We start from the raw sequence: 71,485 nt of genomic DNA, 5'->3' as shown, positions 1-71,485 counted from the left end.
TCACCTCCTCTTCCTCCTCACGCGAACCAACAAAGCCGAGAGGAGGTCGTGCGCACCGGCCACCCATCATTTGTCACGAGTGCATGGGAGGGGGGTAAAAAAAATTATTTAAAAAATAAATAAATAAATAAAAAAAGAAAGAAATTGAAATCCTACATAGGTCCCGTGAGTCAAAGCGATGGCGCCACGCAGTGTGGAAGTCATGCGTAAAAAAGATGCGAGGCACGGTCGAGTGACTTCAACCCCCCACGTCCACCCACCTTCCTCTTCCTCCTCCCAAGCAAATGGCAAATTATTTGGATGAACCATTTGAACCCCCCCCCCCCCACACACACACACACACCCCGCCCGCCAACTGTAAAAAAAGAGAGGGAAAAAACACATGCTTGGTCTCCCCCCCCCCCCCCCCGTTTTTTTCTCCGTCTGCGTGCTGTGGAATGCACAACGAACCCCAATTTTTTTTTTTTATCTGCTCCACACAGCAGCACAATTTTCGTCCGATTCCCTTTTGGTAACTCAAGACTATTTATTTCGTGCAACGAAACAATTGCACCCCCCTGTTTCGTATCCCAGCCCCCCCCCCCCACCCCCGATTCCCACCTCTCTACGTCATCAAGGCACGTTAATCGAATTTAAAAGCCGTTACTGTAAAAGAGAAATAAACATTTGTTCTACACGATTTAATTGACTAAATGTCGTGGCTGGGCTGATCAAAAAGAAAAACGAAAAAAAAAATACGCTGGTGTCATTTTGTGTTGGGGAAAAAAAATCAATTTGTCGCAATGTGGCACGTGCCAATGCGGGTTAAAAGTGGGTAATGAAACAAATTTCGTTTGGTTATTATTCATATTTCATTATTATAAAACATTAGGAAACATGAAATACAATGGCTTATTTATAAATTCATTTTCCCCAATTAAATAAAATGTAAATAGGAGATGTGTGGCGATAAAACGCGCACTTGACAAAGAGCGTTAATAATGCCACAAAATGATGAATGAATAAATGGATGAATGAATTTTCTCACCTACCTGGGGTCCCACTATTGTGGGAGGGTGGCGGGTGGGTGGACAATCGTTGTGGGGGGTGGGGGGGTGGTTGGGGGGAGGGAAAAAAAGTCAAAATAAAGCCAAAACGATTAATCTCATCAAGACTTGTGGGTATTTAACACTCTTCTCTTTCTTTATTTGGTTCTTCGTCTTCTCAGCCTATGCGCGACATTTAAGAATATTATTTTAACAAGGTTACACTTTAAAAAAAAAAAAAAAACTATTTTTATGCCACTTTAGCGCGTGCAGCTAATGTATTGTAGTGAATGTTTTCAGCACCACGGCCAGCGCAACTTTATTGTATATACCCTCCGTGGAACCACGTGACTACATCAGAGACCCCCCACCCCCACCCCCACCAGCCGATGTCCTCCTCCCCTTTGCCTTGCTCTATACCCACGCCCAGCAGCACGCTCTGCTGACGTCACGTCCATTGATAAGAACGCTGGTGTGGAGATGGCACCGACGCCCCCTAATGCCCCCCACTCCCTTCACCGACCCACCGCCCCCCCCCCCCACCCCAACTTCCCTTCCCTCCAGCATGAATGAAGGGAAATGGCATGAATGAAATTTTCCTCAATGACGAGAGAGTGAGTGAGGGATGGATGGAGCAGTCATTTTACACGGCTTCCTCTGCACCAGTGTTTAGAGGAAAATTGGGGGGGGGGGGGGGGTGACCTCGTTAACAAGCTATCAATTAGTGCTCCTTTGTGTGTGTGGGGGTTCTGTGCGTGTGCGTGGACGCTCACTTTAAGTGCACTTAAACAGCGTTGTTCGCTTTGCTATCGCCACATCTCCTTCCTTTGTGCTTTTTGAAATTAATACATTATATGAGCTGTTTGGTAATTTCAGGCTGTCCCTGAAGGCAACACTTGACTTTGGATGGACGGATGGATAGAATGAAAATCAGATGTGTGGGGGAAAGCTAAGATTTTGGAATGTCCCTGAAGACAACAGCTGAATTTAGGTAGGTTGGTAGTCAAAATGGGCAAGAGGAACTATTAGGCTATCCCTGAAGGCAACACTTAGATGGATGGATGAAAAGATAGATGGATAGGAAATCAGTTGTGGGAGGAAAGCTATCATTTCGGAATGTAGCCGAAGGCAACACTTGACTATGGATGGTTGGGGGAATGGGCAGAAAATCAGTTGTGGTTGGAAGGCTATAATTTCTGACTGTCCCTGAAGGCAACACCTGACTTCAAGTAGGTAGGTGGGTTGGTTGCTGTCATTTCAGGCTGTGCCTGAAGGCAACACAGAACCTAAGGTACGCAGGTAGTTAGGTGAATAGATCCGTTGTGCAAGGAAAGCTGTGCACAACATTGCAGACACTATTTATTTGATATTTATTTGTGTTGTTTTCAATGTTAAGAATGAAGAATTATTTAAGTGGATATTTTCCATTGTGTACAACCCCAATTCCAAAGAAGTTGGGACGTTGTGTTAAACATAAATAAAAACAGAATACAATGATTTGCAAATCATGTTCTACCTATATTTAATTGAATATACTACAAAGACAAGATATTTAATGGTCAAACTGATAAACTTGATTGTTTTCAGCAAATAATCATTAACTTACAATTTTATGGCTGCAACACGTTCCAAAAAAGCTGGGACAGGGTCATGTTTAACACTGTGCTACATCACCTTTTCTTTAAACAACATTCAATAAATGTTTGGGAACTGAGGACACTAATTGTTGAAGCTTTGTAGGTGGATTCTTTCCAAGTCTTGCTTGATGTACAGCTTCAGCTGTTCAACAGTCCGGGGTCTCCGTTGTCGTATTTTACGCTTCATAATGCGCCACACGTTTTCAATGGGAGACAGGTCTGGACTGCAGGCGGCCAATCTAGTACCCGTACTCTTTTACTACGAAGCCACGCTATTGTAACACGTGCAGAATGTGGTTTGGCATTGTCTTGCTGAAATAAGCAGTGGCGTCCATGAAAAAGACGTTGCTTGGATGGCAGCATATGTTTCTCCAAAACCTGTATGTACCTTTCAGCATTAATGGTGCCTTCACAGATGTGTAAGTTACCCATGCCATTGGCACTAACACAGCCCCATAGCATCACAGATGCTGGTTTTTTAACTTTGCGTCCATAACAGTCCGGATGGTTCTTTTCCTCTTTGGCCCGGAGGACACAACGTCCACAATTTTCAAAAACAATTTGAAATGTGGACTCGTCGGACCACAGAACACTTTTTCACTTTGCATCAGTCCATCTTAGATGAGCTCGGGCCCAGAGAAGCCGGCGGCGTTTCTGGGTGTTGTTGATAAATGGCTTTTGCTTTGCATAGTAGAGTTTCAAGCTGCACTTACGGATGTAGCGGCGAACTGTGTTTACTGACATTGATTTTCTGAAGTGTTCCTGAGCCCATGTGGTGATATTCTTTACACATTGATATCGGTTTTTCATGCAGTGCCGCCTGAGGGATCAAAGGTCACGGGCATTCAATGTTGGTTTTCGGCCTTGCCGCTTACATTCAGTGATTTCTCCAGATTCTCTGAACCTTTTGATGATATTATGGACCGTAGATGATGAAATCCCAAAATTCCTTGCAATTGTACGTTGAGGAACACTGTCCTTAAACTGTTTGACTATTTTCTCACGCACTTGTTCACAAAGAGGTGAACCTCGCCCCATCTTTGCTTGTGAATGACTGAGCAATTCAGGGAAGTTCCTTTTATAGTCAATCATGGCACCCACCTGTTCCCAATTAGCCTGTTCACCTGTGGGATGTTCCAAACAGGTGTTTGATGAGCATTCCTCAACTTTCTCAGTCTTTTTTGCCACTTGTCCCAGCTTTTTTGGAACGTGTTGCAGCCCTAAAATTCTAAGTTAATGATTATTTGCGAAAAACAATAAGGTTTATCAGTTTGAACATTAAATATCTTATCTTTGTAGTGTATTCAATTAAATATAGGTTGAACGTGATTTGCAAATCATTGTATTCTGTTTTCATTTATTAACACAACACAACGTCCCAACTTCAGACGTCCCAACTTCAGACTGTCCCTGAATGCAACACCCAGCTTGGCTGTGATTTGTATTGTTTGAAAATGTTTTTAATTAGTATTGATTCATCCATGAGAGTCATGCAAGCGTACGTCAACAGGTGGGGAAGGAAAGTAGTCTGTTGACTCTGATATGATTGACAAACAACTGTTGCCTGTCAATCATTGTGACGCCTGCCGCCGCCATTTTGTTCGCCTGTTTTCCTTCTGGCTTCATTTATTGATGGGCCGGGCTTTTTTTCCTTTATTTTTTTTTTTATTTTTATTTTTTTTAAGTTCTGTTGTTTGGTGTAGTCAGAGGCCAATTTGATGCACAAAGGCCGACTTGACCAAAAAAGTGCACAGAGACGCCTGCAGACTCCAGCAAATATGTTTTTACTCTTCATTTTCCGTATTGTCAGACCATAGATAGATGTTTGATGATTTCAGACTGTCTCTGAAGGCAGCATTTGATGATGGATGGATGGATGGATGTACAGATAAATGGATGGCTGGTTGTTCGGTTGTAGGGCTGTCACTATCGATTTTTTTTTAGAATAGATTCTCCTATTGGTTATTGATCGAATAATTGAATAAGAATTGCCCCCCCCCCCCCATTATTTATATATATATATATATATATATATATAATATTTTACTACTAACATGCATTTTAAGCTTATTTGTAAGGGATGTACTTCAATTCTTAAACTGAAACTACAGTTGGTACTGAGTGTATGGTATAAATTTGGTGTACAGAATTTGAGACAGCTAAATGCTAAGCATTTCAAACCTATCATGTTATATGTACATTACACATCTAACAGTGTATTAAAAATCCCTTATAAGCATTCCTTTGTCGTTTTTGGGAAAGTTTATCATTAGCTGCGTCCGTCTGTAATAACCATATTTGCGGCGGAACTCTTTTTTTGTTTTTGGTCCTAGCAGAGCTTCGAGGTAGAAGGGCAACACTGGTCTTTGTCTGAATGGATGGATATTTAATTAGCGGCTCAGTTTTGTGAGAAAAAATAAGATTTTCAGAATGTCCAAGAAGGCAACACTCGACAATGGATAGATACATAAATCGATATTTAGTTAGTACAGCTGTGTGAGGGAAGCTATGATTTCAAACAGACCCTTAAGGCATCGCATGACAACCTCTATTTGATTAGATTGCATAGCGAGGGTGGGGGGTGTCATTATTTGCGTGCCGAAATGCTCGATGATGGCAGCGATGACGACGGCGGTGGAGGTGTGCCGCAGGGCCGATGTTGGCTGATATCACAGCCTTGGCATTATCAACTGCCACTCTGCATTAGTCGCCCCCCTGCGCAACACACCCCTCCTCGTCGCCCCCAATCCTGCAACCTGCCACGACATTGACTCACACTCGACCACTGCACAACACCTTGCCGCCTTTCTCTCTCTCTCTCTCTGAAACTAAAATATACCGTTTGCTTAAAAAAAAGAAATAAAAAGGCAACGGTTTGAATTGAAAATGGAGGGAATATTTGAACGCATCTCAGAAGGCTCCTCAAAATACTGGATAATGACCTCGTAAATATGGCCAACAAAGGGTTCATCATTCTCTCTCGCTCGCACTCTCTCACTTGCCGTCTGTGTCCAGAGTTAATTAAACGGAACAAAAGGCCATTCACGTGCAGCCTCGCAGGCTCTTAGCCTCCGTTTAATAGATGATGCTCTAGAGTCGAAAGTTTCTCGGTCGAAAGGTTTTGAGCCGTGCCCCTGACTTACGTGCCATGCTCACGCCGTGCCACGGGTGTTGGGGTGGCTGGTATCGGGAAAAAAGTGTGTCGCAGGTAGGCCTAGAAATAAGACAAAAATATGATTTTGAATGAAGGAATCTTTTTCCCTTTGCTCATCAAAGAAGTAAATGACTTTTTAAACTTTTTATTTTTCCCGACTGGGATTTGCTTTATTTCTCGTAATACCGAAGAGGCTTTAAGGTTTTCACTGTTCTGCATCTAGAGGGCCACCACGGCTGATTTTTCTTCTGGCCAACAAACAAAAAGTACTTATTTAATTTTACACTCGATGAGTGGGCAGGACCTGCAGTCACCCCACAAATTGTATGCAAACAATAAAAAGTACATTTTCAATAACCATTGCACCATTTAAGTACAGTGCTACCTTGACTTAGAACTTGGAACTTAAAACTTGAAACTTATGAGTTTTTAAGTTACGAGCTGTTGCTTAGTCTTTTTTTTTAATTTATTTTTTTTGCAAGCCAAAATGTAGTTACGATGGAGCTTCAGATACTTTGCTGCTCAAGTGAAAAGAAAATGGAGCAATTGAGGCACTGTAATGCCATTGCATGCACTTTCAACTGTTTATTGAATTATTAAACACACAAATACTAAATTAAAACACTCACAAAGACCTGCTGTAGGCCACAACTCACAGCCATATGCTCACATGCAAACTAATGGGCCAAGTTGGGCCAATCCAACTTCAGCTCCTGTTACTCACTAGGCCACGCCCCTTCAAGGCACACATACTGTAAAACATGACTGTTTATTTCGATACATTCTATTTTATTGTTTAATTTTGGTTTTATACACCACAGTGCCATTTTCTCCTTTATTAAAAACAACAAAAAAAGTTGTGATTTTTTTTTGGGGGGGGGCTGGAAAAGATTAATGGCATTTCAATTAATTTCAATGGGGAAAATTGATTTGATACATGGGTAAATTGCAAGCTTAGTGACGGAATGAATTAAACCACTGTATTATATGTTTGTGCTTATAAAACGTCCCTGCTAATGCGTACAATGCCGACACTGCAATTTACTCACTTACGCTTTTTCAGTACACGGAAATGACAATGAATGGTGTTGAAAAAAATATTTGTGCTATTACTGTTCATAATGACATCGCCAACTAGTAGCTTGGCATGCACATTACTCTGTTGTTTTTCAGTTCTGCATGAATAACAACAAATCACATGACAGTTTTCAAAGTTAAAACTGCTGTTTTACTGAAATAAATGTGATGTTAACTTAGCCTAAGAGGGTATACGTGAATGGCCTTTTTGTTTCCTTGAATTACCTCCCTCTTCTTTTGTGGAAACAGAGGCGTGTGGGCGAGGGCGCTCAAGTAGGAGGAGATGCTTTGAGAATGATGAACCCGTACGCTGGTGGCGGCTGTCTGTTTCTTTCTTTCTTTTTCTTTCTTTCTTTTTGTCTGCGCTAATGCGGCTACTGGGCACGCAACACCTCCAAGTGATAAAGTAGAGCTGGGCGATTAGCATACGCTATTCCCACCCACCCACGCCGCCACACTCCGGCAAGGCTGAAAATGGCCGAGTAATTGCATCGTAAGGTTCCCGCAACACAATGGATCCCCGGGAACGTGGCGGTGTGTGCGGGAACTGTGTGCCCACGCTGTAATCTTCCGCCATCCTGCACCTTTTTAATAATAATATCCATAATGGTTCACACTGTGTTTCTTTTTCTATAAAAAATATTCTCGTTTGCACGCCAAAAGAACGGGTTATGCAATATATACATGTATAATACATTATGCATAAAGGACATATACAGTGTACATGCTGTATTTATGTATACAGGAAGTTGCATACAAACCAGAAAGTTGTACAAACGCACACCAGAAATGTACACACAAATTAGGAAGTTTGCAAACACACCATAAAATTCATAGGAAGTTTTGTTAAAAAAACAAAACAAAAACAAGAAAATGTATACAGCCAAATCAGGAAGTTGCACAGAAATGGACCTGGAAGTTGTACACAAACATGCCAGGAACCTGTCCACAAACAAACCAGAAAGTTGTACCAAGACAACCAAATAAGTTTGCTCACAAAAGAAAAAAACAGTACGTCGCACACAAACAAACACAGGAGAAGTATATAGACAAACCAGCAAGTTATGCACAAACAAACCAGGGAGTTGCATTAAAACAGGAAATTGTATACAACCAAATCAGGAAGTTGCACACAAACGGACCTAAAAGTTATAAAATGGTAAATGGACTGCACTTATATAGCGCTATATCTCCACCATCACAGTGTCGAAAGCGCTTTACAAAGCCACACATTCACACAAAAATACCAGGAAGTAGGTAGATAAGGCGCACACAACCCAGCAAGTTTGCTCACAAACAAAACAGAACTTTTGCCACAAACTAGGAATCTTGCGTACAAACATCATAGGAAGTTGCATACAAAAACTGGAACATTTATACAAAATAACAGGAAGTTGAATTTTTAAAAAAAATGTATACAACCAAATTGGGAAGTTTCACACAAATGGACTCTGAAGTTGTATACAGACTAACCAGGAAGTCACGCACAAACAACCCAGCAAGTTAAATACAGAAAACCAGTAAGTTAAACACAAACAAAACAGGAATTTGGTCCCAAACAACCCAGAAAGTTGTACACCAAAATAACAAGATGCACACCAAGAAAGCTTCGTTAGCATTTAGCAGTGGCTAATGTGTTGCCTGAAGGGTCCACTTAAAGGTGTACATAGAGTGCGGCGTGCGGCGCAATGTGCTGCTTTATAGACTGTGAGCGACCCATAATGAAAAATCCATAGTGCTTCAAACATGATGAATATGAATCCATAAAGCAGTCAAAACCGTCCAAGAATGAACCGCGAACACCCATCCATCGCCACCCGGGAGAAATATGCCATCCCGGTGATCGACTCGTTGTCAGCCGGACCCGTGAAATTATTTACCCTCCCCTCGCTGTCCCTGAAAATGAGCTGGAGGAGGCAACCGTAGAAAGAGGGTTGGCGGGGGGTGCGATTGTGACTGATGGCGGCGGTCCTGGGGCAGGCGCCGAATTTGAGGTTGATGAGGCGTCTCATACGGGGCGCGTGAAGACATCGGCGCCCGCCATCAATCTCCACGCCGCGCATCAGTAAGCACTGCAGCCAACGCCAAGGCGAAACCAGCCCGCACCGCAGCCAAAGAGCCAGAATGGAACTTTTTCACTGGCCATCAAGCACAAGGCTTGATTTGTTTTCCAACTTCCTGCTGGTTTCAGAGCAACATTTTGTTTAACTCTCTGTTTGTTTTTGATCATCTTCATTGTTGTCGCATACAACTTCCTTGTTTGTTTCAGAACAAATTCTTTATTCACGCCCAACTTGCTTGGTTGTTTGTGTGCAACTTCCTGGTTTGTTGGTGGAAAACATATTGGGTTGTTTGTAAATAGTTATTTACAGTGGGTATGGAAAGTATTCAGACCCCCTTAAATTGTTCACGCTTTTTTTATATTGCAGACATTTGCTAAAATCATTTAAGTTACTTTTTTCCTTATTAATGTACACACAGCACCCCATATTGAAAAGAAAAGCTGAAATATCACACAGCCATAAGTATTCAGACCCTTTGCTCAGTATTTAGTAGAAGCACCCTTTTGAGCTAATACAGCCATGAGTCTTTTTGGGAAGTTTTTCACACCTGGATTTGGGGATCCTCTGCCATTCCTCCTTGCAGATCCTCTCCAGTTCTGTCAGGTTGGATGGTGAAAGTTGGTGGATAGCCATTTTCAGGTCTTCCCAGAGATGCTCAATTGGGTTTAAGTCGGGGCTCTGGCTGGGCCATTCACAAACAGTCAGTCGGAGTAGTTCTGAAGCCACTCCTTCTGTATTTTAGTTGTGTGCTTTGGGTCATTGTCTTTTTTTGAAGGTGAACCTTTGGCCCAGTCTGAGATTCTGAGCACTCTGGAGAAGGTTTTCGTCCAGGATATCCCTGTACTTGGCCGGATTCATCTTTCCTTCGATTGCAACAAGTCGTCCTGTTCCTGCTACTGACAAACACACCCACAGCATGATGCTGCCACTATCATGCTTCACTGTTGGGACTGTGTTGGACAGGTGATGAGCAGTGCCTGGTTTTCTCCACACATGCCACGTAGAATTAAGGCCAACAATTTCTATCTTCGTCTCATCAGACCAGAGAATCTTATTTCTCACCATCTTGGAGTCCTTCAAGTGTTTTTGGGCAAACTCCATGTGGGCCTTCATGTGTCTTACACTGAGGCGAGGCTTCCGTCGAGCCACTCTGCCATAAAGCTCCGACTGGTGGAGGGCTGCAGTGATGGTTGACTTTCTATTACTTTCTCCCATCTCCCGACTGCATCTCTGGAGCTCAGCCACAGTGATCCAAAGATCACTGTGGCTGAGCTTCTTTACCGCTCTCACCAAGGCTCTTCTCCCCCAATTGCTCAGTTCGACCGGACGGCCAGCTCTAGGAAGGGTTCTGATCGTCCCAAACGTCTTCCATTTCAGGATTATGGAGACCCCTGTGCTCTTAGGAACCTTAAGTGCAGCACAATTTTTTTTTTTAACCTTCGGCAGATCTGTGCCTTGCCACAATTCTGTCTCTGAGCTCTTCAGGCAGTTCCTTTGACCTCAGGATTCTCATTTGCTCTGACATGCACTGTGAGCTGTAAGGTCTTATATAGACAGGGGTGTGGCTTTCCTAATCAAGTCCAATCAGTATAATCAAACACAGCTGGACTCCAATGAAGGTGTAGAACCATTTTAAGGATGATCAGAAGAAATGGACAGCACCCGAGTTAAATATGAGTGTCACAGCAAAGGGTCTGAATACTTATGGCTGTGTGATATTTCACTTTTTCTTTTTTAATAAATCAGCAAAAATGTCAACAATTACGTCAATATGGGGTGCTGTGTGTACATTAATGAGGAAAAAAAGGAACTTAAATAATTTTAACCAATGGCTGCAATATAACAAAGAGTGAAAGATTTAAGGGAGTCTGAAAACTTTCCGTACCCACTGTATTAGTGGAAAACGTGTTCATCTTCAACTTCCTCGGTTGTCTGTGACCAACTTCCTGGGTTGTTTCTGCACAATTTCTTGGTTTGTTTGTGGAAAACTTCCTGGGTTGTTCGTGAAGAAGTTATTTGTTTGTGGAAAACCTTCCTGGGTTGTTTGTGAACGAATACTTTGCTCGTCTTCAACTTTCTGGGTTGTTTGTGACCAACTTGCTGGGTTGTTTCTGCACAACATCCTGGTTTGTTTGTGCCAATTTTTTTCGGTTGCTTGTATATAAGTTATTTGTTTGTGTTGTTTGTATACTAGTTTTTGCGGAAATCTTATTGGGTTGTTTGTGTCCTATATTTTGTGGAAAAAAACATGTTTTGTCTGTGTGCTTCCTGGTTTGTCAACAACTTTCTGGTTTGTTTGTGACAAAAAAGTCTTGGGTTGTTTGTTTGAGAAGAAAAAAAAAGTTATTTGTGTGCAACTTCCTGGGTTGTTTTTCTGTAACTTCCTCGGTTGTTTACAAAAAGGTCAGGTATGACCTTGTTTGTTTGTTAGCTATTTTTTGTGGGAAAACCTGTGCTGTTTTGGTGGAGCTTCCTGATTTGTTTGTGTACAACTTCTTGGTTTGTTTGTATGCAAACTCCTGTTTTACCAATAACTAACTTCCATTTTTCTTAACTTATTTTTTTTATTAGCATTTTTTTTGTCATACAACTTCTTTGTTTGTTACCGCAAAACTTCCTGGAATGTTTCTATACAATTTCCCAGTTTGTTTGTGTGCAACTTCTGGGTTGAACTCAGCAAACATATTGCAACCTAAAGCAAAAACCTCAAATTTACAACCAGTTTTCTTTAACTTTTAGTAACAGGAGAAGTGTTTACAAAAAGCACTTATCCTTTTTGTCTTCCGTAAACTATTCGGTATGCTAAGCTATGCTGCTTTTAGCTGTTGTGAAATGCCAACTCATGCATTTGCATGCATTTATTACTGCTTGAACAAGCTGTATAATTGAATACATAATACTAGGCATTTATTTTTGTGCCCGCCGGGCAATGTTTTTCTTCTATCCCTTGGAATAACAATAATAACAATAGGTTTTTGTGAAAAGAAGTCTGAGGGCAACTTCTTTTTTTATTTGATTTAAAAAGCATTTTAGATGCATGCATTTGTGACGCAGAGCTTGTTATTCTCAGCCTGAGGTCGGCGAGCAGCTTTTAGCAATCTGCATGAATGTGGCGAGTACAAAAATAGAAACAGATAAATAACAACTCATAAGGTCGTCATGACTTTAAAAAAATAAATAAATGCTGCCTTTACAAAGTTGAGGCTGTGATGCATCAATTTAACAATGTTTAGTAGTGTTACTGACAAATTTAATTACATTTTAAATAAATTATATAAAATTTAATTACAAATCTAATAAAATTTCCTAGAATTACAAAAGTACAGGTACTAAAAACAAAATGAAATTAAATCGAATAAAAAAATTGCATGTAGATTACATTTAATTACATAACACTGCATACAACAACATAAAATTAAATAAAAGTAAGTTAAATGTAATCAATTTGCATTAAAAGTAATAACATTAATTCCATTCTAAGTGAATTAGTTTTAATTAGATTGAATATAAGTAAATACAATAACAAAATGAAATTACATCAACAAAATTTAAATAATCGTAATAAAGAAAATAATAAAAAATAATAAAATTCATAGTAAAAAAAAATAAAACCAATTTAATTGCATTTAACCAGATGTGATCAAATTACATCAAATTAAATATATTAAATATGAAATAAAATTACATTAAATAAAATGTTATGAAATTTCATGAAATTAAATTGCATTGAATGCTTTTGAATCAAATACAATTCCATAAAACGTAATGTCATTAAATGCAATGAAATAAAATTGTATGTTCTTAATTTAAATGTTATTAAATCAAATTAAATCTCATGAAATAAAAGAAATGAAAATGTATAATACAATCACATTAATTCTGACAGGTATTTCCAAATTTTCAACCCCTTTTATGTACAGTGTCCTGACCCTGATGCTTCCTCACAAGGCGAAAAATTATGTGGGAAGGCGCTATAGTATGAACTTGTGCAATGTCACGGCAACCATATTAAAAGCACACACGCGCGCGCACACACACACACACACACACAAACGCACACATACGGTATTATATACAATATGTCTTATATAGTAGGAGATGACATAGCTTGGAGAGCCTGAGGCGAGGGAGCTGAGCGAGTCCTCGTGGTTGCACTGAAGTGTTATCGGTTATCAGTGCCGCAGCCCGACTGGCAGGGAAGTCATTTGGAACGCCCTAATGCGCCCGCGTGACTCATCACCAACACCTACGGTGCCAAAAAACCTCAGATTGTGTGTGCGTGTGTGTGTGTGTGTGTGTGCGTGTGCGTGGGTGGGTGGGTTTTGGGTTCAGTTGTATCATATAGGGATGATCCATTGAAATGTCTCCCATCCAATGTTTGCTTTTAATATCGCAAAGACATAAACAGGTAATTCTTCCCTTGGGAGACAATGGGAAAATAATTAACTCATCTGTATAGATAGAGTACCTGCTTCCTATTGGGTCTCATTTGGGCCAGTTTCCGAGTAGGAGTTCCTCAAAGAGCAAATCCTGGAATTTGCCCTAAAATGGCTGCTTCAAACCAAAAGGGCTGACTTCTTGTTCAATTTCGAGCATGGGCCCTTGAGACTTTTTCATGCATCCTGTTATGATTAGAGGTGTCCACCAAATTTTGTGTTGATCGGTGAAACCGCTACGTCTTTTCATAAACCTCAAAGACACTTTAATGCACATATTCTTATAGTCATCAAAGACAATTTCAGCTGTACCTTTTTGTAAACATCAAAAACATTTTCAAGTATTCCACAAACGTAATGTACACGCTTACGTAAAACAATTCAATGCTTTCATGGACATCTATAAATAAGATGTCAAACACCAAAGACAAATTAGATTTTTCGACAAAGCTAACGTACGTATTTTTGGAAACCTCGGACACAATGAAATAGATGATTTCAAAACCATTTACAACATACCTGTTTTTGTTATTAAACGTCAAAGACAATTTTGAATCTTCTGCGAACCTCTTGTATTTGTTTTTGTAAACCTTGAAAAAATGTAGTGTAGGTATCCTAATTGTTATCAAAGATGTTTTGCAACATATGTTTTTTCTTAAACATCAGACAATTGTGATGAACCTAACATGTTTTCATCAACCTCAAAGACTATTTAATGTCTGTATTTTTGTAGACGTCGAAGACCATTTATAACATACGTGTTTTTGTTACTCCTCTATGACCCTTGTGTGTTTTCATAAACCTCAAAACAATGAAACATACGTGTTTTGATCGAAGTCAAAGGTGATTTAGAATATACTCCTTTTTAATAATTATCTATCTCGCGATCTATAAAACAAACATTTGTTTTCATCAACCTCTAAGACAATTTTACACGTGTTTTCGCCGACTTCAAAGGCGATTTACAACATATCAGTTTTTGTTAACATCAAAGACAATTTCGATTCATCAGCCGACCGAACGTAAGTGTTTTCGGAAACCTCAAAGACAGTCACTGTGAGTTAAAGTTGACCTTGTAAAAAAAAAAAAACAACAACAACAATAGGAGCTTTTATGCCATCCGCTCCTTTCAAACAGATAGCGCACGGGGGAATTTTCCCATTTCCTTTATCTGTCACTTGGCGCGGCGCTCAGGCAGCCGCCGGTGTGTTTGCCGTATGTAAGTGCACGTTCTAAACGGGCCTCTGGTCTCCGCTATCGTTTTCACGCTTAGCCTCGGCGCCCCCCGTTCCTCCTCCATTATGGCGGCGTCCGCTCATTCTTATTTGCCTCCCTATCGTGCCGCTGTGTATTCCATTTATTCCATTTCCAGCAGCAGATGCTCTTATCGCAGCGCGTCTGCTGTGGCGGGGCTCGTGCCGCCGCAATAGTGTCATTTCTAATAATTTCCCCCGTTCACATATGGTTGAAACAGGAAATTTCAACATGTTTGCGGCAGAGAACCCAAGTCACTGACCTTATTCAAACGTTATGGGGTTGTTGGACCACGTGAGGGCAAGAATCCTATTGATTTGGTATAATTCGGTTTTAGGTTGATTGATGTAGTCATATGTAGTGCCTTGAGATACAAGTGACCCACCATATGGGGAAAAAAAAAAAAAAAGTGCTGCTGGTTCCTGAGTGCCGCTAAGAGCTTCCACCACTGGAAACGGAATACATTATATTCATCCATCCATCCATTTTCTACCACTTATCCGAGGTCGGGTTGCGGGGGCAGTAGCTTTAGCAGGGACGCCCAGAGTTCCCTCTCCCCAGCCACTTCCTCCAGCTCTTCCGAGGGGATCCCGAGGCTTTCCCAGGCAAGCCGAGAGACGTAGTCTCTCCAGGGTGTCCTGGGTCATCCCTGGGGTCTCCTCCTGGTGGGACGTGCCCGGAACACCTCACCAGGGAGGCGTCTGGGAGGCATCCTAAACAGATGCCCCAGCCACCTCATCTGGCTCCTCTCGATGTGGAGGAGGAGCGGCTCTACTCTGAGATCCTCCCGGTTGACCGAGATTCTCACCCTACCTCTAAAGGAGAGCCCGGACACCCTGCGGAGGAAACTCATTTCGGCCGCTTGTATCCGGGATCTTGTTCTTTCGGTCACGACCCACAGCTCGGGACCATAAGTGAGGGTAGGAACGTAGATCGACCGGTAAATCGAGAGCTTCTTTACCACAACGGACCGATACAAAGTACGCATCACTGCAGACGCTGCACCGATCCGCCTGTCGATCTCCTGTTCCATTCCTCCCTCACTTGTGAACAAGACCCCAAGATACTTGAACTCCTCCACTTGGGGCAGGATCTCATCCCCGACCCGGAGAGGGCACGCCACCCTTTTCCGACTGAGGACCATGGTCTCAGATTCGGAGGTGCTGATTCTCATCCCAGCCGCTTCACACTCTGCTGCGAACCGCTTCAGTGAGAATTGGAGATCACGGCTTGATGAAGCGAACAGAACCACATCATCTGCAAAAAGCAGAGATGCAATTCTGAGGCCACCGAACCGGACCCCCTCTCCGCCTCGGCTGTGCCTAGAAATTCTGTCCATAAAAGTTATGAACAGAATTGGTGACAAAGGGAAGCCTTGGTGGAGTCCAACCCTCACCGCAAACGAGTCCGACTTACTGCCGGCAATGCGGACAAAACTCTGACACCGGCTGTACAGGAACCGAACAGCCCATATCAGGGGGTTCGGTACCCCATGCTCCCGAAGCACCCCCCACAGGACTCCCCGAGGGACACGGTCGAACTCCTTCTCCAAGTCCACAAAACACATGTAGACTGGTTGGCCAAACTCCCATGCACCCTCGAGGACCTTGCCGAGGGTGTAGAGCTGTCCCACTGCTCCACGGCCAGGACGAAAACCACACTGCTCCTCCTCAATCTGAGATTGAACTTCCCGACGGACCCTCCTCTCCAGCACCCCTGAATAGACCTGACCAGGGAGGCTGAGGAGTGTGATCCCCCTGTAGTTGGAAGACACCCTCGGGCACCCTTTCTTTAAAAGCCCACCCCAGTCTACCATTCCAGAGGCACTGTCCCCGATGTCCACGCGATGTTGCACAGGCGTGTCAATCAGGACAGCCCCACAACATCCAGAGACTTTAGGAACTCCGGGCGAATCTCATCCTCATCCGGGGCCTTGCCACCGAAGAGCTTTTTAACCACCTCGGTGACCTCAACCCCAGAGATAGGAGAGCCCACCTCAGAGAACCCAGACTCTGCTTCCTCATGGGAAGGTGTTTCGGTGGAGTTGAGGAGGTCTTCGAAGTATCCTCCCCACTGACTCACAACGTCCCGAGTCGAGGTCAGCAGCGCCCCATCTCCACTATTCACAGTGTTGGTGGTGCACTGCTTTCCCCTCCTGAGACGCCGGATGGTGGACCAGAATTTCCTCGAAGCCGTCAGGAAGTATTTTTCCATGGCCTCACTGAACTCCTCCCATGCCCGAGTTTTTGCTTCAGCGACCACCGAAGCCGCATTCCGCTTGGCCAGGCGGTACCTATCAGTTGCCTCCGGAGTCCCACAGGCCAAAAAGGCTCGATTAGGACTCCTTCTTCAGCCTGACGGCATCCCTCACCGTTGGTGTCCACCAACGGGTTCGGGGATTGCCGCCTCGACAGGCACCGACTACATTACGGCCACAGCTCCGGTCGGCCGCCTCGGCAATAGAGGCGCGGAACGTGGTCCACTCGGACTCAATGTCCCCCGCCTTCCCCGAGACATGGGTCAAGTTCTGCCAGAGGTAGAAGTTGAAACTTCTTCTGACGGGATTCTGCCAGACGTTCCCAGCAGACCCTCACAATAAGTTTGGGTCTGCCAGGTAGGACCGGCCTCTTCCCACACCGTCGGAGCCAACTCACCACCAGGTGGTGATCAGTTAACAGCTCCGCCCCTCTCTTCACCCGGGTGTCCAAAACATGCGGCTGCAAGTCCGATGAAACGACCACAAAGTCGATCATCGAACTGCGACCTCGGTTGTCCTAGTGCCAAGTGCACTTGTGGACACCTTTATGCTTGAACATGGTGTTCCTTATGGACAATCTGTGATCAGCACATAACTCCAATAACAGAACACCGCTCGGGTTCTGATCGGGTGGCCGTTCCTCCCAATCATTGCCACGTGAACATTGAAGTCCCCCAGCAGAACGATGGAGTCCCCAGCGGGAGCGCTCTCCAGCACCCCTTCCAAGGACTCCAGAAAGGGTGGGTACTCTGAACTGCTGTTTGGTGCATAGGCACAAACAACAGTCAGGACCCGTCCCCCCACCCGAAGGCGGAGGGAGGCTACCCTCTCGTCCACCGGGGTGAACACCAACGGACAGGCGCTGAGTAAGGGGGCAATAAGTATACCCACACCTGCTCGGCGCCTCTCACTGTGGGTAACTCTAGAGTGGAAGAGAGTTCAACCTCTCTCTCGAGTGGACTGGTACCAGAACCCAAGCTATGTGTGGAGGCGAGCCCGACTATATCTAGTCGGAACTTCTTGACCTCACACACCAGCTCGGGCTCCTTCCCTGCCAGGGAGGTGACATTCCACGTACCTAGAGCCAGCTTCTGTAGCCGGGGATCGGATTGCCAAGGTCCCCGCCTTCGGCCACCGCCCAGCTCACACTGCAGCCGACCCCTATGGCCCCTCCCACAGGGGGTGAGGCCATGGGAAGGGTGACCCACGTCACCCTTTCGGGCTGTGCCCGGCCACCAGGCGCTCACCTTCGAGCCCCACCTCCAGGCCTGGCTCCAGAGGGGGGCCCCGGTGAACCGCGTCCGGGCAAGGGAAAATGTCTTCCTGAATTGTTTGTCATCATAGGGGCTTTTGGAGCTGTGCTTTGTCTGGTCCCTCACCTAGGACCTGTTTGCCATGGGTCACCCTGCCAGGGGCATAAAGCCCCAGACAACTTAACTCCCAGGATCATTGGGACATACAAACCCCCTCCACCACGATAAGGTGACAGCTCAAGGAAGGGGGAATACAGTATAAGGACTACAAAAAAAAAAAAGCAAAAACACAATTTTCAGCTGATCTTCTTAAAACTTTCCTGGATTTTTGGCTGAGGTCAGAACAAGACTGCGATTGATTATGGATTTATTTCTGTGTTAAGTTGCATGAGGTAGCTGGGTCATGTTCGGGCATGTTTTTGATGCCTCAACTGTTGACATCAACACTCGTGCATACAGAAGACATTCTCTTGTGACTAGATGCTCTCTGTACTCACTCATTTGCACCTTTTACATGAAGACTCACATATTTAGATAAAAACTGCTTACGAATAGCTACCCATTTTACTGGACAACTATAGATATCGATACTAATACATGGGGAAAAAAAAAAAAGCTTTAAAACTTTTACTGATGCTCCTGCAGAATCCAATACAAAATAAAGTCAGTGTAATGACCCTTAACCACAGTGGGGTGGGTGCGGGTTGGGGGCTGGGCAGTCCAAATTTGAATAAAAGTCAATACATCCCTCATTGAAGGTGTTGCCATGGTAACAAAGTGAGAGAAAAATAAAAACCCCTAATAGCTACTTTCACACCTGAACGTTTGCAGCCGAGCCAAATTCACATAATGACACACGCACACACACAAAAGGCTAATGGTACGAGCGAGGGGGGGCTTACAGAGCGAGGAGATGATGGCTCATAAGACATTTGGGTGGAGGCGGGGACCGCTCGGGTTGCTGATTGTGCGCCACGGGTGACTGCAAACACAAATGATGGACGCAGCTTCGCTCCGCTTGGTGTCTGAAAGCTCACAAAAGTAACAACAACAACACAAGGACAAGCTGGAAAGAATGACAATTTATTGCGATATGTGCCGGTTTTTCGGTAATTAATTTATTAATGGGAATGGGGAGGGAATAGGCTTGTTTTGTTTTTACAATTTTAAATATTTCTACATCCATTTTTGGTTTGGATTTTTTGTTATAACTTTTTGGTATTTGTTTTTAATTGTTAGAGGAAGAGAGGGAGAGAGCGAGAGAGAGAGATTGTGATATGTGTCTGTTTTGTATTTCTTTTATTAATGGGGGATATAATAAAATTTTTAGATAGTTTTTAAAAAAATAATTTTACGAATGAAAAAAACAATTTATTTTGTTTTCTTCATATGTACAAATTGTCATTGTTTTATGAATTGAAAAAATATAGATTTTTTTGACAATATTCTGTGATGTATCTCTTTTTTTTGTTGCCTTATTTGTTTTATTAATAGAAAAAAATAGCCGCCAGCGCACACCACTGAAAAGTCTCAACATCTCAACTAGCCAAAATTGGCCCGGAAGTCAGCCATTTTGGTTGGAATCGGCCATTTTAGGCTTTTTTTTTTTCCCCCCCTACGGCGGTCCTTCAAAAGTTCTCCCCTCTTTTTTTTCCCACTCTATGGCTGATGTGTTCTCTGTAGCAGAGAGGTTGTGATCGGACACATCCTCTCTTGTTCCCCCCCCCCCCCCCCTTCCAATCCGTCTCCCGTGGCAACCACCAAGCCGATTCCTCAAGCGTCTCTCATTGTGGCGTCTCTTGATTGTGTCGTCGTTCAGCCAAGACAATGTGCTTTGTGGCTATCGGCTGGGATTATACACAGCTCCTCTCCGCTGTGTGAGTATGCGTGTGCGTGTTGCCTACAGGTGACTCATCGTACTGCAGATGACCACAATGTGCTGCTGCTGCTGTTTGAGCATTCCAAGCTCACATTTCTGTACCTCCTCCTATTCTTTCTATTCCTCTTGTACACGACACACTTTTCTTATGCTGCTTTTCGCAACACTCTGTTACTTGGTAACAGAGTGTGTATCACTCACACGCGCATACATTAGCGTTTTCCTCATGTGGATTATAAAAAGATTAACACGCAATAAAAGGTGATGCAACAAACACAACAATGGAAAGACAATAACACACACACACACACACACACGCTCTAGTACCAATTCCGTCCACATGAAGATAAAAAAAACAAGTAACACATATAAACAAAGCCTTTTCCCACTGTGGGCAATCCAAAATGTCCAGATTTTGACAAAAGATAAGAACACAAATACATCCCACAGATTCATGTTCTGATACCTAGACAATCCTAAATGTCCACACTAAGATAGAAAGACAAGAACGTAGACGCACAATGGGGTCCATCCAAGGCATTTACCTTGCGCCACACAAAGATAGGAAGACAAATACACACGTAGTAGTTCACGTTTTTCCATGGAACGATAGAAAGACAGGCACATACACAGACACACACACACACACACACACACACACACACACACACAACGTGGACCATCAAAAAAATTTCCATATTGCACCACACAAAAATAGAAAGACAAAAGATACACACAAGGGAAGGGGTGTGGTGACATTGATGATGATGATTAGGGTGATAATAGGTTTGTGGCGCGTGACGTGAGAACGTGAAGTGTTCTCAAAGGACACCCAGGCCGATTTACAATGTTCTCATTCATTAAGCGATGTATTGTTGTCGTCCCCCCCCCCCCATTCTTGAATGTCAGTGCACGGTGAGCTCATGAGTGGGGGGAAAAATAATTGTGTGTTGCGTAAGTGTGAGGCCACACGTTAAAAAAAACGGTGGGTGGGGGGATATGTTGTTTATTTTTAATGTTGTTATTTATACACTGAAATAAATGAAATAATCCTGTGGATAAATAATCCTTTTAGGTGACACTTTTCACTGTCATCGATGTAATAAATAGATCAGGCTAATCTCACGCTTGCACGCACACGCACATTTCCATGGTAAGTAGCCCCGAGCCTCTCTCGGGGGGACTGAGGGGCCCCGCGGGTGACGGCGGTCTCACAAGAGTCCCAGTTGTCCCATTGAAGAGATCATTAGGTTGGTTAGTGTAATCCACAACAAGCCCCCCGAGTGTGTGTGTGTGTGTGTGTGTGTGTGTAAATATATATATATATATATATATATATATATATATATATATGTATATATATGTGAGTTTGTGCGTCCAGGCGTTAAGCAGCTGTTCAATGGACTCACAGGGTCCGCCGGGGTGTGTGCGGACATAAGCTTTCTTGCCGCGATCTGAGGGTCTTGTTTAGCCGCAGCTGGGATTTGAACCCTCCCTGGGGGTCCGCCTGATACGTCATGATAGCGCACTTGAATGACACAGGAAATTGGTGTTAAATTGCTCGGCCACCCACACAAAAAAAAAAATCAATGCATTAATTTGGGGGGAAAAAAGAAACATTTTGCAACGTACAGGAAATATTTATGTCTGCCGTAGCTTTCATTGTGTTGATACAACTGTAAACTAAGAATATATTATATTTTATAACCTTTTTCTTCTGCAGGGGTTTTTGTGTTGCATCCCAAAAACGCAAAAAAAAAAAAAGGTTTTGTTGTTTCTCTTTTTATCATCAGAACAACCCTCCACCCCCAAAAACACATCAGAAAAACCAAAGCCATTTTTGGTTCTCATTTTACCTGAAAAACAAAGCAAACTGCCTTTTCCTTTTTCTTGTACAAAAAATGTAAGAAAAGTCATGTTTGAATTATTTTGCAAAAAAACAAAGATCATTGTCTGTTCTTTTATCTGAGAAACAACACAGCCGTTTTAGTTCCCATTTTAGCCAAAAATCAAAGTCAGCATTTTTTAATGCAAAAATGTGATTTTACTTTCTTTTTGTTGTTTTTCTTCTTTTTGCGAAAGACAAAGATGTTTCTTTTCTTGCTTTTTATCTGAAAAACAAAGTCATTTATCTTTCTTGTTTTATTTACTTGGACTTTTTGTGATTTTTGTTTTGGTTTTTGCATCAGACAAAGTAAAGTGTCTGGTTGCTTGTCTTTCGATCTGAAAAACAAGGAAAATTTGTTTTTGTTTCTCATTTTATCCAGAAGAAAACATTAAGTCTCTTTTGTTTTTTTTTCTTCTTTTTATGTGAGAAATAAAGGAAATTAGTTTTTGGGTGAAAAACTAAGAGGTCATTTTTGTTGTTTATCTTTTTTCTGCGAAAAATAAGTTGTTTTCTGTTTTTTTTTCTTTTCATTTGGAAATCAAAGGAAAGTCATTTATTTGGTGGGGGTATATTAAAAAGAAAGAGATGAGAAACTGGCAAAATAAACAAAACAAAGAAAGCTATTGTTTTTTTTGCGAAAGATAATTGTTCTTTTTGTTCTTATTTTGTTGTCCGAAAAAAGAAGGAAAATAAATTTGGGGGTGAAAATGAAACAAATGTCTTTTTGTTGTTTTTCTTTTAATTTGAATAACTAAGTTTTTCATTTCGTCTAAAAATAAGAGAAGACCTTTTTCTCTTTCAATCGAAAAAGATGGCCTCGTTTTTTTTGTGGGGTGGAAAACAAAGAATCCTTATTTTTGCTATTTTTCTTTTCATGGGAAAAACAAAGAACAGTCGTATTTGTTGGTTTGTGTCTTTATATATATATCTTGCAATCAGCCAAATTTGGAGCTACATAAATATTTGTTATTTATTTGCTAGATTTATTTAATCCGTCACATTTGCTTGTTGGTGAATAAAAATAGATAACGTGGTTAAAATAACAAACCTCAAAATTTTTGTCACCCTGTTGGTTATATTTTCCCTGATTTTGTCCAAAATAGGCGGCGTGACCTCGTCAATCAGCGGCGTGGCTTTTTTAAACGCTCTGCCATTTTCCTGCCGTCGCTTGCCAGGAGAAAAAAAAACCCCAAAGCTCTCTTTTTTTTCTCTCTCTCTCTCTCTCTGTGTCTCTTTCTCCATCCGGCGGAGTGAAAAGAGGAGCAAGGAGGGGGGCATGAGGAAGAGGAGGAGGAAAAAGAGGGCGACTGTTTGCACCTTTTGTTTAGGAGTGAAGCTCGCCACCTCTTCGGTGCTAACTGGTGCACGAGGAGGCTAAACGTGGCAAACAAAAGCTAAGAATAAACAAGAATGCTGCCCGTTTGCTTGGAATTTCAACCTTTTGAGGGTTTAATGAGGCACATACAATTCATTTGTTGTTTCTTTTCTTGATGGTGTCTTTGACGATTACCAAAACTCAGCAAAGTTCGTAAAAGATTCAAAATTGTGTTTGACTGTTCCGAAAACGTTTAGGTGACATTCCCCAAAATCGTATTCAATGATTACGAAAAAGAAAAAAAAAAAAAAAAAAATCGTGTTACGTTAAGTTCGTCAGTCTGCATTGTCTTTGAATTACCTAAACACTTGTTTTACGATAAGTTCATCACAAAGTTGAAATTGAGTTGTAGTTGAGTAATTTTAATCAGCAACTCTAAAATCGTCTTTCATGATAATGGGAAAAAAAATGTTACATCAGGTTTGTCAAAGACTAAATTGTATTTAATCACCAAAACATGTTAAGTTAATCAGACTTTAAATTGTGTCTGATGATTATGAAAACACACAGATTACGTTCCTCAAAGAGTCAAAATGGTCTTTGATGATTGTAATCATCAATGACTCAAAATCGTCTTGAGTCATTAAGAAAAGAAAGTGATACGTTGATCTTGTCAGACCCAAAATTATGATTGATGATTACAAAAACACGTTACATTCCCCAAACACTCAAACTTGTCTTTTGTGGTTGTAATGACTCAAAATATTTTTGGGAACAATTATGTTAAACAAATGTTTGAAAAAACCCATGTAACTTTAGCTTTCTCGTTCGCACTTTCTTTGAAAACATACGGTTCATTAAAGACTAAACCCAAAATACTGAGACGACCATGTTATTTACATTTAGCCTGCGCCTCACTTTTCTATGCATCCTCTTCCTGGCGATGAGTGTTTTTGTCTGCCTTAATCGACGACCAAACTGTAAAGCAGACGGCATACACAAAATCAAATCCGTGCTTGTTGCAAACACAGCGCAAGCGCTCCACATCCTGCGCAAACACGGATGACCTTTTTCCCCATACAGACGCGCGTCACGGCCGGCAAGAGCCTTGTGCCTATCACAGCTGACTTGCGCTCAACGTGTCTGCGTGCGTGCGTCTGCTTCATATTCCAGGCATAAGCCAACGTGGTGCGCATGTCTGCGAGGCTACTGGTTTGAAAGCAGATTTAATTTGCTTCTGTGCACCTATCAGGACCTTTCCAAACACCTGACAGCTAAGAGGTTTACGTTTGTCAAAGGCAGATCTGTGTGTCTGAGGTTTACGAAAAGACGCATGTTGGGTTCGTTGATTAGTAAATTGTCTTTGGCATTTACGTAAATGTCTACATTAGCTAAAGGCCCAAATTGTCTTTGATCCTTCCAAAAATAATCACGTTGAAGACTATATGGTCTTTGATTTTCACAAAAATGCATTCATTTGGTTCATTGACGACATTTTCTTTACAAAAAAAAAGATGCACGTTAGATGAGTTAAAGACCGAATAGTCTTCAATGTTTACCAAACGTGTCTGTTGATGAGTAAATTGTCTTTAATGTTTACGCAAACGCATGCGTAAAGACTAAATTCCTAATTTACGTATGTTAGGTTTCTTGATGAGTGAATTGTTCTTGATGCCAATACAAATTGCCAACACGAGTTGCACGAAAGACCAAAGGGTCTTTGATGTTGATGAAAATGTCCACTGAGTGCATTGAAGACAAAAGATTCTTTGGAGATTACGGAAAGATGCACGTTGGGTTTGTTGATGGGTGAATTGTCTGAGGTTTACGAAAATGTGTGCGTTCGTCACTCAGTGGGCGTTCACTTTCGTTAAAAACAGATACTGTACATCGGTTAATCAAAGACAATTGATGTTTATGAGGAGACGCACATTTGGTTGAAGACTATATCGTCTTTGATGTTTCCATAAACACATGCAATGCGTCCGTTGTTGAGTAAATCAATGTTAGGTTTGCTTATGAATACATTTTCTTTGATGTTTTTTACGAAAATCATTATGTGAGACTAAAACGTGTGGGTAAGGTTCACTGAAAGACTCGATGGTAACGCTAAATTGTCTTTGACGTTTGCAATCCATGTTCGGATTGTTGACAGGCGAATTGTCTTTGATGTTTACGAAACGTGACTATCACAACTGGCGTGCGTGTGCGTGTGTGCGTCCGCTTCATCTTCTAGTCACAAGTCCTGCGTGGTGCGCACATCTCCTTGGCTACCGGTTTGAAAGCGCTGTTAATTTGTTTCCACGCGCACCTCAAACACTTGACGGTCAAGACGGCGACGCAGGAAAACACCTGGAAGCTTAAATCACTCGCATGTAAAGAGTGTAATTGGGGATATGATTTAGTGCTCGTGCGTGTCTGTGTGTGTGTGTGTGTGTGTGTGTATACAGTGTGTGTAATTAAATGCGTAGACTTTCTCCCCGCTATCTCCTCCTCCAGCCAGCGCCGGTGACGCACAAAGCGCAGCCATGAGTCATCAGGCCGCCTGCATCAGCGCCAGCCCTCCCTCCATCTTCCCTCCATCCCCCAGTCCCCCCCTCCATCATCCCTCCATCCACACATTCCCATGTAGAGTTTTGTTTTCGCCGTCTTTACCTCCCGAAAGCTCAGGGAGCGGCAAAACGGCGGCGAGCATGATTTTCCACCTGGCATCGCGATGTGACTCACGCTTGCCATCTTATCTACACACACACGCGCTCAGTGGGAATGGAAAGAGGAGTCAGTGCAAAAAAAAAAAAAAAAAAAACTTCTCCGCACGAGCGCGAAGGGGGCGCGCTTGGAGCGGATGACTCATAAATGTGCGCCCCCCCCCCCCCCCCCCGCCCCTTCCCTCCTCACCACCGCCCTGCGGAGAGGGTCGCGCCCACTGCTGCACTTGAGGATGGGTAACGGTGGTGGTAAAAAAAAAAAAAAAAAAAAAAACACGATTTGATGGCAGTGCAGTGGAGTGGTTGGTTTAAGGTTCAGTGTTTGGATCCCCAGCAACTGCCTTGATGAGTGACTCATTGAGATGCTAAATCGTCATTGCTGCATATGAAACACGTACATAATGTTATTTTCTGTCACATTAATTTGCTCAAAAACCCAAAATGGTCTTTGGTCATTTAAACAAAACAAAAAAAAACATTGCATCAAAAATGACAAATTTCCTTGCATGGTTACTAAAACAAAATGTTATGTGAAAGATACAAATTATCTTTGTTGGTTGTGGAAATGCATAGATTACACAAGGTTCGTCAAAGACATCAATTGTCTTTTCCCCCCAAGACTCCGAATTTTCTTTGATGATTCTAAGAACACGTACCTTTAAGTTTGTCAAAGGCTCAAAATTGTCGTTGAGCTTTACGAAACCATGCGCATTATGTTAAGTTGATTCAAAACGGCAAACTGTCTTTTTGATGTTTCTAAAAATGTTCGTTAGTTTTTAAAAAAAATTCCTTCTTTACAAAAACATGAACATGGTTAGCTTCGTCGAAATTGTCTTTGATGTTTGTGAAAACGTAGCTTTCATCCCATTAGGTTGGTCTAAAGACGCTAAATTATCTTTTTTTTTTTACACACGGTTTGTAAAAGACTGAATTGTCTTAGATGATTGCAAAAACATATAAGACACATTAGGTTTGTCAAAGACTCAAAATTATCTTTGAAGATTACAAAAATATGTATTTCACAGGTTGTTCGAGGCGAAAATTTTAATCAAAGACACAAAATTGTCTCTTCATCGGAGACTCCTAATTGTTACTGTAATTGTTAAGTGTCTTTGACGTTTACAAAAACGTGCACTTTTTTCGGTTCATCAAAAGACGCTTCGATCTAAACACGCATCCTATTCAGGGTTAGGGTTAGACCCTAAATTGTCTGACGTTTACAAAATAATTATGTTGACAAAATTGTCTTTGATGTTTAGGAAAACATGCATTATGTTAGGTTTGTCAACCTCAAAACTGTTTTTGATGTGTAGAAAACACATTAGTGTCGTCAAACCCACAGCTGACTTTGATGTTTAGGAAAACACGTATGTTACGTTCAGTTTGTCAAAGACAAAATTCTCTTGGATGATAATGAAAATACATCACATGAAGCTCGTCAAAGACTCGAAATTGTCTTTGATGTTTACAATAACGGATGTTAGGTTCAATGAAGCGTGAACTCTAAATCTAAGTACATTAGGTTAATTGATGACTAAATGATATTGACAAAAACACGTACATTTGGTTCAGTGACTACTCAATAATCTTTGATGTTTAAAAAAAACACACACACATTAAGCCATACAGAAGCCAATTTCGTGCTTTACTTGACTCACCCTGCCCGATTAGTTGCGCTGAGGCCGGATGGCCGCTGCGCTACGCTTGCATTACGTCCCTCGCTAGCTGCCTGATGAAACATTACGCTTTAGCTGCAATAGCTCATACGGCAATAATGGCAATCAAGGCGCAAGCCTCCGCGGACGGACCGACGCCGTCCCGCGAGGCCGAGCGCGCGCTGGCGGGTTCAAAGCCTTCATTAGCTCGCCGCTAATACCAGTTATCTGTTATCTTGTTACGCCACGCGCGCACATTCATCACCAGAGCATCCTGCGCTCTCCTGATAAAGTCTGACGATTTTCGGGGCTCGTAAAAAAAATAAAATAAAAAAAAAAGCCTTCCTTATGAGCTGCACGGATACGGATACAGATGAAAACTGCTTTTAAATAGCTGTCCACTGTAGTGACTAATATATGTAAAAGAATGCTGCATTTGAATATCTGTTCAATATAGTAACTGATGCACACCTTTTACATCGACTGACGTGGAAGAAAAATTCTTTTGAATATCTTTTTACTGTCGTGACTGATGCACAACTTTGACATGGAGAGAGAGTCACACTTATAGTAGAAAACAGCTTTTGAATAGCTGTCGACTGTAGTAACTGATATATTTCACCATAGTGACAGATGCACAACTTTGACATAAAGACTCACGCATATAAGAGAAAACAGGGTTTGAATTAGCTGTCCACTGTAGTGACTGATGCAATCCACTGTAGTGATTTGATGCGCAACTTTGACATCAAGTGTCATGCATCCACTTGAAAAGCGCTTTTGAATATCCATCTGCTGTAGTGACTGATATATTGTCCCACTGTCGTGACAGACACCGAGACTCTTGCTTGTAGAATACAATTGTAAGAACACTTGACGTCATTGAGACTTATGCATGTGGAACAAAAATATCTTTTGATTAGCTGTGCACTGTAGTGACTGATGACTGTAGAATGAAACAGCTTTTAAATAACTGTCCACTGTAGTGCCTGTTGCAGACTGCTATAGTGACTGATATGCAATTTTAACATCAAAACTAGTGAATTTTCTTTTTCATGCGGTAAAAACACTATAAAGAGAAACATTATAAATGACGATGCAGCTGTTTGAGCTGCGTCACGTGACTGACAAGAGTGGATGTGATTGCATCGTTGCCGGCGGGTATTGGAAAGTTCAGGCACTTATCCGGCAAAGGCAGCCAATGACGGCTATAAAAAAAAAAAAAAAAAAAGAAACAAAGAAAGTGTGTCTGGGATATAAAAATAACTCCTTGTTTTCAAGAGGTTTGGGGCGTGAAGTGTCATCTTATGCGGTGAGGGAGCGAGTGATTCAGTCGGTCGATATGAGCAAAAGTAGTTCGTGTTGCGCGTGGCAGAGTCACGCGGTCCGCCCTCGTAGATAACCGCCAACACCTGTGTGTGACTGGAAACAATGGTATCGAGTGCAATAAAGATTCAAAAGTGCTGTTAAAATGGTCAGTGGACTGCACTTATATAGCGCTTTATCTACACTATTCCTATTCCAGAATGGAAGGCCTTCTTTTCCATCTTGATTTGTTTTGACAGTCGGCAACAGTTCCAAAAGGTATTTCCTATAACCCAAAAACATTTACGCAAAACGTTAAATTCTTAGCGTTGTTTTTAGCATGGCGGCCGACTGGTTAGAGCGTCTGCCGCACAGTTCTGAGGACCGGGGTTCAATCCGTAACATTAGCATTCCGTGTTGGCATGAGCTTTCCGAGTGCGGAATAAAAAAACGCCTCCGTCTTCTTGATTTGTTTTGACAGTCTGCAGCAGTTTGACAGCGCGCTGCCGACACCTACAGGTTAGGTTTTAACACCTGTAAAATGGTAAACGTGCATACGCAGCCTGAAGCCAGAACAAAAGCCCCTCCCGCCCTGAAGGGTATGGTGTGAAAGTGAGCTAAACGGGCCGCCCGCCCTCTCTGCAAGGTCAAGCAGCTGCCACAGTCGATGAGCCTCTTCAGTCAACAAAGCTCAGAATTAGCAGCAAGCGTCCTGGCGTAGGGCGCAAAGCGGAGGACGGAGTGTCACGAAGCGACGGGCAGGCGGGAGGTGGTGAGTTGGGGGGGCGGGGGGGTCGGTTGTGACGCCATCACCTCGTCGAGCGGATGAGTCACAGGCCGACAAATAAGAGCCGACGGCGTATTTTCTGGGAGGAGAAGCGAAATCAGGACACTTTTCCCATGATGTGCCCGTCAGACAAGGACTTAATTAACGCGCAATCACATCCAAGCAAATTACGCCAGCACCACCTCGACGGGCCGCAGTTGTGATCACTATCGGGAATGTCGCTTAAACATGGCCTGTGACTCATGGATTACCTTTCATCTTTTCATCCTCCTGCCTTATTTTTTTTGTTTTTGGCTTCAAAATATGAACATCTCCGTAAAGCATGTAACACCCACCCCCCCCCCCCCCCCTTTCCCATCCTGATGCTCTTTGTCCCCTGCCTGCACTCATGAGCGCACAAATGACACAAAATTGCTCGCCTCCAATGGAGGCAGCTCAAGTGTTTGCAGGTGACAGCAAGCCCCCCGACTCTTCCTCCAACTTCACCCCCAGCCCCCTTTGTGTCCACCCCCTCGACCATCTCCGTGCCCTGTCTCGGCGGTTATCCTCTCCTGTATCGCCATTATCAGCACGAGCAGACGGCGGAACGGCGACCCGCCATTATTCCCGAAAGCCCCTTAAAGCTTTTCAGCATACAGTCTCCACCCCCGCCCAATCCGCCACCCCTTCCTTCCTCCATCTTGGCTCCCCGTCTAGTCTCCGCCTTTCGTGACGCTGTCGCCGCCATTATCTACGCCACACATGACAGCTAAGACCCCCCCCCCCCCCCACACATCCACCGCCGCCATCCCCCCAAACCCCATCATGATCCTAATCACGCTGTCGCCGGCCCCCTTATCTCCCACCACCAAATCTGCTCTGACTCAAAACAATTACATCTCATTTGCCCACTGATGCACACCTGCCAATCAACCCCCCATGAGCACTCCCGCAAACCCCACCCAATAAACCCCAGGGCAACCCACCCCCACCTACTGGGGAAGGGCGGCATCACGTCACATGGCGGCCCCGCGATGACGCCGTCCATGGAAAGGGAAGCGGCGGACCCCGGTGGGCTTTGCGGCATCACCGATGATGGGTGACGCCCACGCGAGGCGTCTTCATCGTCCTCCGTCGCGAGGTGACACAAATGAGGCGTAGAGCGCCATCTAAAGGGAGGGCCCGCCAGTTGGGACGGCGTCCAAAACGGGCAATGTGTTGAGGTACGGCGGAGAAAATCATGAGGAAAGCGCAAAAAGGAGGAGAGGGGGACCGATTTAAACTGCCTTCCAACTCATTCAAAAATCAATTGTTCTTGCCCTGCTTGTGTAATCCTTACATTTCAATAGTCAGTTAAATTTAATAATATCATAAATTAAAAGTGTGATTGCATTAGATTAATAATCAAAACAATTCAATTTGAATTAAGTGAATCCGTTAAGTGTAAAAATAAATAATAACAAATCAATTGAGTTGATTTATCTTGTGACTGATTGTTCAAAAACGGTAGTGTTCCTGCCCTGTCGTCTAAATCCTTAAAGTTTGATGCGCCACGTTTTTTTAATTTTTTTTATTAAAAATTTGAAAAAATTGAATTGATCCAAACTTGACCATAGATCTTGTTTGATCGTTTCAAATCAATCGGGGTTTTTGCCCCGATAAAGTTTGAATCCCTGTAAAAGAAAAAAAGTCAGCCATAAAAACAACCCAAAAGATGTTTTGTTTACTTTTGATCTCAGCTCGCCTGGTGATGGATTGTTTACTCATTCCAAATCAGTAGGTTTCTTGTCATGCCAACTTAATCCTATGCTGACTCCATCCTTAAATTTTGAGGGTCAGTTCAAAGAATTTGAAAAAATGTATATTTGTCTTTTGAGCTCTCCTGCATAAAGTATGTTCCTTTTGCAGTGTTGGCTTCTTCCAGATCGAATAGCCTTGCATCCCACGTGGGTACAATACTCGTTTCACTGTAGATAAAGACACACTCTTATCAGCTTCACAAAATCTTTTGCTTTTGTTCTAATGGGGCCATCAAGTCCAAACCAGCAGCTTCTTATCACGTGCACTGCATGTGTTACTGAGTGTGTGAGTGTGTTCTTCTTTTCGTGGTGAATCAGTCACCTACTTCTTTTGTAAACCCAAAAAAAGAAAAAAAAGAAAATGTTTTTCATTTGTGTCAGCAGTTGTTAGGTTCCCTCTGCTGAGCACATTCTTTCCGGGTTACTGATTATCATCCAGGTAATTGGTTATGGATTGGAAGCTAGCTTGACATCCAATAATCCTGGCATGTCGCGTTCATTCCTGCATGGACCTGTCGGGGTCGCGTCGACAGGTCTCGGCCGCACCGCCGCGCCATGACGCGCTTCACCCTGCGGCTGCCCGAGGCGTACAAGAGGGAAACGTTGCTCTTGTTGAAGCTGGCTGGCCCGGTGGTGAGTCTGGTGAAGCAGCATGTGGCGGATTTTTTGTTGTTTTGTACTGGACGCCCGTGAAAGAATTTCTGACCATGACGTGGCTCTCTGTGTCGCGTTCAAGCATCAACGCAGCTGCCGCGCAAGTCAGAAAAACTCGCATGCCGCATTCCGCGCTCTGTCATGTACAGTGAGTGTTGCTAGTAAACAATTGATTTGGTTGTTCGGTTGGTGCAAGAACCGATTTGATTTTGAGTCTTGAGGCGGACGTCCTGATTAATCTGTTGATTTTGAACGATCATGTGACATAAGATGGCCAAGGCTAGCTAAAATTGGACGTCCAATGGCTACTGTCCATTTAAGGGCTTGAGCAGTGGTTGTCTTGTTGACGCAAGAATCCTGTTGATTTTGAATGTCATCATTTTTATTTGGAAGGCACTCAAAATGGACATTCGATTTAATGGCTTTGAATTGGGTTCAGGCTAACAGGCACAGGGCTTCTTGTCTACCGGACCGATCGTCAAACATCCAGGGAAAGGTCCGCCACGCCACAGCAAGAAATCTTTTGATTTTGAATCGCAGCATAAGGTTAAAGGTCAAAATAGTACACGTGTACTATGAACCTTTTAAGCTGCTTGGTCAGGAAAGGTACTGATTTTGAGTGATGGATGGATCGAAAGATACATAGAAAAGGGAAGAGAGGGAAGCTGTGATGTCAGACTGCCCCTGAAGGCAACAGCGGACTATTACTGTCGATCGAAAACGTAGCGGCCTAAATCTCCATGTTTAAAATCAAAACTGACATTTTTTGTTGTTGTTGTTGTCTCTTCAGTTCATTTCTCAGCTGATGAGCTTCCTGATCAGCTTCGTCAGCCTGGTGTTCTGCGGCCATCTGGGAAAAACAGAGTTGGCCGGTGTGGCCTTAGCAATAGCAGTAAGAGATCTTTTTTGACGGTAGAGTTTTATCACATGGGTTGAACTCATGCCGCCATTTTGCCTCAGGTAATAAACGTCACAGGCATTTCCATCGGCAGCGGCCTGGCGTCAGCATGTGACACGCTCATATCTCAGGTATTCTCGTTTTTTATACAGTGCTACTGTGATTGATTGATTGTGATTGGTTTTTTGAGTTACAAGCCATAGCTTGGTAGATTTTCTTATACACTATAGTGCTATTTTTCTTTATTTAAAAACACATAACAAATGATTGTGGTGTTTTTTGGGAGGCTAGACCATACTAATGGCATTTCCATTCATTTCAATGGTGAATAGTGACTTTATATACAGTGGTGCATTCAAATACGAGCGAGCTGACTTCCAGGTTTTTCGAGATACAAACTGTCATACGGATGATTTTTTATTTTTTTTTCCTCCTCTGACTTGCAAGCGAAACTTTCAGATGCAAGCGCAGTATGGTAGCAACTCAACTCACTTCACGAAAAGCAGCAGTTTAGCAAATAGTGAACTTCATTTTTCAAAAAAAGACACTTCAAGCTGTTATTGTCACTTCCAGATAAAGCTTACTTTCAAACTAAACATAAAACAAAGAGAGTTACATGTTTTGTATTTAAAACAACCACATAGCTTTGCCTTTTGACAGTCCGTTTAGCTTAATATTTACCAACAATGAAAAACACCATAGACAGGCTAATGAATAGCATTGGTGTTGCGGTGTTAAGCAACAGATATTTGAAGACAAACGTTGGCCCAACAAATGTAGACAGACAATACTATTAAACTACGTAAAGGCATATAGTATTTATCCTCTGCAAAAAAAACTATTGATATTACTGCACCTTACCGTGGATCTGTGATCGTCTCCGTGTATATTTGCATGTCTATATTATACTGCCCCCAGGTGGCCACAGCGCCACATCAGAAGGAGCAGCGCAATGTCCATTGAACTGAGGCAAAAAAATGTGGCAGAAACGGTTTAATTCTTTACAATCTATTTAATGATGTTGCTACTCTATGCTTTTTTTTTTTTTTTTAAATGAAATACAATATTATAGAGTGCTGTTTTTATTAGTAAAATTCAAATGAAATGTTTTTTAAGTAAAGTGACTCACGAGCTTGGTTTACTCGTGAGTCAAGGTAGCACTTTATCATTTGACCGACGTTTGAGTCGACGCCATCCACGTTTTCCGCGGTGTCGCCGTCAGACGTACGGCGGCGGCAACCTGAAGCTGGTGGGCGTGATCCTGCAGAGGGGGATCCTCATCCTGCTGCTGTCCTGCTTCCCCTGCTGGGCCGTAATGCTCAACACGCAGCCCCTCCTGCTGGCCGTCGGCCAGAGTACCGACATCGCCAGGTGACCCTAGCACTTCTGTTATTTGGGCTTTTGTGATGCATTTTTATTCCTGTTTGCAATTTATTTATTTTTAATGTCATCTATTAATTTATTCATTGTTTGTTTTGTCTCCCTAATATTATTATCATTATTTTGTGATTGCTGAAGAAAAGGTTTTTCTCCTCTGTATTCTCTTTTTGTTTATTTTCACCCATCCATCCCTCCATTTTCTGAGCCGCTTCTCCTCACTAGGGTCACGGGCGTGCTGGAGCCTATCCCAGCTATCATCGGGCAGGAGGCGGGGTACACCCTGAACCGGTTGCCAGCCAATCGCAGGGCACATAGAAACAAACAACCATTCGCACTCACATTCACATTCACACCTACGGCCAATTTTAGAGTCTCCCATTCATGCATGTTTTTGGGATGTGGGAGGAAACCGGAGTGCCCGGAGAAAACCCACGCGGGCACGGGGAGAACATGCAAACTCCACACAGGCGGGGCCGGGGATTGAACCCGGGTCCTCAGAACTGTGAGGCAGACCCTCTAACCAGTCGTCCACCGTTCCGCCGTTTGTTTTCATGCTTTTGCTTATTATTGTGAGAATGCTAAAAGGCAAGAATTTGTATTGGTAATTCCCCTTCCACTTTTTAAAGGTCCCATATTTTGCCTATTTAGACCTCCATAGAGTGACATGGATGTAGTATAAAAGTGTCAATTTCATTTAAAAAAAAAAAAAAAACACACCTTGCTTTTGTGATACGAGTGTCCAGAAAAGGCACTTCTGACAGCTACTTCTGTTTGACGCAGTTTTCTATCCACTTTGTCCACATTTGGCTAAGACCGCCCCCTTTCGTCTAATTGGTTGCCTCCGTGTAGAAGATCCACTTGTGAGAGCACACGTTTGTTATGTTTACAGCGCTGCCTCAGGAGTGGAAAAGGAAGGGGGAGATCTTCACTCGTGACATAAATAAGCTCGAGAAATTCGAGCGACCTGATTCCAGGCCTCCATCCATTCCATCCATTTTCAACACCGCTTATCCTGGTTAGGGTCACGAGGCGCTGGAGCCTTTCTAGCTGACTTCGGGCGAAAGGCGGACTACACCCTGAACTGGTCGCCAGTCAGTCGCAGGGCACATATAGACACGGACGACCGTTCGCACTCACATTCACACCGTCACTGAGTGGGAACTGAACCCACGCTGCCCGCACCAAAGTCAGGCGAGTGCACCACTACACCATCAGTGACCGATTTCAGGCCTCTTGGGAGAAAAACATCTGGACCTCAGGGATGCGTGGATGATTTCATATTTTGCATGTTTACTGAGGCACCATAGAGACTATTACATCCCAAATACTAGAAAAAGTTGGTTTGGCAAAATACGGTATTTTGAGTGTAATTTTTTCTTTTAACTAATTAAAATTAAAAAGCAGTTTTAAATTTAAAAATGTATTACTTTTTGTATTGCTGTTATTTTCTTTTTGGGAATTTCTATTTTTTATTCTATTATTACTGAGTGGCAAGCATTTTTAATAATTGTACCTTTCTCCTTAAAAATTGAAATTGCAATTAAAATATAATATATATATATATATATATCCTGACTATTATAATTTATTTTTATAGCATAATTGCTGCATGAATGCATATAATAATACATTTTTGTAATCTAGAATTTTTTTCAAGGGCAAGCTGACAAGATAAGGACAAAAAAAAATCAACTGCATACTTGCACGATATCCAGGGATCGCGTCTTTGTTCAAAAACAAATAGAGACGTCTTCGTTTCTCAGCATGTGCATTCATGCTTGACGTCTGTGTGAATATTTAAGATTCTACTTTATTCGTCTTGAAGGCTCTCTCAGCTCTACGTCAACATCTTCATGCCGGCTTTACCCGTGAGTGCGCCCACAAAAGACGCTTTTGTACACGGCGAATGAACATTATTCATGTCATTAACACGTCTTTGCAGGCTGCCTTCATGTACCAGCTGCAGGGGAGGTATCTTCAGAATCAGGTGCGACTCATCGTGTCATCTACCGGGGGGGCGTGTGGCTTTTGTGCGCCTGTCAATCAATAAACAAATGAATGAATGCTACCTCTCGCAGGGCATCATGTGGCCTCAGGTGATATCCGGAGCCGCCTGCAACGTTTTCAATGCAATCATCAACTACGTCTTCCTGGGAGTGTTGGAGCTGGGGGTGGCGTGAGTACAGTACATGCATGCATGTGTGCTTCAAAGGCATGTGGATTGTTGAGTTAATGAGTACATGAATAGTATTGTTGAGTTAATGAGCACATGAATAGTAAATGAATACACGGCCGGTTTTGCTGAGCAGCATCACGGTGAATTTTTGATAACTCAGCATGAAACGGCAACATTTGAGGAAAACTCAAACCCCAAAGCCAGTTTTAACAACAAACTTGACATTTGGGAGTCATGCGGTAAATGCACAAAAATGTCTCTCACAAAGTCATGGCCGAAAAGACACACAGCAAGTTGGACAATTTGGCTCAAAGCCGTCTTTTGCGGGGCAACATGTGATGACTCTCCATGAACACTCAAAAGGTCTCGAGCAACCATGCCTGAAAAGACACAAGAAGGGGGCCATTTTCGGTCAAGCTGGCCTTTTTGGCATGCTTTGATGACTCTCAATTCCTTGGTAACATTTTATTTTTAATTCAGCCCCCAAACCCAATTTCAAGTGTGAAATTTTGTATTATGAGTAGACCCACAAAGTGTTAAGAAGCCATGCCATTTTGCTCTGAAGAGGCACTTTTGGGGCAATTTTAGCCATTTCTGGGGATTCTTTAACGATACGGGACGAGTACAGCTTAATTATTATCTTTTCTCATTGTTGTCTCTCAAATAAAAGTGGATCGGCTGCCGCTAACGCCATCTCGCAGTACTCCTTGATGGTGTTTTTGTTCGTGTACATGAACGCCAGGGGTCTTCACAAAGCCACGTGGGACGGTGAGTCAGAGCTGCGTTTGGGGTATTTTTTTTTGGTATAAATATATGTAATTCAATAGCATAACAACACTTCACTGTTTGACTGAATTGAGGCGATTTCAGGTTGGTCGCTGGACAGCTTGCGTGAGTGGGGTCCCTTCCTGCGTCTGGCGGTGCCCAGCATGCTGATGATGTGTCTGGAGTGGTGGCTCTACGAGATCGCCAGCTTCCTGGCGGGTTTGATCAGCGAGGTGGAGCTGGGAGCCGAGTCCATCCTGTACCAGCTGGCCGTCATGGTCTTTATGGTACGGCGGGGCCTGTTATGACATCATAGTGTGACATCGTAGCATGACTATGATATCGAGGCCTTCAGCATTTGAAATCTTAGGCTTGGCAGTTTTTGAAATTATATTATTCCCTCGCCCAATTGACATTGGGGCAGTGTTGTAAAATTGCTTAAAACCTTTTCTGTCCCCGACTGCAGTCCAGCGCTAGTCTTTAAGGCCGTAGAGTACAATTTACGCCATTCATGGTATGCTTCTCAAAACAGGATCTGATCTTGACAAACCATACAGCTGAGGACCTACTCATACCACCACTAATGAAAACATCCAACTCTTAGAGCAGGCATTTGTGCAAAGCCAAGAACATTTGATCTGGAACTCAGACTCGCCGAAAGCTCGATTCAGCGAATGCGTCGGAGAGTGATAAAGCTTTACCCGTACTGACTTCAGTATGTTCAAAGACTTCAAGTGGAAGATTATGATGCTCCACAACCTGAAGTCGGTACTGTTTTATCATTTTCATGAGCCCTCTGATAGACTTTCCCTGATGTTGCGCAAATGCCTGCTCTAGCAGTTCAGTGTTTTCATCAGTCGTGGTAGTTAGTTTTTTTGTCAAGTACATATCCTGTTTTGAGAAGCTTGACATGGATAATCATAAAGCTTCTCAAACTCGCGCTAAATTGTAGTCTGGGACAGAAAAACTTCTTGCCAGGTGGCAATTTGGAAAAAGCATGGGCAAAGAAATAATCTGCTCACAGAAAACTGCAAATCCTAAACTGTCAAATGCTAATGGTCTCACGTCTGTCCGAATGACACCTGAAATGAAATGGAAAGAAAGGAAGCGTGTAGTGATTTTTGGGACACCATTTACAGAAGGTGTTGTATTTTCTGGACAATATGCTTCCCGTAGTTCCCGACGGGCTTCTCCATAGCAGCCAGCATTTGCGTGGGGAACGCTCTTGGAGCCGGGAACACTGAGCGGGCCAAGCTCTGCGGGAAGGTGTCCGTCACCTGTGCGCGTACGTCCCACACACTTTAAAAACAACAATAAAATGTTCACCTTGCATCACCTTGTTGTCGATGTTCTTCTCACTCTAGTGGTGGTCTCGTGCTTCACTGGAGCATTCCTTGCCATATCCCGCAACGTCATCGCTTACATTTTCACCACAGACAAGTAAGCTCCATGTGTTTAATGCATCCTCACCTTTGTCAATGTTCTGTGATGTCATTACCCACAACCCCTTGCTCCCGTCTGCACCACAGGGACATCGTGGCAAAGGTGGCAAATGTTTTAAAGATGTACAGCGTCAGCCACGTGGCTGACTCCTTGGCAGTAAGAGCGACAACGACGGCATCCTCAGAGTGTTTTTTTGTTGTTGTTTTTTTCACCACTTGCGCCCCCTAGGCCGTGATGGGAGGAATCGTCCGGGGTGCTGGGAAGCAAATGGTGGGCGCGGCGTGCAGCTTGGTGGGCTACTACATGGTGGGCTTCCCCATCGGAGTGTCACTCATGTTACCCGTCAACATGGGCATCTTCGGTGAGGGAAATGTTTCTGACTTTGTGGATACAATTCGCTAGTTTTCTATCAAACCGATGCAGAGTATCATCATTTTCGACAGGACTGTGGGCGGGTTTCCTCGTTTGCGTGGTCCTGCAAGCACTCTTCTACACCGTCTATTTGTGCAAGCTCAACTGGAAAAAAGCCACGGTGGAGGTGAGCAGACATGCCGATATTTATGTACCTACGGTTGATATCATCAGGGCTCCAAATCAATAGGGTTCTTGCTCTCAAATGAGTGATTGGCAACATTCAAAATGAATCTTGCTGCCAAACAATATCCACTCAAATTGTCTGCGAATGCTCTAGAGGTGTCAGGACTACGTATACCAACAGTCTGACCAAAGCTATCTTATCCATTTTTGGGTGGATATATTCCAAAATCAAGAGGGTTCTTGCTCCTCAATAAGTGATCATTCAAAGTCAATACCGTTCTCTTTTGGTATGCAGGCGCTGCTCCGCGCTGGAGTCCATGTTAGACAACAAGACAAGATATTTGTCATAGACAACACAGGTAAATCTGCCTGGAACAAAAGTATTTTCAAATATTTTTCCAGCTTCTGAGGTAGTATCAACGCTCTAACAGAGGCGGGACGACTGGTGGCTGTGTTTAAGGCAAATCCGCAATGTTGGGACAGGGGTGTGTGAAATGAAACACCTGACACAAGACAAAGAATGCTGTGTCTTTTGGGGAATGGCTTCTTGAGACAACAACAACAACAACACGTTAAAACTCTCTCTCTCCCAGCATGTGAACAGCAGATGAGTACCCCTGCATCCAATCCTTTGAGTCCGGAACAATCCGGGTCGGACGAAAAGGTCCCGCTGTCAATCCGGCAACTAGTATTACGCCACGGCCTAGCAGTACTTGTCATGGTCGCCACGCTCGCCGCCGGAGTGTTTGTCAGCGAGCTGCTGGTCACGCTGCAATTGGACTGATTGGGAGCCAAAATGGCCGTCCTGCAACACTCAGTTTCACTGTAGCGCGTACAGTACATCTGCATGGAAGATGTGTTTCAACTCCACTTTCTGGTTATGTGCTTCGAGAGTATGACACGTGCAAACCAACATAATTGCTTCCTTTTATTGGCTTCTTATTTTTGTAATCGCAAGGTAATAAATATTCATTCCTCTTTTGTGCCGCATGTTTATCAGGACAGCACGTAGAAAAACTTTCATTTGAAAGTACCATTTTTCACTATTTCCAGGCATCGTACTGTACTCAAACATACTCTGAGAGAATTCACCCATCACCACAAAATTTAGACTGCATGTACTCAGATATGACAGATGAGTAATGCTAAATTGCGAGCGTTGTTAGTTTTCATCACATGGTGTTAGCATTTCTGGCTAACATGAGCAAGTTGTTATTTTGATTTTGTTAATGTTGGATTTTCACCAAAATCCTTTGGGAAAATCCTTGGAAGAACGTAGCTAGCTAAAAAAGATTTAAAAGGTTGAATTAAAGGAATAAAAACATATTTTTGTGTTAAACACCAGCTCGCAGGATAAAGGTGTCAACACTGGTGCACACAAGTGTAGAGTGCATTCCAAATCAACCTGGAATCACCTCTGCTTCCGTCACTCATCACAACGGGCGACGTCGGCTCAGGCGCCTCGCTGAGTTTGCCCGAGATTTCCTGTATGAAAACCGCAATCGGTGTCACGCTGTGCTGCCATTAACACCAGCAAGGGTGTGTGCATGTCTGCGTGTTGTTGCACACAACTCGTGGAAACAGTTCTTCTTGACAGTGTGGTAAACATGTCTTTTGGGGCATGGCTTCTTGAGACTTTTTTGTGGGTCTACTCTTTATAGACATGCCTACCAAATTTGAACATGCAAACTCCACACAGGCGGGGCCGGGGATTGAACCCCAGTCCTCAGAACTGTGGGGCAGACGCTCTAACCAGTCATTCACCGTGCTGCATATTTTAGTTATTCGTTGACAAAATTAATCTGCGAGTACACGTCTCGTTTGGCATCTGGGGCACAAATGATTGTGCCCCATGAAATCTGTCCAGCAACAAGTGACCCAGCAAACATAATGAATACAGAGTAGACTCAACCTTGGATGGGCGAAGAAGGATGGATGGATGGAATACAGACGGGTTTAGTAGTTAGTGGCTAAATTAATCCACATGGCTCTGCTTGTTGTTTTTCTTACGGTGCAGAGATTACTGAGCCCTGTGAAGTCTGCCTAGCAACACGCCTCCACAAGTAATATTAATAAGTAAAACAAAAACATGAACAAATCATTTACAGTAAAAGAGTAGTTTAGTATGGAAAGGTTAGTGTGCAACGATTTAGTTTCATAATAATAATTTTAAAAAACGCTGCGTATTGAGAGGTCCATGGGAGTTGGTTCCGCCCAAGTCGAGGGCGTGTCCGTGGACGCATTGGTCCAGATTTTGGTAAAGTTCACTGAGTTGGACATCGAGATTTCCGGAACGGGAAAGGCGAGGTGAACGGCAACGCCCACCGCGAGCGTGATGACCGCCGCCAAGAGGGCAAAGCCCCTCCGCAAGACGAGCTGCGTGGCGGAGAGCCACTTCCCCGGTTTGTCCTTGGCCTCCCGATCCTGACTCTTTGAAGCTTCCTGGCCGTCCACCTGCAACACGTCAATATTCACCAAAGCTGGCAATCACTCTGCGAACATCACGCAAGCGTCCACTCACCGAGCGGTCGCACAACGTCACTTCGTTCAGCACCAGAACTTTCTTCCCAGCTCGCTTCTCAGCCTGACCAAAAGATCATAAAAATCCATCAGGTAGTGGTTTACATTTTTATTGTACTGATGTTTTTCATACAACAACCCAGTATGTACATATATATTTTATATTTATTAGAGAGTTACGATTCAGTGATAATCAGTGATTATTACAAATTTAGTGGTGTCATAATGATTCATTCATGTGCATTCATAGTGATTCATTCATTCATGTTTATTAATTTGTGCAGAGACACCTGTTTCATTTCGGCTTGTGGGGCACAAATGATTGCGCCCCATGAAATTTGTCTAGCAACAAGGGACCAAGCAAACATCTGACGTGACCAGATAATTCTGTTAACAATTTATGTTTTTACGCCTTCCGAGAGGTTTTTAGCGCCTGGTAAGTGCTCTGATGGTTTTCTCCATTTTTCTACCTCCTTGGTGACTTTTTTCCAGTTGAGCTTGAAAATAAGAATGAGGAAGAAAGACGCCTCAAGGCATACACACGTCAGGAGACCCAGCCACAAGCCTGGTGAGGACACGTACAGAATATACACTGCATTAAAAAATGTTGTCAAAATATGAAATTTTAGTGAGAAGATTGACATTGTACCGAATATTCGGAGGCGGGCGGCAAACATGAGGGCGACCCCTATTGGCAGGCCGATGCAGTAGTAGCTCACCAGGTTGGACGCAGCGGCGATCTTCTGCATTCCGCAGCCGACCAGAATTCCGGAGCACACACACTGAGCGGCAATACGAGGGTAAGTTATATTTAATACAGAGGAGTGATTCAATAACAAAATGAATGTGTGCCAATGGGGCACGAAGGATTGCGCCCCATGAAGTCTGCCTCGCAATGTGTCTTAGCAAATATGACGTGATGAGGGAATTCTTTTGATATTTTACATTTAATACGGAGGAGTTATTTAGTAGCAATGTGAATGTGTCTGGATAAATTTGTCTCATTTCCACTGGCTTGTGGGGCCTGAACGATTGTGCCCCATTAATTCTGCCTAACAACAAATGATCAAAAATGTGACGTGAAAATGCTGCTGATAGTTTGTATTTAATATAGAGTAGAGATTTGGTGGTAAAATTACTTTGGGTGAGTACATGTGTCTAGTTTCTCAGGGGCCTGTGAGCGTGTATGATTTTGCCTCACAAATTCTGCCAAGCAACAAGCAAGCAAAAGCGTGAAATTCTTCCAAACGTACTAGGATTGAGTCAAAAAACTGCAGGAATGTGTAGATGGTGAGGTTCTCGGACACCATGGCAACTATGTTTCTGAAAAAAAGGGGGAGCATACTCAGTAACGGGATGCGTGAATTTGGATATTTGGGAATGTAGAGTAAAACTCACTCGTCTGACGTGAAAACGTAGCCCAGGACGGACTTGGTGCTGACAATTACGATACCCTGGGGCACGGCCAGCAGTCCTGTAGCATGTTTTTAAATCCACAATCAGGATCAGATCTGGATTAAACCTGGTTGGATTCAATTTTGTGATGCTACGTACACAGTAAATTTTATTAAAATGTGTTAGCGGCAACCTTAAATGACGTAATTAGTTTCTCTTTAATAAAACCATCCCAGAACAATCTAGATCAGATCCAAATCAAACCAGATGACACTAGTTTGCAAAGTATAGTCAGTTTTATTAACATTTTATCATAATCAATGACAAACTGAGTTTTTTCCCCCCACATTTTTTTAGAACCATCCTCGAACAATCCCTCATGTAAAAAATCTGGATCAGATCTGGATTGAGTCTGTCTTGATTACAGCTTCTGACCCTACATAAATATTTGTTACCCTACATATTCATACCCCCGCAAAAATAAAAAAAACAGTAGAATAATATCAGTCCCCCCAAAAATATGGATCCGATTAAATTTAAAATTTTACCAAATTTTGTATGTTTTTAATAACTCTAAGGAGCAATATTGACCATAAAGAATCTGGATCAGATCTGCACTAAACCTGGTTTAGGATTCTGCCCCTACATATGTGTATGTGTTGTGTTCACACCTGATAGGACCAGCGCTACTTTACATGAGAGGATGGCTCTGGCGGTGTCTCCTGCTCCCAGGGCGTTGCCCACACGAACGCAGGCAGCTGTTTGGATGCCCAGCGGAAACTGCAGGGATCCCCGACGAGGTTTATTAGCACGATCCTCAATTGAACGCTGAGATGTTAAGTAAGGAAGGAGTAGGTACCAACCAACCATGTACGTAATGGCGGATATCTCCACCATCACGTGCTGGGCCGCAAGATCCGCCTCGCCCAGCACACCTGGCGACAGAAAGTTCACGCCAATTAAACCTGATATGGTCATTTTGACTGATTTATGACATTATAAAACCAAAAATGCCATGATATTTCATGGTTCACTGTTCATGGATTCATGACGTTATGGAAGTTATGATGCTTATTCAGTATCACAATCAAATACGATATCTTTTTATGATGTATGACGTAAGTATCCAAACAAATATCTCTCTGTTAAATTGTCTCTTTTTATCGACATTATGAAACCTGATAAAGTATCATAAACAAAAAGGATATTTGGACACTAGGGAAACTGTTATGCTAAATTCCGAGTAATTTGTGACATTATGAAACCCAATATTGTACTTTTACGTACAGTGTCTACCTACAGTGTCAGCTTTGTTCAATTTTGACTGATTTGTGACATTATGGAAGCCGATCTGTTCAATTCTGAGTCATTCATGACATTGTGAAACCAGATTTGGCACTTATATAGAATTAATAAACAAAATGATATCTCTGTTCAATTTTCACCCATTTATGGCATTATATCACTCACAAAATGATATCACTTTGTTCATTTTTGACTGATTTATGGCATTATTAAACCTCTGATATGGTACTCGAACATATACAGTATAATAAACAATGATCTAGCCTTTCTTAACATTGAATGATTTATGACATTATGAAACTTGATATAGTGTTTCTACAGTCTTAAAAAATACTCTTAATTTTGAGTGATTTGTGACCTTATGAAACTAAATTTTATTACTTATGCAATCTCCTCATTAAAATTGATCTTTGTTACGCTTTGACTGATTGATGATATGATGAAACCTGATATGTCACTTAAACATATGCAGTAATGTATCATCTCATAGGTTTGTCCCATTTTTCACTGATTTGTGACCTTATGGAACTGGTGTGTTCGATTTTGAAAGATGTATTGTGAAAACCTAATATGATCCTTACACAGTTTCATGATATAGTTTTTTCTCAACGCTTTTGTGACACGATGAAAAATGAGCAAACTAACCTGCAAGGAAGCCTCCAATCTCCCAGATCCACCACTCAAAGCACACCATGAAGATACTGGGCACCGCCAGCCTCATGAAGGAGCCCCAGTCCTGCAGACACTCGGTGGACCAGCCTGGCCACAACACATGACGCTTAGCTTAACGACACACGCGTGGTCAGCAAACGCATCGTGGCGAAGGCCTCACCTCCCCACGTGTGCCTGTGGAGCTTCTTCCATCGGATGTAGGCGTAGAGTAGCAGGCAGATGGCCACCTGAGCCAGACTGTTGGCCACGGCCGAACCGCTACACAAAAACAAGCAGTTAGTAATATTGGTCCAGGCAGATGTCCGCCTTCCCAGGTTTTATTTATTTTTTATTTTTTAGTTTTGTTTTGCCATTTTCTTCACCACTGTATTATCCATCCATCCATCCATCCCATTTTCTGAACCGCTTCTCCTCACAAGGGTCGCGGGAGCGCTGGAGCCTATTCCAGCTATCATCGGGCAGGAGGCGGGGTACACCCACAACTGGTTGCCAACCAATCGCAGGGCACACATAAACAAACAACAATTTGCACTCACATTCACACCTACGGGCAATTTAGAGTCTTCAAATAACCTACCATGCATGTTTTTGGGATGCGGGAGGAAACCGGAGTGCCCGGAGAAAACCCACGCAGGCACGGGGAGAACATGCAAACTCCACACAGGCGGGGCCGGGGATTGAACCCCGGTCCTCAGAACTGCGAGGCAGGCACTCTAACCAGTCGCCCACCGTGCCGCCACCACTGTATTATTACAAAATATATTACCAAGAGTATTTTTTTAAAAGTATTTATTTATAGTAAAACTGGAATTGAAAAAAAGATTGCAATTTAATTGTTATATAAAAATAGGAAAAGATGTAATAATTCTTTATATTTAATTTATATTATTTATAAAAATATAAATATATACATGAAATATTTGATCAATATTTTTATTGTTGTGTTTTATGTAAAAAATATTTTTAAATATTTGTTATTACAACAAAATTATACTGTAAACAATATGGATAGAATAAATATGTATGATTAAATATTCAAACATTTAATGAGTATTAGAAAATATAATATTTGAATATAAATTCCTATTATTTGATAGTATAAATTGATTTTCTATATACTATTTTAATAGTTTTTATATTTTAATTTGATAATTTTCTGAAAGTTTTGGGGAAAATAAAATATTTGTTAAATAGTGAAAATACAGCACACAATAATTATAAACAAAACATTAATGATGCTGTAATAATTTATAACATACATTTGTGTTGTTTTATATTAATAACATATGTAAAACCCACTCAGTGATGACGTGATTGAAATCCTTAAAAATCCTATGCATGCAGGGGCACAAGCTTTGATGGCACACCAAATTCAATCCAGATCCAATCCAGATCGCATATTTGTCATCAATGTGAAAGGTCATTGAACACACTCACACGACGCCCATCTTGAGGCTGACGATCAAGACGTAGTTGGCCCCCAAATTGAAAAGGTTGGCCAACGCTGCTGTGTACATCTGAGGCAGGATGATGCCCTGGTGGAGGAAAAAGACATACGCTCAAGGGCCTCACCATCAGGTACACCCAGATCCAATTCAAATGCAATATGTCTATGAGTTTAATTTGTTCCGTGACCACGCTTGTAACTCAAAACACTTTTCCCATTGATATGAATGGAAATGCCGTTTTAGGCTTCCCCCAAAACACAACAAACATTGTTATACTGCATATTTTAATTAAGAAAATTAGCACTCGATAATATTGCACCTTATAAAAATGTAGCGTAAAAACATACTTAAATAGAATGTAAAGAATTACGCAGTAAATTCATCATAATTTAATGCTGCAATTCAATTTATTGTGCTGCTCCTTCTGGTGTGCCCGCCTTGGCCACTGGGAGGCAGTATAATACGACTGTCATGGAGACACAAACGAAGAAGAAGAATACTTCTTCTTCTGCTCCATCTGTAAGTAACTCAGTCCTTCGCAGAGGATATAGAATATATGCCTGTATGTATATTTATATTATCTGTCTATGTGTGTTGCTCCACCATTTGTGTTCAAATATTCATTCTAAAACCGGAAATATCAAAGCTAACTGTTAGCATGTCAATGGTATTTCCCATTATACTTTAGCATTAAGCTCGCGGCCCACTACTCAGGCAACGTGTTTGGTTGTTTTAAATACACAACTTATGCTTCTCTGCTTTATGTTTGACAACAGACATGAAGTAAGAGCACACGACATCTCATTTAGCTGAATTCATTAGTATGCTAGTAAACAACAAATATCGACATGCCGTCAGCCCTTCCGTGGCTGACCATTCAGAGAAAAGGTATCGCCCAAAGTGACATCATATTGTGTCTATTCGACACGATCCGTGATCATGGATGTATTTGTATAATAAATTGTTGTAGTAGAAAACGAAATATTGTTTCAATCAATTTATATTTAGTAATGATTATTACAAATTTAGTGGTGTCATAATTTCTACAATTAATTGCTATTATTTTATAGTAAAACATATTTTTTGTACAAAAAACAAACTATTTGTGTCATATTTTCAATTTTAATTTCAAAATGTTTCATTTTATAGTAAAGAAATATTCTAATGTACTAAAAACAACCTATTTTTATGTAATTGTAATCTCATATTTTTCTTACATTATTGGTCCTGTTTTATAGAAAAAAATATTTTTTGTGTACTAAGAAACAAAATATAGTTGAAATAAATATGTAATAATAATGATAAAAAAATGTAATAGCGTTGTAATAGTATATAATACAAATTGCTATATTGTATTTTGAATGAAAATGTAATGTTTATTCTGAAAATGTTTTACGTTTTAGAATTTGTTTGATGATCAGATGGACTTACCTGATTTTGCAGGTAGGCCACCTGCAGCTGATGCAGGAACGTAGACTGTGCACACAAACACAAGAACAACTGTAAAATTACATAAATTAATCTGCAATAATGTAAAACTACTCACCCTTGAAGACTTAATGTGACGAGAGCTTTTATGGGTAAGTTTTATTTATTTTAGCATTAGCTTGGTAAAATTGATTTGTGTGTCCAGAAAGAAGATGGATGGATGGATGGATGGATGGATGGATGGATGGATGGACGGATGGATGGATAAGTGATGTATACATTTAATTTCTCAAAATCTCCATTTTGTATACAAGTGATTGCTAGATTGGTTTCTGTGAAGCTTTGTGGAGCTGGAAATACTCATCAAAATTTGGCTCCTGCTAACACAACAAATAGACAAAAACACTGCCAGTGCATGATTGGCACATAATGTGTCCTTCCTGGGCATTTTCACGTTTCGAGAAAAATGGTCAGATTGACTTTTAGACTTCCATGCAATCTCCTGATATTACAGTGGATACGGAAAGTATTCAGATCCCCTTACAATTTTGACTCTTTGTTATATTGCAACCATTTGCTAAAATCATTTAAGTTCAGTTTTTTCCTCATTAATGTACACACAGCACCCAATATTGACAGAAAAAAACATAATTGTTGAAATCTTTGCAGATTTATCAAAAAAGAAAAACTGAAATATCACACAGCCATAAGTATTCAGACCCTTTGCTCAGTATTTAGTAGAAGCGCCCTTATGAGCTAATACAGCCATGAGTCTTTTTGGGAATGATGTAACAAGTTTTTCTGGATTTGGGGATCCTCTGCCATTCATCCTTGCAGATCCTTTCCAGTTCTGTCAGGTTGGCTGGTGAACATTGGTGAGCAGCCATTTTCAGGTCTTTCCAGAGATGCTCAATTGGGTTTAAGTCAGCCATCAAGTCAGCCATTCAAGAACAGTCACGGAGTTGTTCTGAAGCCACTCCTTTGTTATTTTAGCTGTGTGCTTAGGCTCATTGTCTTGTTGGAAGGTGAACCTTCGGCCCAGTCTGAAGACCTGAGCACTCTGGAGAAGGTTTTCGTCCAGGATAACCCTGTACTTGGCCGCATTCATCTTTCCTTCGATTGCAACCAGTCGTCCTGTCCCTGCAGCTGAAAAACACCCCAACAGCAAGATGCTGCCACCACCATGCTTCACTGTTGGGACTGAATTGGACAGGTGATGAGCAGTGCCTGGTTTTCTCCACACATGCCAGTTAGAATTAAGGCTAACAATTTCTATGTTGGTCTCAACAGACCAGAGAATCTTATTTCTCACCATCTTTGAGTCCTTCAGGTGTTTTTTTTAACAAACTCCATGCAGGCTTTCATGTGTCTTGCACTAAGGAGAGGCTTCCGTCAAGCCACTCTCCCATAAAGCTCCGACTGGTGGAGGGCTGCAGTGATGGTTGACTTTCTAGAACTTTCTCCCATCTCCTGACTCCATCTCTGAACCTCAGCCACAGTGATCTTTGGGTTCTTCTTTACCTCGCTCACTGAGGCTCTTTTCTCCTGATTGCTCAGTTACCAGCTCGGCCAGCTCTAGGAAGGGTTCTGGTCGTCCCAAACGTCTTCCATTTAAAGATTATGGAGGCCACTGTGCTCTAAGGAACCTTAAGTGCAGCAGAATTTGTTTGTAACCTTCGGCAGATCTGTGCCTTGCCACAATTCTGTCTCTGAGCTCTTCAGACAGTTCCTTTGACCTCATGATTCTCATTTGCTCTGACATGCACTGTGAGCTGTAAGGTCTTATATAGACATGGGTGTGGCTTTCCTAATCAAGTCCAATCAGTATAATCAAACACAGCTGGACTCCAATGAAGGTATAGAATGATGATCAGAAGAAATGGGCAGCACCCAAGTTAAATATGAGTGTCACAGCACATGGTCTGAATACTTATGGCTGTGTGATATTTCAGCTTTTCCTTTTTATTAAATCTGCAAATATTTCAACAAATATTTCCTTTTTTTTTACTGTCAATATATACTTTCATGAGGGGGGAAAAAAATAACTTAAATGATTTTAGCAAATGGCTGCAATAAAACAAAGAGTGAAAAATGTAAAGGGGTCTGACTACTTTCCGTACCCACTTTATAATATATTTGTGTTTTAACACCGGATTAAACAATAAGGAAATAAAAACATCACTGGCGAGATAGCACATGGTCAATCAGATGTCTTGTAAGAAACTTACTGGAACGGCCGGGAGGAAGGCCATCATGTAGAGCTGCGCGATTCTGTTAGCAAAAGAGGTTAATGGAATTTGTTTAATGGGAGGGAAATAAGAGCGTAATAGTGGGCTGATAGCTGTTTATAAAAAAACTCCAATTTAAAACATTCAGTGAGACATTCGTGAATAGGGGCCACTTCTCAGAAAAACAGCATTTGCCCCCTTTGGACGCCTACCACTGGAAATACTCAAGTATGTGCACCGATCCATCGTTGTAAAGAGAACCAATGCCTAAATTTCATCAGTGTACAGTGCCTTAAAAAATTATTTTTGTTTTTGTTTGTTTGATTGTTTTTTTTTCATAGTTTACCCACTTTAATGTTTAATATCATCAAACACGTAAATACATACCAGACAAAGATAAAGTAAACATAAAATGCTGTTTTTTAAATGGGGCTGCTTATTTATTCAGGATAAAAACTATTCAAAGCTGCCTTTACAGTGAAACAATATTTATATGTTTACATGATGACTATGTAAAAACGGGGAGGTTAAACGTGAAAATGACTGTAAACGCTGCAATATTCATGCCGGGTCACTGTTAAGAAACACAATTTCCTCAGGGAATATACTTATTTTTAAAGACATTCACACTTGGGGCTGACGTCACTTCTGTTGGCAACTTATTCCATTTGTGTGCAGCATAATAGCTAAATGCTGCTTCACCATGTTTGCTTTGGACTCTGTGTTCCACTATTTGACCTGAGTCTGTCGATCTCAGAACCCTACTGGGTTTATATGCCATTAGCATTTCATTCATGTATTCAGGACCTAAACCGTTGAGTGATTTATAGACCAGTAGCAGAACTTTAAAATCTATTCTGAAGCTGACTGGAAGCCAGTGTAAATAAAGACTTTAGAATTGGAGTAATATGCTCTGACCTCTTTGTTCTGGTCAGAACCCGAGCTGCAGCATTCTGAATGAGCTACAGCTGTTTAATGCTCTTTTTAGGGAGTCCAATCAGAAGACCATTACAATAGTCAAGTCTACTTGAGATAAAAGCATGGATGAGCTTCTCCTGGTCTGCTTGACACATGCAAGCCTTCACTCTGGATATGTTCTTCAGCTGGTAGAAGGCAGTTTTAGTAATTGATTTGATATGACTGTTGAAAGTCAGGGCGGAATCTATCAGAACACCAAGGTTTCGGACTTGGTCTTTGGTTTTTAAAGAGATTATTAGTATTCAAGGAGGCGGATAACAGATATTTGGAGCTGATATATATTGTATTTGAAGCTCAAGGGAAAATTTGGGTGCCAAAATTTTGATTGATAAAACCTCCAATACTTTGTTTAAATGCCTTTAAGCATATGTTTATCAAACATCTTTTCATATTTGCAACATTTTTTTGTTTTTTTAATCTAAGACAATATTTTTTTTTTTTGTGACAAAAAGTGCAGGGAGCTCCAAGGCTCAGCCGCTTGTCTTATAAAGTTATATGAAAACTCAGACGGATAAATAGCTCCCTATAGATTTCCACAGTCAATAAAGTTTTCCAAAATTTCAATAGAACCGATATGTTAGTCTTTCACTTATCTTTGTTTCAAACATAAACAAAAAGTGCAGGGAGTTCCCAGGGTCAGCAGTATCTCTTACAAAGTTAACTGAAATTTGAACTAAATAAATAATTGTGAATTTGAACTAAATAAATGTATATATAAATTGAAACTCAAATTTCAACTAAATAAATTATTATTAAAACATAATTGATATATATATATATATATATATATATATATATATATATATATATATATTATATATATATATATAATATATTTATTTAGTTAAAATAAAAAATTAAGGATGCCGTTATGCGTCAAGATGCCGAATATCGGCCTGACCGATAATCAGTCTACATTATATACCAATACAGTTCGTTTACATGGCAATGATTAAGTTAAATCACAAAAGAAAAATGTACGCCGTAATATTCATGCCGGCTTTGGTCACCTGGCAACGTGGTGGTCCTGGTGCATGAGGAGCAGCAGGTGGTGGGCGTTGATGAGCACGGCCCAGCAGGGCAAGCAGAAGAGCAGAAGGATGAGCGAACTCCTCTGCAGGATGACGCCCACGCGCTCCAGGTTCTTGCTGCCGTACGTCTGCCGGGAGACGAGCGTTAATACGGGGAAGGTTGCTCGGAAAACACCGGAAGTGACCTCACCTGAGAGATGAGCGTGTCACAAGCCATGGTGAGGCCCTGCACGATCACCGTGGTGCTCACGTTGATGATCTGGGACAAGAGAAACCAATGCTGTGAGTCAAGCATTCACAAAATGTCCAAAAAATGATTGTCACCATGCTGTGACTCATCCATCGATAGTTATGCTATGTTTTGTGTGAATGCTGAGAAACAACTGTTCACACCAATATGTTGTGCTCTAAAAAAAAAAAAAAAAAAAACGATGAATGATGAGATACGAACATTCACGCAAACACAAATGCTACTCTGTCCTAAAAAAAAAAAAAAAAAAAAAAAAAGGAAATTCTGAGAGACAGGCTTTCACACTAATGCTTCCGTGTCCTAAAAAGGTGAACGCTGAGAGGGAGAAAGGCATTCATGCTAACTGTGTTCTCACAATAAGTAAATGCTGCAGGAGTCATTCACACAAATGCTTTTGTGATCTAAAAAAGTGGATCCTGAGAAACAGGCTTTCACCCTGTGTTCTCACAGTAAGTGAATACTGAGAAACAGGCATTAGCATCAGTTCTACTATTGCATTAGCTTGCCTCACAGTCACTCAATCTTTTCCTTCTTTGGATTTCCGGCTTAGCAGCTCTCGTCTCATGACAGAAATTATTGTTGGAAGACTGTCAGTCAGCAGCAGACAGCCATCTCTAATTTGATTGGATTGAATTTCCCCTTGATTATACTGTAAGGTGTGGTGTTTGGATCGCACAGCTGTCCCAAATGCAAAAGTTCCAGGTTTCAATCTCAGCTCAAGAATTTGACACATGAATAATAATAATAATAATAATAATAATACCGCAGACGCCAGCGCGTATCCGGCCAGCTCCGCGGTGCCAATGTGACCGCAGAAGATGGAGATGACGAGAGGCTGCAGGAAGTTCAGGATGTGGAACAGCAGCTGGAGACAAATTAAATGATTCGTCTTATTCCTGGGACTGTCTAGGTTGGTAGGTTGTAACAGAAATAACAGAGAAGAGAAAAACAAATACGGCATAGGTTACAAAAGGTACATCAGATAATTATCAAAATTAAATTGAAAATAAATTAAATGACTGATGGCACGTTGGACGACTGGTTAGCACATCTCCCTCACAGTTCTTGGGACCGGGGTTCAAATCCCGACCCCGCCTGTGTGGAGTTTGGATGTTCTCCCCGTGCCTGTGTGGGTTTTCTCCGGGCACGCCGGTTTCCTCCCACATCCCAAAAACATGCGTGGTAGTTTGATTGAAGACTCTAAATTGCCCGAAGGTGTGAATGTGAGCGCGAATGGTTGTTTATTTCTATGTGCCCTGCGATTGGCTGGCGACCGGATCAGGGTGTACTCCGCCTCCTGCCCGAAGATAGCTGGGATAGGCTCCAGCAGCCCACAACCCTAGTGTGGATAAGCAGTAAAGAAAATGGATGGATTGATGATGATACATTTGAAGAAGAAAAAATGAGGCACAAGTCACCAAGGTTATTGCCATTGGATAACTATCCATCCATCCATTTTCTGAGGCACTTATCCTCACAAAGAGTCGCGGGAGCACATTCACACCTACGGGCAATTTAGAGTCTTCAATCAACCTAGCATGCATGTTTTTGGATGTGGGAGGAAACCGGAGTGCCCGGAGAAAACCCACACAGGCACGGGGAGAACATGCAAACTCCACACAGGCGGGGCCGGGGATTGAACCCCGGACCTCAGAACTGTGGGGCAGACGCTTTAACCAGTTGGTCACCGTGCCGCTGGATAAGTATATAATTACATTTAAAATAAATAAATAATTAAATAATATCCAGTATATTACAGAAAAATGCTTCATGTGACCTTAATCATACTATCTTGTATTACAATTATTTTAAATCCATCCATCCATCTATCCATTTCCTGTACCGCTTTATCCTCACAAGGCTGGTGGGCGTGCTGGAGCCTATCCCACCTATCTTCGGGCGAGAGGAGTAGTACACCCTGAACTGGTCGCCAGCCAATCGCGGGGCACATATAAACAAACAACCATTTGCGCACACATTCACACTTAAGGGCAATTTAGAGTCTTCAATTAACCTAGCATGCATGTTTTTGGGATGTGGGAGGAAACCGGAGTGCCCGGAGAAAACCCACGCAGGCACGGGGAGAACATGCAAAGTCCACACAGGCGGGGGCCGGGGATTGAACACCGGTCCCCAGAACTGTGAGGCAGATGTGCTAACCAGTCGTCCACCGTGCCGCTTATTTTAAATGTGAACAATATTGACATAAAATTGAAATAGAAAAAATATTTTTTTAATTATTATTATTATTTTCTGCTCAGCAGCTACAGCCAAAGTATCTTACTTTTTTTTTTTTTTTTTTTTAAAAAGGGTGGATACTTCATTATATACTATCATTATAATGGAATCGCGATCGTGGACTTCAGGAGGCATCCTTCGCCACAGCTGCCCCTCACGCTGTCCAGCTGCCTTGTGTCAACCATCGAGACCTGTTCCTGGGAATTACAGTCTCTCAGGACCTGAAGTGGGCGATCAACATCAACTCCATCCTCAAAAAGGCCCAGCAGAGGATGTACTTCCTGCGGCTTCTGAGGAAGCACGGCCTGCCACAGGAGCTGCTGAGGCAGTTCTACACAGCGGTCATCGAATCAGTCCTGTGTTCTTCCATCACAGTCTGGTTTGGTGCTGCTACAAAAAAGGACAAACTCCGACTGCAACCGACAATCAAAACTGCTGACAGGATTGTCAGTACCCCCCTACCAGCCCTTGAGGACTTGCAGGCTGCCAGAACTAAGACAAGAGTGTGCAAAATCCTCTCGGACCCTCCAAATCACGGTCACCAGCTCTTCCAGCTCCTTCCCTCAGGTAGGCGCTACCGATCAATGCAAACTAGAACTAGCAGACATTCCAACAGCTTCTTCCCTCTTGCCATCAACTTCTTAAACAGCTAAGCTACAATTCCATTGCAACATGCTGCCAATTTTTTTTGTCTTGAGTTTGTTGTCACATTTCTGTCAGGCCAATTATACATTACTCGTGCACTCACTGTAGTAGTCTCGCCACGCTGCACTATTTGCATATGTGTTGTTGACCAATACTGGCCACTCATGCCAGAGTAGCATCTGCACCACTTGCACACTGATTGAGGAGTATCTGCAACATTTGCACAATCAACATTGTCCCAGATTATCGCGCCACTAGTCACTTTAAACTTGCATACACTCCTTGAAGTCTCGGCGCCCTTTGCACAATGGTCATTGCACCGGACTATTGCTATATAAGTGATGCAAACTGCTCTAAGTGCTGGAGGACTCTTTTTGCACAATTGTCAAAAAAAATTTGAAATAAAAAATTGTACCAGCAACACCAGATATCTAGCCACCCTTTATGGCTCAGTGACTGTTTTTCTCATTGTCTTTATGTCTCAAAGGTGTTCTCTGTCAATTAACTGTCTGTTGTCGTACTAGAGCCGCTCCAACTACGCGGAGACAAATTCCTTGTGTGTTTTTTGGACATAGTTGGCAAATAAAGATGATTCTGATTCTGAATAGAAAATGTTCATTATTATCAGAATCAGAATCATCTTTATTTGCCAAGTATGTAAAAAACAAACAAACAAGGAATTTGTCTCTGGTCTCCGCTCTCGTACAAAAACAGTACTCGTACTTTTGAGACATAAAGACATAAAAAACAGAGTCACTGAGCAATAAAAGTTTACCAGTAATCTGGTAATGCCGGTACAATTTATTATTATAATTTTTTTGCAAAATGATGCAGAGTCCTGTAGCAATCAGAGCAGTTTGAAATGACTAATAGAACAATAGTCCGGTGCAATGAACATTGTGCAAAGGGCACAGACTTCAAGAAATTTATGCAGTTTAAAGTGACTAGTAGTGCGATAAGCTGGGACAATGTAAATTGTGCAAATGGTGCAGATGCTACTCAAGCACATGAGTGGCCCGTATTGGTCAACAACAGATATGCAAATAGTTTTTTATTTCACTAAGAGTGACGAGAAATCTCAGTATGTTAAAACTAATATGTTTTCATGCTGCAAAATATTAGATTGTCATATTCCATGTTCATATTTTCTTTATTGTTTATTTTATTTCCATTTTTTTTATAAATTGCGAGTAAAGCCCCCAGTATATTTCAATTATTTTTTTCAAACATTTTAATGGTGCCACAATATATATATATTATATATAATATATAATATATATTTTCATTTCATTTTTGTTTTATATTTTGATGATTAGCAAGTATAAACAAACAACCATTCGCGCACACATTCACACCTAGGGGCAATTTAGAGTCTTCAATCAAGCTACCATGCATGTTTTTGCGATGAGGGAGGAAACCAGAGGGCCCGGAGAAAACCCACACAGGCACAGGGAGAACATGCAAACTCCACACAGGCGGGTCCGGGGATTGAACCCCGGACCTCAGAACTGTGAGGCAGACGCTCTAACCAGTCATCCACCGTTCCGCCGTACAATTCAGTATATTACAATTATTTTGGGAAAATATTTTATTGATGCCACAAAATATTACATATTTATTATATTTACATTCTAATATTTCGATAATTAGGTGGTAAAATCCCCAGTATATTTCAAAAATAATTTTCAAACATTTTATTGGTGCCACAAAATATTATATTTTCATTTTATTTTTTATTTTGCTGATTACCAAGTACAATTCAGTATATTACAATTATTTTGGGAACATATTTTATTGATGCCACAAAATATGACATTTTTTATTATATTTACATTCTAATGTTTTGATAATTAGGTAATCCACAGTAAAGTATATTCCAATTATTTTTTGTCAAATTTTTTATTTTATATTATTTTTTAAATATTTTAAATATTGTTATATTTTAAAATATATTTTTTTTACTGCCACAAACTATTACATTTTAATTATATTTCCATCTATATATTTTTTATTTTGATGATTAGCTAATAAAATCCACAGTATATTATAATTATTTTTTAAACATTTTATTGATGCCTCAAAATATTATACTATCATTGTATCATTATTTATTTGTATTTTATTTTATTTTTTTGCTGACAGTTGTACTATTTTACCAGACACACCTCCATCACTTTACTCACCAGGGGTCCCATGAGCTTCAACACCTCATAGAGCTCCTCCCTGTAGACCGGAGGCAGCCAACGGCACCCCAAAAGCTTAGCAACCATTCCCACCTGGGGCACATCTCCGGCAGTCGGGGTCTCCGGTCCCACCGGGGGGCCTCCGACTTGGGGCTCGGGAGCCGGCTTGTCCATGGTGACCACCAAAAGAAAAAGTGGCGCTCGGGACCAGAGTCACACAGTTGACATTTACTGATGGAAGGACTGGAGGGAGGCCCCCGAGGGAAGGCAGAGAAGGCATTGCTAAAGAAAAGTCATGTGGGGTTTCCTTCGTGAACCTTAATCATTTGTGTTTGTTGTAAAACCTTACTGGTAATCGGATGAGGAATTCCCAAGAACCAAAAAGCCCCCACATGTTTTCAGTGGTCACCCTGCCAAGTTCAGTGTTTAATGACATCAATTGAAAACAACAAGATTAAAATGGTGGATTCAAAGTAAAGATTATGCAATGAGGCATATTGCAGCACTACCCGCGTGCGTGTGTGTGTGTCTGTGCGTATGTATGTAATTACCTCTGACCTTTACCCAGCGCCTTATCTTTTGAATGAGCCACTGTGACGCAGGGAAAAAAAATAAAAAAATTAAAAGAAAAATCTAATTTTGCAAATGAAATGACATGATGATCAAGTCACCAAATTTGTAAGCACCGGTTGCATAGTTAATGTGACTAAAATAGCAAAAGTCACATATATACAGACACACACATTGTAATGCATTAATCATATTACAGTGTGAGCATCTACCGTAAGTGCATTTTGTCAAGCTTTCATAACGCTTTCCTTGAATGGAAGTCACAAGAAAGCCATGAGAGAATTTATATTGATTTACTTAATTGTTTTGTACTACAGCATCATCAGAGACGTAATAGATTAATGTCACTTGTTATGTACGACGATGCCGACTCTTCTCATTGTCCATCCATCCATCCATTTTCTGAGCCGCTTCTCTTCACTAGGGTCGCGGGCGTGCTGGAGCCCATCCCAGCTGTCATCGGGCAGGAGGCGGGGTACACCCTGAACTGGTTGCCAGCCAATCGCAGTCTTCTCATTGTTCTCACTGTTATTCAGATTCACAGAAGTACAAAGAACATTGTTGATTTTTCATATGACAAGGTGCACATTTTTATTGCCACATCCAACACTACTAATTCTTGCTGCTTTTCACATTTGCTACCGTACCATGCAAAACCACTATTGATTTTTTATTTGTTTTTTAAACGATGAAGAGGTGTATGTATGTATATATCTTTATAGTTACGATTGGTCCTGAAAAAAACAAAAACAAAAAACACTGGTCATTTTTAAATGATTGACCAGGCATATTGCTAACTCCATATCAATATACAATGCTGTTGGCTATTCCTGCTGCTGTTCCCATTCACTTCTGTATATTTAATATTTTTGCATTCATGTACATTAGTTTAAGCTGCTCGCTCTGAAATCCTTTTTATGTCCACTATTGTACATTCCCACCCACGTTTTAGCACCAGCTAGCAATAAAAAAATAAAAAAAAACGTAGACAACAATAAAATGTGGACAGGAACTCACACATAAATGATGAGAAACGCTGGGAAGTCCTGAAGCTGCACTAATCTTCCAGAGTTTTTAATAGCAACCTAGCACGTCGTCCCGTCTCAGAGCTTCAGGTGAACACGCCCAGGTGAGCTATATGCTGCTTGCTCCGTACATCACCGCTGACTAGTCTTGCTCTTGTTCACATTCACTTCTATACATATGTATTTGTGTCTTTTTGCTTCTCGTTTGTAATGGTTTGATGTGGGCTATTATTGAGTAGATTTACTGATACTCGCTACGTACGACGCTACCGACTTGTCTTCCTGCTGTTCACTTTCAGGACAGCAGGAAAAGAAGAACACTATTGATCTCCATGCTATACAGCCATCTGGATGGCCGTGTTCACATCTCGATCTATATCATTTGTCTTACAAGCACCGTTGCTGACTATTCTTACTGTTGCCCACGTTCACTTCTGTAATACAATGCATATATTTTCTATTCACGCCTCCTTTGTCGTGTTCTCATGTGAACTGTGATTTCTTTGGACACATTCATGCCACCTTCTCCCGACATTGCTGCTGACTATTCTCGCTGCTGTTCGTGTTAACGACTGGATATAATTCTTCTTTCTGGTGTGAGCTATAATTTGTTCTGACACGTGAAAGCCACTGACTATTGTTACTGCTGTTCACATTCACAACATACATTCCTGTTGACTTTTCTCGTTGCTGATCAAAATCAGCAAGAAGAGTATTTATCTCTCTACTACTCACAAGCATATTTGCATTTTTGTATTGCTAAGATTTGTCATACGTAAAAACGCTGCTGACTATTGTTTGGACTTTAGAAGCTCAAAGCACGTGTTGTTATTTTAGATGACAAAAAAAAAAACACCATAAAGAGTGCGTGATTCACCCAAAATTATTTTCTCTCACTTTCTTACCACGAAGGAATAAAAATGGGATCCTACTGTTTCCTTGTGTTAGCGCTGTGTGCGGCACAGACGTTGTGTAAGTATTACACGCACACACACACACACGCACACACACACACACACACACACACATTTCCTGTAAATGCTAAGGGATGAACATTGTGCGTCAAACAGTCGTTCGTACCTCCGCCATAGCCAAATCGCAAATGATGATACTTTTGATCACCATTTGTCTCTTGGTTATTGTTAAATCAAAGCAAGTCAGATTCACTTCACAAAAAAGTAGAAAACATGTTATCAACCGCATTGCCAAAATGATCCCATACTGCTGACCTAAATTCGCTTGGAGGCTCCACAATTTCATGGTTTTTAGTAGCACTAGCCATTTGTCTTCCACTCCTCCGGTCCACTCTCCTCATGTCGTTCAACAGAACAATTTTAACATTTTACTCACGCCGGGCATACAACCGTGAGCGGAAAAAGTAGTCACATGACACACAGTTGGAGGAGGGTTGCTGAAGAAATATCTTTTTCAATTAAGGCTTAGATTTTGTCCAAATTAAGTTGAAATGATAATAATAATATTAATTTGATTAAGTTTGGGCGGCACGGTGATGACTGGTTAGAGCGTCAGCCTCACAGTTCTGAGGACCCGGGTTGAATCCCCGGCCCCGCCCGTGTGGAGTTTGCATGTTCTCCCCGTGCCTGCGTGGGTTTTCTCCGGGCACTCCGGTCTCCTCCCACATCCCAAAAACATGCATTCATTGGAGACTCTAAATTGCCCGTAGGTATGAATGTGAGTGCGAATGGTTGTTTGTTTGTATGTGCCCTGCGATTGGCTGGCAACCAGTTCAGGGTATACGCCGCCTCCTGCCCGATGACAGCTGGGATAGGCTCCAGCACGCCCTAGTGAGGAGAAGCGGCTCAGAAAATGGATGGATGGATGATTAAGTTTGATAGCACTGTTAGCTCATATGGATGTGTCTGAAACGGAGGCACAAACTCTGGGAAGTGGAAGTGGCGTGTCGCGGTTCTGGCGTTTCAAAGGTGACCCAGGTTCGTGTCTGAGAGTATTGTGATTTTCGGTTTCGATACTGCATCGTTAACTTACAAGCGTAATACACAGGCGTTTGCCTTTGTGTGGTACAACATGGTAACGTAGCTCTATTTCTCACAGTTTTAGCATTTGTGCCCCTTATTCACAAATGTAATCTTCATCCCAAGGTGTCACCATCGAGTCGGTGCCCGGCGTGAATGGCGAGGGAGTCATCCTGACTGAGCTGGAGACCACAGTGTTGCTGTTGTGTCGTAGCAATCGGTCCGAGGGTGAGGGAGCGGAGCTGGTGTGGTTGAGGAACGGCGCGACGGTGGCTCTCCGAGAGGGAAACCGCAAAGGACAAAGCGCCGTGTGCGTCATGCCAGTCATCCACCAGGACAACGGTGCCACCTTCACCTGCCGCCTGAGCAGCAACGCCACTGTTGAGGCCTCCGCCACACTGAACGTCACATGTGAGCGCTAACAGGCACCAAACACAAACTGTGGAGTGCTGACGTCGGCCAAAGTCAAACATGCCGAAATATGTCACAAAAATGTATTTGATTGAGAAAGAAAACAACATACAATTTCACCCCAGTCCTTTAGGTGGCAGTAGTCTGTATTTCAAACCAATTGGAGGTGGGAACAAAATATCCCTTTCATTATATATTTTGCCATAACGTAGCAATTTCGCTAAGTCAAGGTAGCTTTATTGTCACTGTCAGTTTGCACACACACATTTTGTATTCTATAGCATACCATATTTTTGGGGTATGCTTTTGTAAATATACTTAGATATCATGATAATGCTAGTATCGTGATATCGTGATCACATCTGATGTGAAATTACCCTCCAATGACAAGCAAAGTATCAATAATAGACACAAAATTATTGTATAAATTTTTTGTATACTTTAGCCTTTGATACATTTACATAGATTATCGCTGTATTGTAATACTGCTGGTATCGTTGAAAAAATATCGATATTTATATCGTTTCAGGAGTTAGTCTACAACTGCCAGCTCTGGTGTATACGCACAATAATACTGTAATGCATTGTATCCGCTGCCATACAGTAATGATATACCTGTAGCAACATCCAATATCGATATTGTTGCTGTACAATGTTACTTCATTTGTTGAATTTTCTTTGATGCTTTTCTCTAGATAAATGGATATGCTGACGTGTTGTATAGTACAGGGTTTTCTTTTCAATGTATTGATTTCCACTGTATCGTGGCACTGTTGGTATCAATGGAAAGATATGACGATAACATGGTATCGGTTACTCAGCAATTGCGCAATAGCAAAATATAAATATTGTAATGCATTACAGTGTATTTTTATTTGTTGCTGTGCGGTATCAATAACACGATATCTTATATCCTGATCAGATTACTTTGATAAAAGCTCCTTGATCTATGCCCATTATTCTAAGTATTAGTCAACCCCATGAGTGCTACCACATTCAATTAACTTAATCCTGGAATCTAATCTTGTTTCAAAAGGCCTCTGAAAGACTTTCCCAATTTGTGCAAATCTACAATTCTCCTTCTACATTGAGTTCCTGTCTTTCCCATTGCTCTGATTGCTGCCACCTCCGAATGACTTGATGAGTTTAGAATCTGCACTTGTGTAGAATTGCGACCAAAAGGCTTGTGACGCCTACAATTCTCTTACTAGCTCTTCGAGAGACTTTCCCCATTATTCTGAGAATCAGTTGAGCCAATCATCCATCCATCCATCCATCCATTCTCAGTACTGTTTATCCTATTTATTTGTCACGGGGCGCTGAAGCCTATCCCAGCTGACATATATAGACACGGACAACCATTCGGACTCAGATTCACACCGTCACTGAGTGAGAACTGCACAAATGCACCACTACTACACCATCAGTGACTTGATCCTATCAAGTGCTGGCAAATCCCAATAACTTGATGATTAAGGAATCTGCAATCGTTTAGCAATGTCTCTAAAAACACTTTTCCACAACTAAATCCACAATTTTCCTTCCACACCGATAATTCAGATACAAAAAAAATATACTTGATGATCTTTGAATCTGCTGTAGTTTGGAGATGGCCCCAAGACTTCTACAATCTTGTTCTCCTTTAACACTGAGTTCCTTGGTTTTCCCCCATTGTCCTTACAGGTCGACCCCATGATAGCTACCGCATCCAAATAACTTGATTATCTTGGAATGTGCTTTGGTTTAGAAAGGTCTCCAAAAGACCTTCCTAACCTTTGTAAATCTACACCAGTCTTTCTTGGTTCTTCAGCTGACTTTCTCCATTTTTCGAATTATTGGTGGACCCAAAGATTGCTACCACATCCAAATAACTTGCAGGCTTCACTTAGTCGTAATTGGATCTATAATAGTTTCCCGGCGGTGGCACAGTGGCAGAGTTAGCACAGCCGCCTTACGGTTTGGAGGTTGGAGGTTCAAATCCGGGGTCACTGCACGATGGGCTTTAGGTTAATTGAAGAATCTAAATTGTCTGTAGGTGTGAATGTGTGTAAATAGTTGTTTGTCCATATGTGCCCTGCGAGTGGCCGACAACCAGTTCAGGGTGTTCACCAGCTCTCGGCCGAAGTCAGCTGTGATGGGCTCACACGCAACCCTAGTGAAGAAAATTGATGGATGGATGGATTGATGTTTTCCAAAATTGTGCAAATTTACAGTTACTGTATCCTTCTTGGGTCTGCAACTGATTGACAATTTCCCATTGTTCCGAGCATTGGTAAATCCATGTGTGCTGACACATCCAAATAACTTGACGATCTGTGAAAGACTTTCCCACAACGTGTGTAAAAAAATTAAATAAAATTAATTTTAAAAATTGTTTCCTTCCAATTGTTCAGGGTATTGGTCGATCCCATGAGTGCTGTAAAACTAATCCTCTGAGCGTTACCCTCCTTAGATCCGCCCATGCTGTCAGGATCTGACAATGTGTGGGTGGAGGATGACTCGCCGCTGGTCCTGCACTGTGACACCTTTGCCAACCCGCCCGTCTCCTCAGTGCGGTGGACCCTCAACGACAGCGCTCTGGACCTCCTGGCAGGGGGTTTCTCCGTGAGCGACAATGGCTTCGCTAGCCGGCTGTCAGCTGACAAGGCGGAGAAGAGTAAGCACGAGGGCCTCTACCGCTGCATCGCCGACTCACCCGTCTACGGTATCAAGAGCAGGGACTTCCTGGTTACCGTCACAGGTGAGACCTTGAGGACCAGACCCCCTGTTCAGCCTCCATGTTGACAACTTTGTTGTTGTCTGCAGAAAAGACCTTCAAGTTTCCACTGATGCCCATCATTGCTGGCGTGGTGGTGGTGTGCCTGACAGGACTCCTTGCCATTCTTTCACGCTGGAAAAAAATCATCAAGGTAACGTGGTACTTACACAAGATGGAAAAAGGTATTTATATGCAAGACATACTCTAAGTGTAGGTGTACCAACAATTTTCTCCATATGATGCCATTAATACTGGCAAAACACGCCTCCTAACGCCCAACTTTTTTCTCCCAACAGTGCTGCAAGTGAACGATGTTCGTCGACTTTACATGCCTGCCTGCAGCCGGTTAGCTTGGTGCTAAGGCTAAGAGAACCAGCTCATGAAAGGACTCATTTCATAGTTCTCCACATGACTGCCCGTCTTCATGACAGCAGGGAAGAGCCCTTGCACTTATTTAGCTTTGTATAAAGCTAAGGCTAGGCTAACCAGCTAATTAAATGACTGCTTTTGTAGCCCTCCATGAGGACACCTGTTTATTGTAAATTACAACTCAACGAGGCTGCCTGAAGCCAGTTAGCTTAGTATAAAGCTAACCATCAAAATAAAGAGTCCTTTTTGTAGCACTGCACGAGGACGCCTGTTTATTGTAAATTGCTACTTAACGAGACTGCCAGTTAGCTTAGCATAACGTAGGAACTCTTAATTATTTTGCCACCTAAACCGCTTATAGTTTTATTATTAGCTTGCAACAAAGGTGTTTTTTGTGTCATTTATATGGGCAATCTAGTATTTTACCAAGATTGAGTGTACAATTATTTTTCAATGACCATCCTAATGATTACGTCTAAGAAACGTGGATTTTTAATGTCTTCTTTATGTATGAAATCTAAATTTAACTCAGGTTTTAATGACTGAACTTAAACTCCGGGCTCAAGGACACTGACTCGTTAAAATGGTGTTATACATTTACTTTTAACAAAACAAAAGCCCGTGTGTCAACGTCCAAGGCCGAGCTCACGCTGTCCCTTATCCATAAAATTAATTAAATATGGTAGTGCATGTGTTCACATAAAAAACGTCTTGAGGAATAATCGAAACAGATAAGGAAAAGAGAGACGCGTTTGATTATAACTGTGAAGTTTAACCTAAAAAAAAATACTCTTTACCAGAGGATGGCAACCTACTACCATAAACACTAGCGACACCTGCAGGTCAATTTATAACACCACACTTTAAATAAAGTGAATTATTTTATTGGTGCCAATCACGTTTAAATGTATGAAATTTATGAACGTATGTGCGTGTGTGTATATATATGTATATATATATGTGTATATATATATATATATATATAGAGAGAGAGAGAGAGAGAGAGAGAGAGAGAGAGAGACAGAGAGAGAGAGCGAGAGAGAGAGAGAGAGAGAGAGAGATACAATACAATACAAATTGTAACGAGGTCAACTTCCGAACCACACATTTCTTTAAAAAAAAAAAAGAAAATCGGAAGTTTTTTTATTTAATAATTTTATGCTATTTGTAATGATAAAATTCAAACAAATGAATAACACATTTAAATAAATCTAAAAAATTAGCAAGTGACGGAAGTAGCTAAGCAGGGGAGGAAAGCGGGAACTAATAGCGACGTTTCTAAAAAACATTTAACTCGTTAATATACCCTACGTTGTTATTGATGCTATAATCACAATAAAACACAATAATATTAAATTCAATTTAAATTTTTTATGTAAATAATAAATAAATAAGGTATTTCCGTACCGGAATTTGCGACCAGGATACCGGAAGTATGAGTGGAGGGCGGGACGTGTCCCTGACGTCACTTGACAGGGCCTGTCGGCCAATGGTATCCATCTGCACTCTGCAGCCCAAATTCAAACAACGGAGGACCCGCCGAGTCTTGCTCAACAGTGTTTGTTTTCAGGTAAGGCAAACTTAACACGTACGACAGTAAACAGACATTTAATGGCGTTTTCTTACATACGTAGCGCGCGGGGTTCACGGGTGGAGGACTAACTGTTAGTTTGCTCGCCAAGGGCGCTGGCCTGGTTTGAAAATCTCTTGTTTCCCAAATTCTCTTTTTGACCCCACCCTGCGGTGATCTCCCGTTGTTTGTGGTGCGAAAGCTGACTTTAACTTTCACTCGTGAACCGGCGATAGTTTGGCGTTGTTTTACGCTCGAGGACCGTATTTTTGTTGTAATAAAGACGCGGATTTAGATCGTCCTTGTACGTCGAAAAACTGTCACTCATTGTTCCCATTTTCTTAAAAATAGTGTTTTTACATTCAAACAAGCTCGTGGAACACGTCTTTTTTATATAATTATTATCTTAGCGCAGAATCTGATTTGCTATTTTAAATGTTTGGTTAAGATTATAAATGATAATTGAATTTTCAGCTAGCATGTAAACTCATGTAGGCTATCTGCTATATTTGATTTGCAACGTGACAAGATTCCCCAAAAATGACAGGCTGTCAAAATGCTGAGTCTGGTTGGATTGGCCACTTCAACCTGAGTACAATGCACCAAGAATTTTGTAAATTGAATGATGGGTATAGGGTAGAGAAAATCTGGTCCAAAACCGCCTTTGAATTACAGTAAAACAGTATAACTTCATTGTTTTCAACATATCTCATTGACTCTTTCATTTTGTCTGCTACTCGGAGAACCCCCTTCTCCGATTGGCTGAGAAGTTTCTTTTACCCACTAATAAGCTCTTACGGGCCCAGGGTTTCTCCAAGTCTCTGTGTCAAAATAACCGTGTTGTTTCAAACAATGTCACGTGCCCTAAAAACTGAATAAAATATTATTCATGCGAAGAACAGTATGGGCAATAGAATCCATATTTGTTATGGAGGATTTTAGAGGCGTTTAACTCATTCACTGCCAGCCTTCCCAGTCAACGTGGATATTTGACTTCTTAAGCCGTCAATGGCAGTGAATGTGTGTGCGCAGCCCATGTTTTTTAGAAAATCCCACCAAGATAGAGCCACTTTGTCACGTTGCTGATTTGATTAGGTAGACTCTGTTAATTCTGATGTTCTTAATGTTAAATATGACTTAACCATCATCACCCAGTGTCGAAATGGCGTCATCTTCCATGATGGACGCAGTGGGAAGAGCCGTTGTGGGAGTTTGGCGGGCCCACACTACCCTGGACGAGTCGGACGGCGCAGAGAGCTCCCCCGAGGCCTGTGACCGATTCCACAAGCTGCGCTCCTCGTCCTCCCTCAACTCGCTGCGCATGTCCCTGCGCAAGCGTCTCCCGCTCCGCGCCGTCCAGGCCAACTCCCTCCCGGAGGATGCCTGCGACGAGCCCGCCAAGGAGCAGCCCAAAACCAGCGCCGTCCGCAAGCTGACGCGCACCGCTCGGAACTCCATCAGCGGGGTGTATCAGGTACCTACACTCGGGACTAAAGAACACTTATGCATCCATCTTTATCATCTTTCGTTATCGTCTCCCACTCAGAGGTTGCAAATGAGCAGGGAGTTCTCCCGCGACCAGTGCTTGGTGGGGACGCCGGGTCGCATCTGTGAGGGGGAGGAATCCGCCTCGCCGGCGTCTCGTACCCCGAGACGCACCCCCAGGTCCACAACTACGACCAGGCGCACACCAGGCTCCAGAGGGAGGAGGACCCCTGACGGCAACGTTCGTGGGGTGAAGCACGGGGGAGGGAGAAGGCAGCTGGTTCGCATGGCGGCGCTGCGAAGCCCTTTTGCCTCTCCTAACATGCAGAATCAGACACTGTGAGTCACGTGGAAGCTTTTCCCGTACATAAATGGCAATTTGCTTCCTTCATTCTGACTTTTTACCGTCTTTGCCGTGACAGGAAGTTTGACCAGGATCTGGAGTCTGTCTCAAGTGGACTCAGGAGGCTTAAACGTCTCTCAAGGGCCTTCGACGAGCTCATCGGAAGAGATGAAAAGTAAGGCCTCTTTCACGGTGCACAAAAGAAATCACTACAGTGTAGTGTGAACTAATGTTACACATTAAACAGGCCAAAGCCAGAATGATTAAAGAGAAATTTCAGCCAGCACGGAACAACATTCAGTAGTTTGTCATGATGACTGACTGTAACCATATTTGTGTGTATGAATGAAAGAGGGTGTTTGTGTGTGAATGAGACGTCTGTAATCGAGAGAGCCGTTGCTCTTCAATCCGGAGAGAATCCAGTCCAATCAATCCCAGCTGGTGTCTCGCCACATGTCCCTCCCACCGTGCACATTCTTCCCACCTCAATTTCAAACTGAGCGGAATGAAGGGGCAGATAACGTGGGAAGAAACGCGCACGCGTGTGTTTGTATCAGAAACTCAAAGGGTGTGAGTGTGAGAGAGAGAGAGAGAGAGTAAGTGTGTGCACATGTGTGAGATAATGTGTGTGTGAAAATTCCAAGAATGTGTTTTTTTCCTGGGAATGTTTTTGCATGTCACTTCCTGCTGTGACGTTCAACGTGTGGAATTAAAGTGGTTGGCCCACATAAACATGGAGTGTTGCTGCCCCCCTCCCATCCCCCACTCCCCACCCTACCCCACCTTCCTCCTACAACAGGCGGTTCAGCTATTCCCAAATAGCGGAGTAAGGGGAGAAGGTAAATGCATCCTAACAAAGGACGACGACTAAAAGAGGAATGATGAGCATGTGATGAAGATGCATGTGCCTGGACTAAAGAAACAGCACACTTTTGTTTTACTAACTGTACTGCACCTACATTGGAACCTCTATTAGTACGTCTAAAAATAACACTCCGGGGGACATACGCTTACAAAGACGTCGAATAGCATTGTTATTACCATTGTCTTTAATTTATAAGACAACATTTCACACAACATGAAATGTTAAAAACAACATACATCCTTTAAACCAGTGGTGCTCAAACTTTTAACACCAAGTACCACTTAAAAAAATAAAATACTTGGCTCTTCAAGTACCATCATCATGACCAACATTAAAATACAGTAGTGTATTAGGCCTATGTTTTTATATTTAAAAAAAAAAAAAAAATGAGACAGAGGTTTTATTCCTAAAGAAGTATATTATTGTAAACCACTGTAACATTATGCGCAGTTTGAAAATTAAAACACTACTGAAATAATTTAAAATAAAAAAAACACTCCTTAAATAATGATTCAATGAAAATGTATTGCACATAAAAATCAAAACTACCGAAATAAAAGTTTGAAAACAAAAAACAGTTGCGTATTCAAAATGTGTAAAACTGTATTAAAAAGTTAAATACAACTAAACTGTACTAAAGGTAGTGATTCTGTCACGTACCACTACTAGTACTTTGAGAATCACTCCTTTAGACAATTTGAACTGTAACACAACGAACAACTAGTGTTTAAAAAAAAAAAAAAAAAGATGTATAAAGGGTGGGGGGGGGGAATAGCTAGTCAGATTTAAATACAACAAATAATAAAAGCTTCATAACTACTACATGATTTGTGGTAAGCAATTTTCTTTGTCGGACCCTTGGCATGACATGACTCCAGAGTGACTTTTCGAGGTTCCACTGTTGATTCCTTTCTTTTACAACACTTTCACCTCTTCTCTTAAGATTCCTCGTGCGTCTCGACAGTCCGCTAACAACTGAAGAGCTGATCGGAGTGTTGATCGTCTGCTGATTTATTGTTCCTTTAGGTGCAAAACAGCAGACGAGAGCGGCAGTTCGACAGCCACGGTGACGATGATGAGGAAGCTGGACCCCAGCGGGAAGCTCAGCTGCTCCAACCTGAGCCGCAGAGCCTCACGGGTGTCGGAACAACTTGGCGGCTGGGCCCACGCCGTCCGTAAATGAGGCCCTCGCTAAGTTTGCATGCATTGTATAGGACCTTTTTTTTTTTTTAAATGTATGTAGCCATGTTATAAACACCAAGGTGTCCGTTTGTTAGCCAGAGAACACATAGAAGTGGTATGGTACCGTGATATTACTTAGTATGTTTTTCCCCCAGAACTCGTCTATTTTTCAGTGTTATTTGTTTGTTTACGTGTTACTCGGCTAATTAGCTAAATATGGGTCAACTACCCTGAAGTGTAGCTACCAAAGGTGTTCTTGTTTTTTGAATGTTTGTCCTCTAGCTGCTATAACCAAATGTATTAGTTACAATGTTCTATAAACACTTGTTGTTTTTTTTTATTTTTTATTTTTAATTGGAACCTTTTTACTCGTCTCTGGGAGCTACATGTTTTTTTTTTTTAAGGAAAAACACCAAAACTATACCTGTCAAACTAACACTAAGATCTGTTCATATGCAATAATTTTACTAATATTTGTGTCACTTGTTTTTATTGTATGTTTTCCATATGTATGTGCCTTTTTATACATCTTTTCTATCATTTTTCTGTATACTGTATGCCCGATGTGGGCTCTTAAAATGTGACCTGTGGGTGATTTGTGTAGTCTACTCATTTTATAATGTGATAAGTAAGACTTAATGGGTCAAATTGAGCAATTATGTGCCATGTAAAGCATCCATAGACCAACTTTCTAATTACTGGAAGGGGGAAAAATTGTCAAAATGTGAATTAAACTGTCTTTTACAGTATATATGGTCATTGGTCATGTTAAATTACTGTATTTACAAGTCATGTAAAATGGGAATCAAGGAGAAAACAGTTGCTCATCTATGTATTATTACAGGACTTCCCAATTTGGGGTGCAATAACATTTCACGGGATGTGGAAAGTTTAGTTTGGCAATTTTTTAATTTTGTAGATTTTTGGGGGGGGGGGGTGGATTTCATTGTTTTCTTTAAAGAACTGCTCTTCTTGTAAAATAATTTTTTTTACCTTCAAAATTCTTTATTTAAAATTATTTTTTTTAAATAGAGTCCATTTTTTCTCAGAAAAATAATGTTGTTTTTTTTTTTACGTTTGTCCTGAAATAAAACATTTTTTCAAGAGATTTTAGCCTCACAGTTCTTAGGACCTGGGTTCATATCCGGCCTCCCCTGTGTGGACTTTGCATGTTCTCCCTGTGCCTGTGTGCGTTTTCTCCCACACTACAAAAACAAACATGCATGGTAAGTTAATTGACCACTCTAAATTGCCCATAGGTGTGCATG

The 71,485-nt window shown here is 41.9% G+C and overlaps 4 protein-coding genes across 4 annotated transcripts; 3 read left to right on the top strand and 1 right to left on the bottom strand.

The window, feature by feature from the left end:
- Positions 1–32,026: 32,026 nt before the first annotated feature.
- LOC133416089 (multidrug and toxin extrusion protein 1-like) lies at positions 32,027–40,108 on the top strand. Its single transcript, XM_061702736.1, has 16 exons — positions 32,027–32,104; positions 32,916–33,017; positions 33,086–33,154; positions 34,246–34,394; positions 36,229–36,271; positions 36,346–36,390; positions 36,482–36,579; positions 37,250–37,347; positions 37,450–37,631; positions 38,521–38,629; positions 38,709–38,784; positions 38,874–38,943; positions 39,016–39,148; positions 39,231–39,325; positions 39,620–39,683; positions 39,918–40,108. Exons 1-16 carry the CDS (start codon positions 32,027–32,029, stop codon positions 40,106–40,108), a joined length of 1,602 nt encoding a protein of 533 aa, XP_061558720.1.
- Positions 40,109–40,251: 143 nt separating this feature from the next.
- slc47a1 (solute carrier family 47 member 1) lies at positions 40,252–57,889 on the bottom strand. Its single transcript, XM_061702291.1, has 17 exons — positions 57,646–57,889; positions 53,343–53,444; positions 52,520–52,588; positions 52,309–52,457; positions 50,321–50,363; positions 48,096–48,140; positions 46,654–46,751; positions 45,377–45,474; positions 45,190–45,303; positions 44,107–44,174; positions 43,911–44,019; positions 43,243–43,318; positions 43,098–43,167; positions 42,494–42,626; positions 42,315–42,409; positions 41,846–41,908; positions 40,252–41,778 (listed from the first exon to the last, which is right to left on the bottom strand). The coding sequence occupies exons 1-17, from the start codon at positions 57,817–57,819 to the stop codon at positions 41,494–41,496; spliced, it is 1,791 nt and encodes a 596-aa protein (XP_061558275.1). The 5' UTR covers positions 57,820–57,889; the 3' UTR covers positions 40,252–41,493.
- Positions 57,890–59,279: 1,390 nt separating this feature from the next.
- Positions 59,280–64,944, top strand: tmigd1 (transmembrane and immunoglobulin domain containing 1). The gene is made up of 6 exons (XM_061702955.1): positions 59,280–59,344; positions 60,153–60,212; positions 61,361–61,645; positions 64,098–64,385; positions 64,451–64,554; positions 64,700–64,944. Exons 2-6 carry the CDS (start codon positions 60,161–60,163, stop codon positions 64,709–64,711), a joined length of 741 nt encoding a protein of 246 aa, XP_061558939.1. The 5' UTR covers positions 59,280–59,344; positions 60,153–60,160; the 3' UTR covers positions 64,712–64,944.
- A 1,349-nt stretch (positions 64,945–66,293) lies between these two features.
- LOC133416187 (uncharacterized) lies at positions 66,294–71,245 on the top strand. Its single transcript, XM_061702922.1, has 5 exons — positions 66,294–66,342; positions 67,498–67,816; positions 67,889–68,166; positions 68,250–68,345; positions 70,062–71,245. The coding sequence occupies exons 2-5, from the start codon at positions 67,505–67,507 to the stop codon at positions 70,216–70,218; spliced, it is 843 nt and encodes a 280-aa protein (XP_061558906.1). The 5' UTR covers positions 66,294–66,342; positions 67,498–67,504; the 3' UTR covers positions 70,219–71,245.
- The last annotated feature ends 240 nt before the right edge of the window (positions 71,246–71,485 follow it).

The sequence above is a fragment of the Phycodurus eques genome, chromosome 17, assembly GCF_024500275.1.
Source record: "Phycodurus eques isolate BA_2022a chromosome 17, UOR_Pequ_1.1, whole genome shotgun sequence".
In the NCBI taxonomy this organism is placed as follows: Eukaryota; Metazoa; Chordata; class Actinopteri; order Syngnathiformes; family Syngnathidae; genus Phycodurus; species Phycodurus eques.
This window is presented reverse-complemented; position numbering and strand designations above follow the sequence as displayed.

Coding starts and splice junctions, on each gene's coding strand:
- slc47a1 (XM_061702291.1), bottom strand. CDS start 57,819: ATGGACAAGCCGGCTCCCGAGCCCCAAGTCGGAGGCCCCCCGGTGGGA. Junction 45,475..46,653: donor AGCCTCAAGATGGGCGTCGT/GTGAGTGTGTTC, acceptor GTTTTTGTGTAG/CGGTTCGGCCGTGGCCAACA. Junction 44,175..45,189: donor GATTGGAGGCTTCCTTGCAG/GTTAGTTTGCTC, acceptor TTCTGTCGCCAG/GTGTGCTGGGCGAGGCGGAT.
- tmigd1 (XM_061702955.1), top strand. CDS start 60,161: ATGGGATCCTACTGTTTCCTTGTGTTAGCGCTGTGTGCGGCACAGACG. Junction 60,213..61,360: donor GTGTGCGGCACAGACGTTGT/GTAAGTATTACA, acceptor CTTCATCCCAAG/GTGTCACCATCGAGTCGGTG. Junction 64,386..64,450: donor CTTCCTGGTTACCGTCACAG/GTGAGACCTTGA, acceptor TGTTGTCTGCAG/AAAAGACCTTCAAGTTTCCA.
- LOC133416089 (XM_061702736.1), top strand. CDS start 32,027: ATGACGCGCTTCACCCTGCGGCTGCCCGAGGCGTACAAGAGGGAAACG. Junction 36,272..36,345: donor TCTTCATGCCGGCTTTACCC/GTGAGTGCGCCC, acceptor ACGTCTTTGCAG/GCTGCCTTCATGTACCAGCT. Junction 36,391..36,481: donor GGAGGTATCTTCAGAATCAG/GTGCGACTCATC, acceptor TACCTCTCGCAG/GGCATCATGTGGCCTCAGGT.
- LOC133416187 (XM_061702922.1), top strand. CDS start 67,505: ATGGCGTCATCTTCCATGATGGACGCAGTGGGAAGAGCCGTTGTGGGA. Junction 67,817..67,888: donor CCATCAGCGGGGTGTATCAG/GTACCTACACTC, acceptor TCTCCCACTCAG/AGGTTGCAAATGAGCAGGGA. Junction 68,346..70,061: donor CTCATCGGAAGAGATGAAAA/GTAAGGCCTCTT, acceptor TTGTTCCTTTAG/GTGCAAAACAGCAGACGAGA.